The 72,089-nt window shown below is 41.1% G+C and overlaps 3 protein-coding genes across 4 annotated transcripts; 2 read left to right on the top strand and 1 right to left on the bottom strand.

The window, feature by feature from the left end:
* Positions 1-24,108: 24,108 nt before the first annotated feature.
* LOC131232490 (nascent polypeptide-associated complex subunit alpha-like protein 2) lies at positions 24,109-32,845 on the top strand. The gene is made up of 4 exons (XM_058228756.1): positions 24,109-24,274; positions 24,371-24,449; positions 32,112-32,245; positions 32,315-32,845. Exons 1-4 carry the CDS (start codon positions 24,206-24,208, stop codon positions 32,654-32,656), a joined length of 624 nt encoding a protein of 207 aa, XP_058084739.1. The 5' UTR covers positions 24,109-24,205; the 3' UTR covers positions 32,657-32,845.
* A 13,777-nt stretch (positions 32,846-46,622) lies between these two features.
* On the top strand, positions 46,623-58,673 carry LOC131232959 (endoribonuclease Dicer homolog 1). Its single transcript, XM_058229501.1, has 20 exons — positions 46,623-48,039; positions 48,149-48,262; positions 49,642-49,852; positions 49,935-50,329; positions 50,418-50,646; positions 51,462-51,634; positions 51,757-51,879; positions 52,005-52,165; positions 52,284-52,517; positions 52,625-52,775; positions 52,886-53,068; positions 53,817-53,978; positions 54,062-54,157; positions 54,254-54,882; positions 55,236-55,336; positions 55,451-55,650; positions 55,743-56,663; positions 57,130-57,294; positions 57,387-57,757; positions 58,138-58,673. The coding sequence occupies exons 1-20, from the start codon at positions 47,002-47,004 to the stop codon at positions 58,322-58,324; spliced, it is 5,844 nt and encodes a 1,947-aa protein (XP_058085484.1). The 5' UTR covers positions 46,623-47,001; the 3' UTR covers positions 58,325-58,673.
* Positions 58,674-61,683: 3,010 nt separating this feature from the next.
* LOC131232960 (soluble inorganic pyrophosphatase 1) lies at positions 61,684-65,750 on the bottom strand. Of its 2 annotated transcripts, none has more exons than XM_058229503.1 (8): positions 65,563-65,750; positions 65,447-65,475; positions 64,073-64,138; positions 63,434-63,541; positions 63,186-63,251; positions 62,986-63,106; positions 62,583-62,664; positions 61,684-61,919 (listed from the first exon to the last, which is right to left on the bottom strand). In XM_058229503.1, the coding sequence occupies exons 1-8, from the start codon at positions 65,708-65,710 to the stop codon at positions 61,916-61,918; spliced, it is 624 nt and encodes a 207-aa protein (XP_058085486.1). In that variant the 5' UTR covers positions 65,711-65,750; the 3' UTR covers positions 61,684-61,915. The 2 variants fall into 2 exon arrangements, with proteins under 2 accessions (XP_058085486.1, XP_058085485.1); XM_058229502.1 differs by having other exon boundaries at positions 61,684-61,903; positions 65,563-65,749.
* Between the last annotated feature and the right edge of the window lie 6,339 nt (positions 65,751-72,089).

Genomic DNA, 72,089 nt, shown 5'->3' with positions numbered 1-72,089 from the left:
GAAAGTAGAATGGTAGAATTATAGAGGACTCCACTCTTGGAAGAGGATTCTTTTTTGTTATTTTACATCCTGTAAACTACACATTATGTATAAGATCAACTCATGTGCCAACATGGCATATGTGCTTTAAATCCAAGCTGTACTCTGTATAACACCCTTGAGCAAAAATCAAGCTATTCTGCATATCAACAGGTAAAAATATTAGCCTAAAATGTCTTTTGTACAAGTTATATATATGTGTGTGTGTGTGTGTGGCACATGTGGCATCAACTTATATTAAGGAAATAAATTTTTAAAAGAGCAGCAAGTTAATTACATGCATGCTATGTCAAACATGTATGGCAACCAGCAAGTGGTTGGTTTGGGGAGAAGTAGACTCCTCTAGAGTCCCTGTGGAATAACCTTATGTTGTGTGTGATCACTCGAAGTCATGAATTGCATCCAAGTTTCTCAAGCAACTGGAGTTGGTCAAGTTGCGAGCCTAAGATCTAGGCTAGTCATTATTTGGATTTGAATTTCATCATTTGCATCATTACATCCTCTTCAATTCCCTTACTTTTTAGGCTTTCTCTATATGTATGTTGTGTGAGTTCTTATCATTCCAGAAACTTGAGACAACCTAGTTCTTTTTCTTTCCTTTAGTTTTTCTTGAATATGAGTTGTAGGGTAGAGTGTCTGAGGTAAGATATAGAGTAAACTCGTGCCTATCACAAATGGACCCGACGAAGTTCAAAAAGAAATCAACAAAATTTCAGCATAGTCAAGGTGTGCCATGTTAGGTGAGGCAACTTGATCTAACTTTTGTGGCTCCCAAAGGAGTTTTTAGTGTTAGGAGTTCAATACCTACTACCTGGTCCACCTAAGATCTTGGAAATACCTCAGTCTTAGGACCATGTCCTAGAATGAATAGGCAAATTGGATGGATGGTACATATATCGAGGTGGGCCCCACAATTAGGGCCTTTGGGACCCACCATGACGAGTGTGTTTTATCCACGCCGTCCATCCATTCTAATAATCTATTTTAGAGCACACGATCACAACAGAGGCAGATTGAAGGCTTGAGTGGACCACACCATAGAAGTAGTGGTGACAATGATGTCCACCATTGAAACCTTCATATGGCCCATCGTGATGTTGATTTGCCATCCAACCTGTTCATAAGGTTGGACAGACTTAGATAAAGATAAAAATTAAATATCAGCTTGATTCAACAATTTGCCCAGAAGAGGTTTTCAACTATAGTAGCTCCATCCCCACCATTTCCTACGGTGTGGTCCACTCAATGTTTAGATCTGCTTCATTTATAGGCATAGGACTTTTAACTTTGATTTCTTAGCAACCGAGGCAAAAAGGAGGACATTTAACCTTAGTTACCTAGCAACTGAGGCAAAATAACAGTGAAATAGTGGGCTTTTAGCATCAGTTCTGTAGCATCCGAGGTGAAAGAGCGGACTTTTACCCTTAGTTCCCTAGCAACCGAGGAAAAAAGTAAAATTTTAGACTCAGCAGCCGAGGCTATAAGACATCTTTAGCTTCAATTTTTTGAACTGAGGCTAAAAAGCAATGGCTAAAGGCCCATTTTCTCGAAGTAGATACACTGGAAGGGCCCGTATTGGAGTTAGATTATGTTCTCAAGTATTTCTCTAATTATGTTTCTATTGGTGTAATCATCGACTAGGGTCTTGTCGGCAATCTCACTCTTATACGACTTGAGATTCTCTCCGAATGTTGTTATTTCGAGCTTGAGGTCGATATTCGTGGTTGAGATTAGTATCTGACCTTTGAGGTCATCATTTAAGGTCGAGGTCGTTGTTCGAGGTTAAGGTCGAGGTCGGTAGTTGTAGTCGATATCTGTAGGTCTGTTGATGAGTTTTATTTCCAAATCGATTTAACTTTTTCAGTTCAGTCATTGAATCTTCTTGCTCAGCTCATCTTCTCTAGCATTTTGGTATTCCAGAGAGTCTGTTCCAAGTGCCTTTTCGCCACGTGTCTCATACATCATTTCATCTCGATTTTACTTATAATAGTTGTCCCCTACTTTCGAGCTCTATGTTCATAAGCTTGGTAAGTAAGCAGATTTGAACTAGTGTATGGGTTGGGCTCGGGTAAGATGTATCGGGTTTGGTCTTAGGCTTGGACTATACAAACACCAACCTAATAAAACTTGGGTCAAGCTCATGTTAAGGTATCCAACCTGAACCCAATCAATATATGCGTTACTTATAAATTATAATTGAGTGTGAACCGTCTGTGTTGAAGGCACGAGACATTCCAGTGCCGTCAGGTTTCATTGGTCGATGCCATTTCTGATGACTCAAGCTAACAAGATACGCCGGATTTCTCTCTCCCAAATAGATTGTGTGCTACACAATACGACTTTTGAAGGAATAGTTGTCCTATATTTTAGCTTGTTTGTTTAGAAAAAAAATGAAATTCTTTACTATAAATAACTACATATATAATTAATAAAATTATAGGTAAAAAAATAAAAAATAATTCATAAAATTATAGGTACAAAAAATTCAAAAAAAAAAGTCACATATTGAAAATATAATAATCTAATCATGAAAATATACAGGTCTTGGATTTTTTTATTTTTTTATTTTTTTTGCACATGCACACACACTCACACCTTAGTGGAATTTAACCACCTAAGGGCACCTAAACCCTTGGCCGGGCGTTGAAACTCATGAGAGTCTACTACCACAGCAAGAGTAAGGATCCTCGTTGATCTACCTCAATTTTGGACTTAAATCCTTAAATGATAGGAAAATTGGACCACCGGTGTGGATAAGACCCATACATGACAGTGGCCACTCAAAACTCATGTCTGTTCCCAGCTGGAGACGAGCGGGGTAAGAGGCAATCGGTGTTCGTCGCCGCCGTACCTTGAAGTGCCACTAGCTGACGACTGGAACCAGTTATGTGGCTGCAACTCTGATAGTAGGCCCTACTTGGATGCATGCATTGTATATCTATGCGGCCCATGTGCTTTGTGAGTTTATTTTAGGCCTGTCCCAAAATTGAAGTAAATACAAATTTCAGGTGGACCACAAAAAAAATAGTAGTTGTTAAATACCCACCATTAAAAACTTCCTAAGGTCCATCAGGTCCAATAGACTTGATGAAAAGAAATATTATATATATATATATATATATATATATATATATATCATCCAAAACTTTGGTAGCGCACAAAGGTTTTTAATGGTTAATAACCACTATTTCCTGTGGTGTAGTACACCTTAAATTTGTATATGCTTCATTTTTGGGACCAAGGTCTAAAATAAACTCGTAGAGACGATCGGCCGTGAGGATATACAATGTATCCATCGAGGTGGGGCCTAGGTCAGCGTCACACCCACCTCGCTGGGGTAGCGGATTGGTACTCCCCTGCCACAAGCCCGGTGGCCGATGGTCGGTGCTACATGGGCCCCACCATGATGTATGTGTTTCATCCATCCGTTCATCCATTTTTATAGATCATTTTTAGGGCTTGATTCCAAAAATGAGAGGGTTATAAATTTCAGGTGGACCACACCACAGGAAAACTATATTGATTAGATATCCACCATGAAAATCCTCCTAAGGCACACTGTACTGTTTATTTGACATCCAATATGTTAATTAGGTCATACAAGCCCAGACGAATGGAAAAAACAAAGATAATCTTAATCCAAAACTTTTATGGCCTCCAGAAAGTTTTTAATGGTCTATGCTCATTCAATACTGTTTCCTAAAATGTGTCCCACTTGAGAGTGGGATATATCTCATTTTTTTGGTTTCATACCATAAAATGAGGCCACGTAGCACCGACCACCAGCAATTGGCTCATTGCAGGGGATCCGTTTCCCATCGTTGGCTCATGGTCTTGTAAAATCGCCCTCAGTCCGTGCGTGCTTTACCATAGCTAATCAGTATGCAACACGTCCCGTGGGCAGACCGCATCTCAGTGCCGCGTGGGTCCCATAATGTTTGGGGTGTTAGGGACGCTGATTTCGTGGTAAAGCATTTCGCATGAAGTTCCTGAGCAAACTTAGGTGGCGCACCTCGATGTTCGTGAGAAACCCATTCTATCCATCCGTATTTTGAAATCATTCTGGAATATAAAGATGAAAATGACCTGGATTCAATGCTTAAGTGGGCCCAAATGTGAGGATTGAAACACGCCTCACCGACTAGGCAATACCCCTGCCTCACCTAATCGGAAGCTGATTGGGTCTCTCCCCTATTACCATAATCCGTCCAGGTAGGTAGGGATATGTGGAGCTCACCATGATGTATGTATTTTACCCACCTTGTCTATCTATTTTGCTGAATCATTTTAAGCTATGAATTAAAAAAATGTTGCAGATCCAAGACACGAGTGAACCCAACAGTGGAAATTGAATGGCTACATTTAAAAACTTCTTGAGAGCTGCATAAGTTTGGAATCAACCTTGTATTTGTGTTTTCTCTTCATCCATATGTATATGACCCCATGAATTGGTTGGATGGCAATTAAACATTATGGTGGACTCTGGGAAGGTTTCAACGTCGGGTGTGGATTTGCCTCAGCTTCTGGATCATACAGCTGAGGATTGAGTACTACCTTCACCACGACCTAGATAGAGATGGATGGTCGTGCCCCCACCATGATGTATGTGTTTTATCCTCACTCTCCATTCATTTTGAAAAATTATTTTAGATAATGAGCCCAAAAATGAGACATCGAATGCTCAAGCACACTACACCACACACGTAAACATTTGGGATTGAATGCCTACCCCTGAGAACCTCTTAGGGGCTACAGAAATTTTGGAATAATCTAATATTTATTTTTTCCCTTCATCTAGGCATGACCTTATAATCAGGTTGGATGCAAATAAACATCATGGTGGGCCATAGGAAGGTTTCAACAATGGGGCCATTGTCACCATTCCTTACTAGTGTGGTCTACTCAAGCTTTTTATCTGCTGCATTTTTGGGCTCATGTCCTAAAATGAGCTTTCAAAATAGATGAACAACTTAGATAAAATATATACATCACATTGGGCACCCTAGATCCCGTGATAGGATCTTCCATCTCTAGCTAAGTCCCGATGGGAGTAGTACCAAGTTTGCCTCTAACTGTTGACATTTCTATTCCCAATGTTTTGTTAGTGTGTCCCACCTTAATTTTGGATCTTCCTGATTTTTAGAATCCTACCCTATTGCTGTCTTTAAAAATAGATGTACGAAGTGGATTTGTCACAGTCATTTATGTAGACCCCACACCGCCCCGGCCACAGAAATATGTCTATGCATGTGTTCATCCTCATCTCTCTCTTGATGCGTCCAAACCTTCCAAACCCTAATTTCTCTCCCTCTTCCTCTCTTGATCTCCTTCTCCCTCTCACTTCGGGGATAGAAATATGTTACCCAATCTATTTTGTTTGGATTATAATTGCATACTCAACAAATCGCGATTGCTTTTGAACATTTGTGGCCCCACTTGAGGTTTCAATGGAGGTCGTTTAATCCTTGTTGTTTTCTCTAAGGGGTCATTTAGATGCTTACAAAGTCCTTAAGTTGTAAAGGCTTTACATGCTATGAACAAATTACAGCTGTTGTTGCTTAAATTTGAATCAACATGTTCCACCTTCTAACTCCTGTGAGCCGCTAGGTACCTGTAATTTAAAGAGAAAAAGGAGACACTAGGGCGGCGGTTGTAGCCGGAGACCCTCCGATGCCTGGGTTAGGTGTATGGACTTACTGTAGGTGTAGTAGAATTGAGATAGTTGCATGTGCATTCCCCTTGAATAAGGTGATGTATTTATACGTGCTCTTAGGCGACTTCCGTATTCGAGAGTCAATCTATAAGATACGCTGGAGGGGCTCGTATTGGAGTCATATTATATTCTCAAGTATTTCTTCAATTATGTCTCTATTGGTGTGAATCTCGGTTAGGATCTCGTTGGGCAGTCCCGCTCCTATACGGTGCAAGATTCTATCCGGATATTGATATTCCGAGCTTAAAATCGACATTCGAGGTCAAGGTCAGCATCTGACATTAAGGTCATCATTCAAGGTCAAGGTCATTGTCCAAGGCTAAGGTCGTTGTTAAATGTTAAGGTTAATGTCGATACTTGTAGTCAAGATCTCTAAGTCTGTTAATGAGTTTTATTTCCAAACTGTTTTAACTTTTTCAGTTTGGTCATTAAGTCTTCTTGCTTAGCTAATCTTTTCTAGCATTTTGGTAGTTCAGAGAGTCTTTTCTGATTGCCTTTTCATCATGTGTCTCATATATCATGTCATCTTGATTTTACCCATAATAGTTGTCCCCTACTTTTGAGTTATATGTTCATGAGCTTGGGAAGAAAGCAGACTTGAACTGACGTATGGGTTGGGCTTGGGCAGGATGTATCGGGTTCGATCTCGGGCTTGGGCTATAAAAACACCAACTCGATAAAACTTAGGTCGGACTCAAGTTGAGGTACCCAACCTGAACCCGATCGATATATAAGTTACTTATAAATTATAATTAAGTGCAGGTCGTCTATGTTGAAGCCACGAGAAATTCCAGTGCCGTTAGGTTTCATTGGTCCACACCATTTCCTATGACTTAAGCTAATAGATCTCAAGATTTCTCTCCCAAATAGATTGTGCGCTACACAATACGACTTTTAAGGGAATAGTTGTCCTATATTTTAACTTGTTTGTTTCGAAAAAATGAAATTCTTTACTATAAATAACTCCATTTATAATTAATAAAATTATAAATACAATAAATAAGATGTGCATTGAAAATATAATAAACTAATGTAATAACAAAAATATTAGCATGTATCAACCTAACTGACACAACCGAGCCCACTTAAGCTAGGCTTGGGTTGATAATTCCTAACCCAAGGTTGGGTTGCGTTGGGTTGGACTGAGGTGGGTTAAGGTTGAGGCATAGGAACCTTGGGTTGAGCTAGGGTTGAGCATCAACCTGGCCCAACCCACCCAACTTTCAGCCCTAATCCAACCTATTTATGAAGTTACATGGACATGGACAAAGAGAAAACACAAATATCAGCTTCATCCAAAAATATTATGCGCCCTCCGGAAGTTTCCAACCGTAGGAGTTTAATCCCCATTGTATAGCCCACGTCTGTCTTGGATCTACTTCAATTTTAGGCTTATGTCCTCAATTGATATGAAAAAATGGATGAAGAGTGTGAATAAGACCCATTCATCACGGTGGCCACTCAAAGCTCCTGCCCTATTTTTTCAGGTCGACCACACCACAAAAAACAATAATTGTTGAATGCCCACCATTAAAAACTTCCTAAGGTCCTGTCTTGGATCTACTTCAATTTTAGGCTTATGTCCTCAATTGATATGAAAAAATAGATGAAGAGTTTGCATAAGACCCATACATCATAGTGGCCACTCAAAGCTCCTGTCCTATTTTTTCAGGTGGACCACACCACAAAAAACAATAATTGTTGAATGCCCACCATTAAAAACTTCCTAAGGTCCATCAGGTCCAATAGACTTGGATAAAATGAGAAAAAACAAATATCAGCTTTATCCAAAACTTCTGTGGCCCACAAAAGTTTTTAGTAGTTAATAACCACTGTTTCTGTAGTGTCCAAGACCTTAGATTTAGATATGCTTCATTCCTGTGTCCCTAGCTCCGTCTGGATATTCAATGCATACATCACCTACCCACGTCGCTGGTCAAGTCGCCCTTAGTTTCAATGCCGCGTGGGTCCCATCAGGTAGACCGCGTCTCAATGCCGCGTGGGTCCCGTCGGACGTAGGCCTCACACAATTGGCGTACCGACCTAACTTCGTCGCATTTTCACAGTGCATTATAGCGGATAAAAATTACGTAGGTCTTAGGAAGTTTTTAATAATGGCCACTGTTTTCAATGCCATGGTCCACTTGAGATTTAGATACATTTCATTTTTTGGGACTAAAATGAAGTGGAGAAAGTGATGGACGGCGTCGAAACAACGCATGCATCAAGGTGGGCCACACGGTTAGGGCAACACCCATGGCTAACACCTGATGCGCCATGGAAAAACAGTTTCCTCACTTGATTTACATCTCTCTTTTATATAGCCCACCAGAGTTTTAGATCAGAGTTAAAATTGGTCCCTTGAGGTTTCATGGGATTCCGTATCACATAGACCGTTCGGATTAAATGCCCATGACACGTGTACAAAGTTGCGCGCATGCACAGGTGCACAGGTGAACATGCATCTATTTATTAATACTCAATTCAGGGCCTTAAAGTTAAACAGCGTGTTTTAAATTCTGACATAATAATAATAATAATAATAATAATAAGGCCCTCTCCCTGTCAGGACTATCAATGGGCCCGGCTAGCCTGTAGAGCTTTAGGACCTGGCGTAAGGCTGGATTTGGGCCCAAGGGGCAGGCACAGGCTTAAAATTGAAGTCTGTTTTTCCAACAGGTCGGGCTTGGACCTGTAAATGTTAGCCCAGCCCAGCCCAGCCCATTAGAGTACCGAAATGGTTTGCAACGCTAGTCTTATAGGATAAAACGGGTGCGGATTAAGTGAGTCCCCCACCTCATCCACGACCGCGCGGCTCTTACTGTGGGGTTACTGTAGGGCCCACCTTGATGTATGTATTATTATGTATTCACCGCCGTCCATCTGTTTTTGCTTATCATTTTAAGGCATTATCCCAAAAATGAAGTAGATCCAATTATCAGGTGGACCATAACATAAAAGACAGTGGTGATTGACCATTAATGGGCCACAAAAGTTTTGGATCAAGCTGATACTTGTTTTTCCCCTTCATCTAAGTTTATGTGACCTTATCAACGGATTGGGTGGTAAATAAACACTACAGAAACATTAAGATGCGCCCTAAAAAAAAATTAATGATCATAGGACGGTTAATCACCACTATTTCTTATGGTATGGTCCACCTAATAATTAGATATATTTATTTTTTGGATATTGCCCTAAAATGATTTGGTAAAACAGATGGACAATCATGTATACATAATATATACATCGAGGGGGGCCCCATGGTGACCCGATGGTAAGGGCCACACCGTCTTGGGTGAGGCCGGGGTCTCTCCTAATCCGCTTCCGTTTTAAGCTATAAGACTAGTGTTGCAAACCATTTCGGTTCTCTTTTTTCCTCCGAAAACACCTCCCGAAGGCGGATTGCGTCCAGTCTCCTGTAAGAATGGGCAAGAGCTTTGACTGGCTACAGTGATATATGGGTTTTATCCACACTGTCCATCCATTTTTACGTATCATTTTATGACATAAGACCAAAATTTAGGCAGATCCCAGGCTCAAGTGGATCACATCACGGGAAGCACCGGTGATAATGATTCTCACCATTGAAACTTTCCTATAGCCCACCATGATGTTTATTTGCCATCCAACTTATTTATATAATCCGCATCCCACCTCCACGGGGAATGCTTTTCGGGGCACCATGTTGTGTAGCTAGAGTTACACATGAGTCGAGCTTGGCACAACTTGACTCGGCTCAACCAATAGTTGACCCTAGATCGAACTCAGCTCGGCTCGGTCCTCGAGCTTGATTGGCCAGCTTGGCTCGGTTTGATAGGCAGCTTAGGCCAATTCGACCCTATGCATCATTTTCTCAAACACATGAGGTGCACCTTCAATCTCTCACAGTTTGCAAAATAGCAGCATCACTTTATGAGTATTTTATCAAACACTTAGCAAGCTACATAAAAATGAAGATCCAAGGGTAATTTTATCATGTAATGTTTTTTTAAAAAAAAATGCAGTGATTTGTTTCATATCAATACCTTCCTCGCCACCACCAATCCCACGGATAATGCATTCACCCGAAACAACACTTCATTGAGTCATTTCATCAAACACTTGGTGAGCAACACCAATATCAAAATAATCAAGTCATCAAACTAGTTCGATCCGAATTCGATTTGAGTTAAGGTTCGTTCCTAGCTGATTCAAGCTCAACCAAGCCCGAACTCGGCTCGAAATTTTCTCAAGCTCCAAAAATCAGCTCAAATTGGCACAAACTCAATTTCAAACCGAGTGGAATCAAGCTTTTTTGAGTCGAGTAGAGCGAATTAATTACAGCTCTATGTGCAGCTAAAATCCAGTCCATCCATCAGTTGCAATCATCGATGCTAAGATATGGGACCAAAAATCAAAACTGAGGTGTGCCCCACCACAAGGAACAATGAGGATTGGACACGGACCATAATTTTGTACAAGGTGTGACCAATTTATATATCTTTCATCAAACATGTTCATTGGGTGTGACCTCCAACGATAGAACGGACGACACGGAAGTAAGCAGGATCCAAAGCATGGTCCTATTTTTTCTGAGAACTTTGCGACTATACGACCCATTTATGGCCCATTTAGGAAACTACGCCCACCTCATTTTCCTTTGCGAGAATATGCCCGAGCTATACGGAAGGCTTGCCAAAGGTCGAAAATGCCCCTGCTCGTTCCTTCAAGCGGATATGTGGCGCTCGAAGACAAGCGCTGACACTCCTCGAACTCCGAGTTGTACGAACGGTTCAAAAGATATCAGAGTTACATGGGCCCCACAGTTACGCATTTATTATATCCACAACGTTCATCCATGGTTTGAGATCATTTCGGAGCATTATCAAAAAAAAAAAAATTCCTATCCAAAGATCAACTGGACCACATCACAAAGAGTAACGGGAAAATTGATTTTAACCGTTAAAAATTTTGTAGGGCCCACCATAACATTTATTTTCCATCCAATATATTCATAATGTCATAAAGACCTGGATGAAGAAGAAAAACAAATTTTGTAATGGTCCAAAACTTCTGGGACCCTAAAAGGGTTTCAATGGTAGACGTTCAATCTTCCACTGCCTTTTACAGTGTGGTCCACTTGATAACTAAATCTGTCTTATTTTTCTTCCCAAGCGTTAGTACGAGTTCGCCAAATAAATGGACGGTTTGGATATAACACATACCTCATAAAAGGACCCACAAAGGCGGTGGGGATTACAACAGGGAAAAAAAAAGAGCTGGTATCTTTGACTATGGATTATAACCGTAGCGATAGCCGCAGCCAATGCTTTTTCAATTTGTCCTCTACTATACATCGAAGGTCTTTCGATATATACTTCGATATATTGAATGTCTTTCGATTAATCGGAAAAGGTCCAAAACTGTCCAGCAACTTTGAATAAAAAATCCTGAAATTTTCGATTAATCGAAGTGTATTCGATATGTATCGAAGATATAGCTACAGATTATAGCTGTAGCCATAACTATAGTCCGTAAAAGTCTATGCAAATTTTTTTATTTTTTATTTTTTAGTTTTTATTTTTTACATGGAGAACTTTATTCTACCTACAATTTTCTCTAATACATATTTATATAAATATGTATATATAAGCATATAAAAAAAAAATTCTCCCTTTTTTTCATTTATTTCTCTATTCATTCAACAAGAATATTTTATAAACCAAAATTAGTTACTTAATGTACCCTATATGATTTTGGGGTAGGAGAAGATACTTTAGCCAACTAACCTAGTTATTTTCTAAGATTCCATCAGGTCGATGGTCGAAAATCCATTCATTTTGTGTGGTCATTTCCAGCATTTACGTCAATTCCTCCCTTCACGACAATTCCATGCATTTCAACGGTCATCCCAAACTATTTCGTGTCGATTCACGGTCGTTAAGCATTTCACCGTCAATTCCCTTCACTTCACGTGATCAATTCATGCATTTGCACGGTCACCAGAACATTTCATGCATTCACGGTCGTTTGAGATTCGCGACAATTCCTTGATTCACGTGATCATTTGCGAATTTCGCCTCAAATCGCTTCATGAACCATGATCATTTGAAGCGATTTGACCGCGAAATGCATGCAACTGACTTTGAAGGGAAGGGAACTGACCGCGAAATGCCTCTAAACGACTGTGAAACAACACGAAATTGTTTGGGACGACCGTCAAATGCAGGGGAATGATCATGGTTTGAAGCGATTTGAGCGCGAAATGCATGCAAATGACCGTGAAGTGAAGGGAATTGACCGCGAAATGCCTCGAAACGACCGTGAATCAACACGAAATTGTTTGGGACGACCGTGAAATGCATGGGAATGATCATGGTTTGAAGCGATTTGAGCGCGAAATGCATGCAAATGATCGTGAAGTGAAGGGAATTGACCGCGAAATGCCTCGAAACGACCGTGAATCAACACGGAATTGTTTGGGACGACCGTGAAATGCATGGGAATGATCATGGTTTGAAGCGATTTGACCGCGAAATGCATGCAAATGACCGTGAAGTGAAGGGAATTGACCGCGAAATGCCTCGAAACGACCGTGAATCAACACGGAATTGTTTGGGACGACCGTGAAATGCATGGGAATGATCATGGTTTGAAGCGAATTGATCGCGAAATGCATGCAAATGACCGTGAAGTGAAGGGAATTGACCGCGAAATGCCTCGAAACGACCGTGAATCAACACGGAATTGTTTGGGATGACAGGGAAATGCATGGGAATGATCATGGTTTGAAGCGAATTGACCGCGAAATGCATGCAACTGACCGTGGAGTGAAGGGAATTGACCGCGAAATGTCTCGAAACGACCGTGAATCAACACGGAATTGTTTGGAATGACCGCGAAATGCATGGGAATAATCATGGTTTGAAGCGAATTGAGCGCGAAATGCATGTAAATGACTGTGGAGTGAAGCGAATTGACCGCGAAATGCCTCAAAACGACCGTGAATCAACACGGAATTGTTTGGGACGACCGTGAAGTGCATGGGAATGATCATGGTTTGAAGCGAATTGACCGCGAAATGCATGCAACTGACCGTGAAGTGAGGCGAATTGATCGCGAAATGCCTCGAAACGACCGTGAATCAACACGGAATTGTTTGGGATGACAGTGAAATGCATGGGAATGATCATGGTTTGAAGCGAATTGACCGCGAAATGCATGCAACTGACCGTGGAGTGAAGCGAATTGACCGCGAAATGCCTCGAAACGACCGTGAATCAACACGGAATTGTTTGAGATAACAGGGAAATGCATGAGAATGATCATGGTTTGAAGCGAATTGACCGCAAAATGCATGCAACTGATCGTGGAGTGAAGGGAATTGACCGCGAAATGCCTCGAAACAACCGTGAATCAACACGAAATTGTTTGGAATGACCGCGAAATGCATGGGAATGATCATGGTTTGAAGCGATTTGACCGCGAAATGCATGTAAATGACCGTGGAGTGAAGCGAATTGACTGCGAAATGCCTCGAAACGACCGTGAATCAACATGGAATTGTTTGGGATGACCGCGAAATGCATGGGAATGATCATGGTTTGAAGCGATTTGACCGCGAAATGCATGCAACTGACCGTGGAGTGAAGCGAATTGACCGCGAAATGCCTCGAAACGACCGTGAATCAACACGGAATTGTTTGGGATAACAGGGAAATGCATGGGAATGATCATGGTTTGAAGCGAATTGACCGCGAAATGCATGCAACTGACCGTGGAGTGAAGGGAATTGACCGCGAAATGCCTCGAAACGACCGTGAATCAACACGGAATTGTTTGGAATGAACGCGAAATGCATGAGAATGATCATGGTTTGAAGCGTATTGACCGCGAAATGCATGTAAATGACTGTGGAGTGAAGCGAATTGACCGCGAAATGCCTCGAAACGACCGTGAATCAACACGAAATTGTTTGGGATGACCGCGAAATGCATGAGAATGATCATGGTTTGAAGCGATTTGACCGCGAAATGCATGCAAATGACCGTGGAGTGAAGGGAATTGACCGCGAAATGCCTCGAAACGACCGTGAATCAACACAGAATTGTTTGGGATGACTGTGAAATGCATAGGAATGATCATGGTTTGAAGCGATTTGACCGCAAAATGCATGCAAATGACCATGCAACTTAAGAGACTAGAAGAAGCACACTATGAACACAACTTGGAAAACATGGAGTGTGTACCGACATGGGTGTGTACTAACAAGCTAACCTAAAAAAGTAAAACAAAAAAAATATATAAAAAAAATAAAAAACACATTAGAAAAAAAACAGAAAAATTACACTTCGATATATCGAATAGAACACGATATATCGAAACTCTTCGATATAATCGAAACCTAATCGATTAATCGTAGAGTAAGTTGTCGATTATATCGAAATCTAGTCGATATAATATTAGTAAGTCATCCTTACAACCGACCGATATATCGACTATTATTCGATTGATCGAAAATAGTCACACACTGTCCAGCGACAAAATACTTTTTAAATTGTATTATCGATATAATCGAGTAGATGTCGATATATCGAGGTATCGATATATCGACTAGATTTCGATATATCGAAAATTGTCAGAAAATGTCCAGCGTCGAACTGCTTTTTTAGTGCAATTTTTCTATTTTTTTCTAGTGTGTTTTTTTTATTTTTTTTATATATATTTTTTTGTTTTACTTTTTTAGGTTAGCTTGTTAGTACACGCCCATGTCGGTACACACTCCATGTTTTCCAAGTTGTGTTCATAGTGTGCTTCTTCTAATCTCTTAAGTTGTATGGTCATTTGCATGCATTTTGCGGTCAAATCGCTTCAAACCATGATCATTCCCATGCATTTCACAGTCATCCAAACAATCTCGTGTTGATTCACGGTCGTTTCGAGGCATTTCACAGTCAATACCCTTCACTTCACGGTCATTTACATGCATTTTGCGGTCAAATCGCTTCAAACCATGATCATTCCCATGCTTTTCACAGTCATCCCAAACAATTCCGTGTTGATTCACGGTCGTTTCGAGGCATTTCGCGGCCAATACCCTTCACTTTATGGTCATTTGCATGCATTTCGCCAAATCGCTTCAAACCATGATCATTCCCATGCATTTCGCGTCATCCCAAATAATTCCGTGTTGATTCACTTGCTTTCGAGGCATTTCCAGCAATTTCCTTCACTCCACTGGCCACAGATGCATTTCGCGATCAATTTGCTTCAAACCATGATCATTCCCATGCACTTCACTTCGTCCCAAACAATTCCGTGTTGATTCACGTCGTTTCAAGGCATTTCGCACAATTCGCTTCACTCCACGGTCATTTACATGCATTTCGCCAATTCGCTTCAAACCATGATCATTCCCATACATTTCGCGGTCATTCCAAACAATTCCGTGTTGATTCACTATCTTTCGAGACATTTCACGGCCAATTCCCTTCACTCCACGGGCTTTGCATGCATTTCTCGCTCAATTCGCTTCAAACCATGATCATTCCCAAGCATTTCACGGCCATTCCAAATAATTCCGTGTTGATTCACTGACGTTCCATGCATTTCGTCAATTCCCTTCACTCCACTGTCAATTTGCATGCATTTCGCGTCAATTCGCTTCAAACCATGATCATTCCCATGCATTTCGCGTCATCCCAAACAATTCCGTGTTGATTCACTATTCGTTTCGAGGCATTTCACGGCCAATTCGCTTCACTCCACGGCCATTTGCATGCATTTCGCGCAATTCGCTTCAAACCATGATCATTCCCATGCATTTCACTCGTCATTCCAAACAATTCCGTGTTGATTCACTTGCTTCGAGGCATTTCGTGGTCAATTCCCTTCACTCCACTGTCAATTGCAGCATTTCGCGGCCAATTCGCTTCAAACCATGATCATTCCCATGCATTTCGCTCGTCCCAAACAATTTCGTGTTGATTCACTATCGTTTCGAGGCATTTCGCTTAATTCCCTTCACTTGACGATCATTTGCATGCATTTTACTGGCCAAATCACTTCAAACCATGATCATTCCCATGCATTTCCTACGCCCCAAACAATTCCGTGTTGATTCACGGCCATTTCGAGGCATTTCGCGGCAATTCCCTTCACTTCACGGCCAATCGGATGCATTTCGCGCTCAAATCGCTTCAAACCATGATCATTCCCATGCATTTCACGGCGTCCCAAACAATTTCGTGTTGATTCACGGTCGTTTGAGGCATTTCGCGGTCAATTCCTTCACTTCACGGTCATTTGCATGCATTTCCGCTCAAATCGCATCAATTCATGATCAGCGGTCAGTTGCATGCAATCGACCGTGAAGTGAAGGGAATTGACCGCAAATGCCTCAAACGACCGTGAATCAACACTAATTGTTTGGGACGACCGTGAATTGCTTGAGTATGATCATGGTTTGAAGCGATTTGAGCGCGAAATGCATGCAAATGATCGTGAAGTGAAGGGAATTGACCGCGAAATGCCTCAAACGACCGTGAATCAACACGGAATAGTTTGGGATGACCGTGAAATGCATGGAATTGTCCGTAAAGTGGAGGGAATTGACGGTGAAATGCATGGAAATGACCACGAACTGATTGAAATTGACCGCAAAGTGAATGAAATGGATTTTCGACCATCGACCTGATGGAATCTTAGAAAATAACTAGGTTAGTTGGCTAAAGTATCTTCTCCTACCCCAAAATCATATAGGGTACATCAAGTAACTAATTTTGGTTTATAAGATATTCTTGTTGAATGAATAGAGAAATAAATGAAAAAAAGAGAGATTTTTTTTTTATATGCTTATATATTCATATTTATATAAATATGTATTAGAGAAAATTGTAGGTAGAATAAAGTTCTCCATGTAAAAAATAAAAACTAAAAAATAAAAAATAAAAAAATTTGCATAGACTTTTACGGACTACAGTTATGGCTACAGCTATAATCTGTAGCTCTATCTTCGATACATATCGAATACACTTCGATTAATCGAAAATTGCAGGATTTTTTATGCAAAGTTGCTGGACAGTTTTGGACCTTTTCCGATTAATCGAAAGACATTCGATATATCGAAGTATATATCGAAAGACCTTCGATGTATAGTAGAAGACAAATTGAAAAAGCATTGGCTGCGGCTATCGCTACGGTTATAATCCGTAGTCAAAGATACCAGCTCTTTTTTTTTCCTGTTGTAATCCCCACCGCCTTTGTGGGTCCTTTTATGAGGTATGTGTTATATCCAAACCGTCCATTTATTTGGCGAACTCGTACTAAGCTTGGGAAGAAAAATAAGACAAATTTAGCTATCAAGTGGACCACACTGTAAAAGGCAGTGGAAGATTGAACGTCTACCATTGAAACCCTTTTAGGGTCCCAAAAGTTTTGGACCATTACAAAATTTGTTTTTCCTCTTCATCCAGGTCTTTGTGACATTATGAATATATTGGATGGAAAATAAATGTTACGGTGGGCCCTACAAAATTTTTAACGGTTAAAATCAATTTTACCGTTGCTCTTTGTGATGTGGTCCAGTTGATCTTTGGATAGGATTTTTTTTTTTTTTGATAATGCTCCGAAATGATCTCGAACCATGGATGAACGTTGTGGATATAATAAATACGCTAACTGTGCGGCCCATGTAACTCTGATATCTTTTGAACCGTTCGTACAACTCGGAGTTCGAGGAGTGTCAGCGCTTGTCTTCGAGCGCCACATATCCGCTCGAAGGAACGAGCAGGGGCATTTTCGACCTTTGGCAAGCCTTCCGTACAGCTCGGGCGTATTCTCGCAGAGGAAAATGAGGTGGGCGTAGTTTCCAAAATGGGCCATAAATGGGTCGTACAGCGCAAATTTCTCTTTTTTTCTCCATCATCACCTCTTTTATATATCCCCATACTCACGGAAAACAACCATAATCCCACTCTCACCAACCTCATTATCATATCTTTAACATCCCTCATTTAATGGAGCGGATTAGGTGAGACCCGGGATCCACGAGGTTGGTGGGACCTCTGCCTGCGGGGCTCACAGTGATGCATGTGCCTAAAATCCACATCATCCAACCATTTTCAAAGCTCATTTTAGTTCATGATCCCAAAAACGAAGCTGACTCAAATCTTAGGTGGACCACACCACAGGAAACAATTGTGATTGAATTCCCACCATTAAAAAATTCATAAATTCCACCGGAATGTTCACTTGCCATCCAACCTGTTAATAAGGTCACAAACACCTAGATGAAGAGACCACACAAATATCATCTTGATCCAAAGCTTTTGTGGCCCACAATAAATTTTTAATAGTCATTCACCACTGTTTCCTGTGCTATGGTCCATCTGGGATTCGGACCTGCTGCATTTTTTAGACGATGCCCTAAAATGAGCTTTCAATGCGAATGGACGGCGTGGATGTGGTCACATACATCACCCACCTCGGTGCATAGCTTACATCCATCCCATGTGAATAGCCTAACTTCAGCTCATGGCCGTCCAATGGCACGCATGGGCCAAACTTCTGCTCAATGGCAAGGAACCAAGCTTTGAACATGAGACCCTATCGGCAACAGAGAAATGATCGCCTACAGGCAGCCGCACTGCAACTTCTGGTGCAATACCATCTTTCTCACCAACATGCCTCTTGTGTAGGATATCCATACCGTAAATATGGTAGGTCCTGTCATGACGATTACCTGACACAAAACTCAGGCTAGTCCACTCATCAGTTGGGTGACACCATTGGACGAACGGACAACTGGCTGTCTTCCTCAACATACATCTGTGGCCCACCTAGAGACTTGATCATCCTGATTTTACAAAATGGTGGAGATCATGGTGGGGCCCATCATTTTCATGGTACAGACGTATAACAAGTTGAGCTTAGCTAAAGTCGTTTAAAATGGTGGAGCCCGGTCCATGGTTAAATGTAAATGAAACTAGTCCTGGGCTCCAGTCAGGAACAGACCTAGCCCGTTGAACTAAAAATGATGATCAAGCCTAGGAATTACGGGTAGTGATGGAAACGTGTCGGGTTCGGATCAGGTTGGAGTTAGACCAAGACCAACCCATTTACTAAACAGGGCATGGTGCGAACCCAACCAGCTAACCATTATCCCACCGCCCAATGTGACCCACTTAAAATTCATAAACCCCAACCGACCCAACCCGTTTCATTTTAATCGGGTCTGGCTCAACCCACCCGCTGTGACCCACCTCACATTTAAGAATGTAAGTGGGACTCAAGTATGCCGGGTCTTACCATCTTCTATTGCTTTGCTTCAGGTATGGGTTAGGTAAGTTTGGTCGGGTCGGGTTAGTTTAGTCGGGTCGGGTCATCTGTCCCAGCAGGCCAGCACATTGATAAGCTATATGAATGGGTTAGGTTGGGTAAGGTTTAGATCGAGTCCAATCCACTACTCATTTGTACTGATCCAAGCCCACCCCATCTCAGAAACGGGCCGGCTTAATCACCACCGTCCGAACACATTGCTGGTCAGCTTAGCCATTTCACTCCGCCTAAAACATTAATTCGGGTCTCCTCAATGTACATCCATCTAGACCGTCCAAAGGCATGGGCCTCATCATGGTTTGAACTTTAGGCATATCAAGTTGATGGCCAACAAATGCAAGGACCAAAATCAGATAATTAAAGGTTGTGTGATCTATGTGGTTTTGAGGAATGTTCTGTCCGTAGGATTGCCTTATTGGGACCTAAGGGCGTGTTTGGCCCGCGGCGATGGATGGAAGTAGACCGTTTTAAGTGGGATTGGATCCCGATATCCATCCAAGCCCATCGGTTTTATGCTTGAACCCATGCAGCAGACAGTATTTACGTGCATCGCCCTTAGCAAGTACATGGTGGTCCCCACCTGCCTGCATATAAGATGATCTGAACCGTCTATATGGTGGTTTCATCATCGGTGGACCACGGTACAAAGTTACCAAATGTGTTTAGGCAATCCACCTCAAGTGTGACAGAGGAAAGCATCATCCTACATTCTTTTGATGTCAGCCATGAGCTCGTTTGGGTCCATTGCAACTGGCCCCCAGCCAATCCAGATCATCCATCTGTCTGGTCCCATCCTAGATTCTTAACAGGTTGTAAGAAAACTACGCAGGGGTAATAATAGCCCTCTAATCAAGGCCTTCAAACAGACCACAACTAAGATAAATAATTAGACGGTCCAACATTCACACTCCTAAATAAAATTAGATAATTTTACTGCAAAAATTATGAGGAAATCTGATTTATAAACAATTCCTCGAATTCTTTAGGGAAAACGGGCTTCTAGAATGTAAAATGACCACATGCCCTCATCTTTAATAAAACAGGGGTGGGGCCTGGGCAACGTGCGGCCTACGTAGTAGTTTGTACGTAAAATCAACCTTCCATCGGTTGCGCTCCATCATGATGATCATGCGCTCAAAATCAGTCCCATCAAATCACTAACGGCCCGTTTGGCCGGGAGGATCGGAAGGGATTTAAATGGATTTGGATGAATTGCACACAGACCAAGGCTCTTTAAGGCTGGTTAGTGGATTGTCCCTAATCCCATCGTCTTCCTTGATCCAGCGCCCAATGCAGGTGCGTGTTTGGATGGTCAGTGTAGTCCAGTGATTTCAACCGTCCGTCCTGTTTGGAGAGGCATGGGATTGCGATGCAATCCTACTCATTCCACATTCATCATGCATGTTTGGGAAGTGGCAAACGTGCATGAACGTTGGTATAAGGCCCGTGCCTTGTCTTTGCAGGAAGGGGATTGCGTACGGAATTAACACTGGGTCCATCACGATGCAAGCATTGTATCCACTCCGTCCATCCATTCTAGTAGATAATTTCTTGATTGTGAACCGTCAATTGCAGAAAATCCAAAACCGTACAAGGACGTCACAACGATTAAGGAATGGAAATGATCAGAGACCATTGAAAATTTGTGCTGGTCCATGGAAGTATCGGATGAAGTTTGATTTTATTTTTTTTCCTTTATCCAAGGTATTTTTATCATACAAACGGTTGGATGACAAATAAATATCAAAATAGTCCTGATTAATGGTTTCAGCGGTGGAGATCATTATTCCAAGAAGTGGACTATGTTATGGTCCACATGATCATTATTCCGTGGAGATCATTATTCCAGCGGTATGCCTAATTTCTGGTTTCGATCTTGAAAATAAACATGAAAATAAAAAAAATCTTGTAAACAGCCTAAACAGAGTTAACTCAGTACGGTAGTGTACTAAGTAACACAGTACATTCATAAATAAGCAGAACCCAAAAAATTCATAAACTGCAATCCTCAATATTACAACACCAATAATTTCTAAAATTTTAAAATTATAAGCAACGAAAAAAACTACTAACACGCCAACCAAAATGACCACGAGTCTCTCGCTGTCCGATAGCCCAAGATTGTCAGTCGACGTTGCCCTCTCCACCACAACCGTGCTCGGTTGTGTCGTCTGTCGGATGGAGGAGGTGGTAGCGTAACGGATATCCACCCTAGCAGATACAGTAGCATCTTGAAGATATGGAGACTCTGTGAGAGGTCTGGACAGTTCCCTAGCCTTTCCGAAATAATTTTTCCAAAATGTCACAGCCTCCTAATTCTTGAAGGCTCTATGTCTGCCCCCACTGAATCCCTCCACTTCTACTCGAGCATCGTCCCATGTGACATATATTCCTGGATGACGTCCAACGAGGACAACATAGTACTTCTCTTTACCCATCTGCAATGACATGCGGAGGTTAGGGAAGATATATATCAATAACGGATTAGGGTGGCAAATTGATGTTATGAAAAAACATAAGAAATCCTACCATCCCTTATTGATCTTGAACAAGAATATAAAAGTTCGTTGTACGTACCCTTCCTTTAGTAAATCAAGTGTGTGGTTCGTTTCGGCTTAACATGCATAATGCAAGCATGTGAGTACATATACGAAAGATATAAATGAAAATTCTGATATAGTCATGATCACAAAAGTCATGGCGGTAATGATGATCCCAGAAAATCAGTCCAAAATATATGAAAACAAAAAAATTAAAATTAAAATTTAAAAAAAAAAAAAAACACACAAACAATATCAGTTATTATAGAGAGAGAGACAAGATGACAATCCATCGCTGAATCCAGCAGAAGATCGGGCGAATCCCATTCGCCTTATCTCCTCGCCAGGCCAAACAATCTAACGACCGAGTGGACGGGCGAATCCCATCCACTACAGGGAAATCCCACTGAATCCACTCGTCCTAATTAGGGAATTGTCTTACAATTCCATATGTTTTGTAATTCCATGGATCTTGTACTCTGCTGTTTGGATGACATGGGATGCTTCCAAGAAACCCACAAACCAATGAAGGATTTGCCTTCAGGGAAGGATTTGCCAATTCCATCGCCCAGGCGCTGCTTCCAAGAAATACTGCAAACTCACTTTTTTCGGCAGTCCCAAACAGCCACAACCTAAAATCCATGAGTTTCACAAACCCACTCCCACTTATTCCTATCCATTTTCACGCGCCAAACACCCCCTAAGTGGGCAATGCTTGAATTCAAATGTTTTTGGATGGTATACATTTTATTATTATTATTATTTTTTAATGGAGCGGCCTATTTGATCATCGCATTGGCATGCTGGGATGTTATTCACACACCATGTGCACCACAGGTGAAGCCGGACACGGGATGAGTTGACTCGGTAGACTTGTTCAAACTTAACTCGACTTGAATCGAGTGGGTGAGTCGATCTAAATCGAGTAGACTTCACCCAAGCTGAGTCGAGTCTAGCTCACCTAGTAACTTGACTCGACTTGACTCAACTCGAATTCCGACTTGATACTAACTTGACTTGACTCGATCCAAAACCCAACTTGACTTGGGTTTGGATAGTATATTAAAAAAAAAAAAAAACTAAATTTAATATAACTTACTGGCCCTCTCCCTCACTCCTCGCCCGAGCTCGACAACCACCCACCACCACTATCGCCCCCGCTTCTGTCTCTCTCTCCTCCATTCTCTTCCTCATTTCTCGCACCCGACGGTCCTGACCCGACAGCCACAATTGCTCATCTTGACTAAGCAAGCCGTCCGCACCTACCTGGCCCACCCGCTCGGCGCTAACTCTTGACAACCACCCAATTCTTCAAATCAACTAATAAAGGTAAATATGTATTCAGGAATACTTCTGTTTCATAAATTTCATATATTATTATGAAATACATTATGCTAGGGTATTCTAATTTGGAATTTTGTGAAATTCGAATTAGATAAGGTTGAATGTACAAATTAAAATGGATTGTGTGCTTGCATTTGGTTTGAGCTGGCTGTAGTGCGTCCAAGTTGGCTTAGACTGGGCCGATTCTAAACCTTTAACCCTATATCCAAACTCTAAACCCTAAACTCTTTTTAAAAAAAAGTTCAACTCGACTTGCCTCGGTACTGACTCGACACGACTCATTCTCTGTGATTGAGTCAGACTCGGTCTGAATGAGTCCAAGCCAGGCTCGAACTCAAAATCGAATTAGGCATGCTGGACTCTATACCGAATCGGGTCTATTTCAAAACTAGGTCAAGTCTGGTCAACTCTATCTCGATCCAACTCGGTTCTATGCCTAGCTCTACCCACGGGGCTGGACCCCACTTAAAAAATGGATGTAATTTGATTGGTGACCCCACACCAACTAACTAGTTGGTGCCAAAGCTTTGTGGGCCCCACCACATTGTATTTGCTTTATCCAGCCGTCTACCCCAACACTAGCCATGATATATGTGTTTTATCCATGTCATTCACCCATTTCAAGGCATGCTCCTAAAATTAAAGAATATCCAAAGTTCAAGCGAACCACACCTTTAGAAACCGGTGGGTAATAACATCCACCTTTGAAACCTTCCGCATGGCCAGAGTGGTGTTTATTTGCCATCCAACCTATTCGTAAAGACAAGTGGACTTGATGAAGGGAATACACAAATATTAGCTCCTAACTCAAAACTTCTGTGTCCCAACAAGTTTTTTGCGGTATTCATTCGCTCTCTATTGTTTCAAGTGATGTAGTTCACTTGAACTTTGGATCTGCCTCAGTTTTTAGCTCATGTTCTAAACTGAGCTGAAAAAAATGGATGGACCGGGTGGATAAAACACATACATCATGATGGCCCATAGAGCTTTGACAAACACTAGCCGAACGCCCCAAAAATAAAGGTCCAGGGCATTTTAGTCATTTCACACTCAAAGGCTCTTTTTAACGCTTGATTTCCTGAGGAAAAAAAATCAGACGGCTAAGATCATCCAATCGGTGACCCTACCATAAATCCCAGCCGCGAACCCATTGCGACGAACCGGTAACAACCTCGAATAAAACCCTCGGAGCCTCTCTTCCTATCCTATCATTTCAGAAAGCAGCGGCAGCAACTGCAGCGGAAGAAAAATGCCAGGGCCAGTGGTGGAAGAAGAGGAGCTTCGAGCCATCCTCGAAGAAGAAAAACGGAATCTCAAGGTATTTCTCCTCCATCTACGTCTCTATATACGGTACGGCTACGTATCTATACACGCCTCTGACTTAACAGAGCTCTATTTACGGTCTGTATTTCAGAACGATGACGAGCCCATCGTCGAAGATGCTAAGGACGACGACGACGACGATGATGACGACGATGAGGACGATGACGACGGTACTCTTCTTCTTCTCTCTCTATGGTTTCATCATGGATCCTCTACAACGTTTGTAGGAAAAGCTCATTCTACAACCCTGCTTGCGGGGCCCACTTTGGTTTGTGGACAGAATCCAACACGTTCGGAAGGGTCTCCTCACCAACAGAGAGGGATGCCCCAGAAATAAAACTCATCCAACCATCATGTGGGCCACCACATGAATTTGGAAGATTTTGGGTGGATGTGCATTGTTTTCTGTGGTGTGGCCTCCTAATGATTGTATACACTTGAATTTTGGGGCATCCTATCATCATGGTGGGACTCACTTGATGGAAGGGTTGGATGGCATACAAACAACTTGGCGGGCCCCACACAGTTTATTAACATTTGCACATAGGTGAAAAAGTTTAGGTATGCTGATAACCTTTACTTGCAGGTGAATAAGAGTTGTAGAAAAAAGGTTTCAGGTTTCACTACAAATGTTTTGTAGAGGATCCAGCTTCATAGTATCATATGCATCTTTCACCGTGTTAAACGATGGTGAGCCATACATGTGGAAACCCAGACCATTACCAAATTATGGACTCGTTTTTATGGTACGTGTCTCAAGAATCACACATTGTCCTAATTATCCGGTTGGTGTACACCCAAATGGATGGTTAAAGGGAAATGATCAAAGGTCCAAAATCAACATCTGTCATTACATGGTTAAGATCGTTGATCGGTGCAACATTCAGATCTATAATCTATCAACCACGAGGAATACAATTTGGACGGATTGGATTTGCGTACATGGACGCTGTGTTATGAATGATGAACAGCTTCCATTTAAGAAATATTGGAAAACGATTGCCCTCTAAGGTTTTGATAGACACAGATTGCCCTTATATGCATGTAGCAAAAATAAAAGGCAATGGAAATAACCTTGTCGTGCATTTATGCGGCCAAAAAAAAGGGAACAGAATAGGTAATGGTGCAAACGGTTTTTCCATGAAATTATATTGTTATTCAGTTCTGCAAGATGCATTGATACTAGTTATGCAACTTTTCACAATAAAATCAATATCATTTCCCAACCATGTAAAAAATGCATTACATTCAGTTTGTAAAAATGGAAACATTGAATGCATTTCCTGTTAATGAAGACCATCTCCAAAAAGATATCTTCGGCTATGTTTCACACCCATTTGTTGATTCCCATTCACACATGTTTAAGACACTGTTTCCTTGTTCTAGTTCCTCTCCTCTTTGACCATGTCCAATCACCAAGAATGCAATGATTGGAAAAACAAAAAAACAACTACAGCTACAGCCATTTTTTTCGTAGTTAACTACATCACAAATGCAAATTGTAAGCATATCATGATGACACGTCAAGAAGAAAAAATGGCTCTTAATGCTCTGCATGAAAAGATGAATCTTGGATTTTGCGCATATCCAAAACTTTAAAAATCTAGAGTTCTAGTATTATTATATTTATGCTATTAGCTGCCGTGGGGCTGGTGTTGTGGTCACTGAAGTCGTCTGGGGTGGTAATATAGTATAGGCACCCATTTCATTATTGTTGTCAATGCTGTACAAGTGATGTTAGTTCAATGGTGTTACTCTAACTTGGAGACATATGTCCTTGTGTTGGACATAGGGACCTTATCATCTCCCTTTATCTCAATCCTGCCTTACTTTCTGATCATTATGTCTTCATCATCCATCCAATTTACATGCTCGTAAGAAAGCATATGATTGTCCAGTTTTTAGACTTCCTAGATTTGAATACTTTAGACTTAAGAGTTGTATACAACAGGCCATCTAATAACTATATTCTCTGTGGAAAGAGAATGGTAAATTATTAGGGAATATCAGATAATCAGATACCAGTTTTCTCTACTTAATTTATCAAAATCGTTTCTTTTCTATTGTCTTGTGCCAAAATTTATAATTTTCTGTACAATCATCTTCTCCAGCAGCATGAACTAAACATGAAAAATGCTTCTGTTGCCCTTTTGAATTACTGATACATGTGCTTGTTGGTTATCTTTCCATAAAAAGAAAATGCATAATCTTGTTGGGGTTGCTCATGCGTTTGTTCTTTTCAACTTCTGCAATTGAACAAGGATGTCATGATTTGCAATTGAATCCTCCTCTCACTGATAAGAGGTGACTCGCAGCAGATTACTCAAACTTCTTGTTCTCTATTTTGCTGCAAAGGCTCATAGGGTTGCTTTGTTGTATCTATTCTTGCTGAAGCCCTTTGGAGTGAAGCAATGTGGCCAAATATGGATTGGGGATGGTTGTGTATGGGACTGACAAGGGAAGAGGTTCTGGAGCTTAACAGTCCACCTCCAAAATCTGTTATGAGCATTGTTTGGAGTATCCTCGATGTTATCGAAATATTCTTGATATTATCTATATCTCCAGCTCGGCGATACCGATAACATTTGTAGTATCAGAAATTCTAGATATTCAACGATATATCGCTAAGTATCGACAATGTATCACCAATATTCTCAACTGTGTAAATCCCAGGTGTCTCATGTATTGATATTGCTGAAAATCTGTTTATTAAAAAAAATTATTACAATATTTTTATGCATGCATGGTTTTATGATGAAATGCATGTTTATATGTGTACATACGTATGCATGGATGGTTGAATGGTTGGATGGATGTTTTTGTGTGTGTGCATGCATGCATGCATGGATAGATCATGCATGTGTTTTTGTATGTATGTGCATGCGTGGATGGATGGATCCACAAATTTCCCCAATGTTTACTTGTGTAAACGATACATGTTTTTTTTTTCTCCCCTTGTGTTTGTAGTCTCTTCTCTTTTTATAAAATTTCTCGTTATCTGTAAATTAAAAAAAAAAAAAAACAAACGATACATGCTTTTAGGCCCCACTAAAAGGAAACTTATTATTTGATTCCTAAATATGGATTTCTTCTTTTTTTTTTTTTTGACTATTATTTGATTCTAAAATACGCAAATGTGTATTTTAGCATCTCCTAAAGTTTCATTGAGAAATTCCACCATTTTCCCTATGTTTCCCCAATTGATGCGGGAGCATCTTGGTGCCGACATCCAAGGATGTTCCGTGCCTCTACACTAGGGTGGGGTGACCCACGAGGTAGGGTCTGTGAGGTGTAGAATGGCCACGGGCTAAGGCCCATTGTGGGAGCATGTGATTCGAGGACCCGTGCTATGCAGAGGTTGCCCACAGGGAGGTCTCACCTGGGTTTGCTTGGGAGAGCCTATAGGGATAAACTGGTCATTTTTCATCAGCTTTGGAGCTTTTGGTGTGTTGATCGATTGTCCGCTATCAAAATGGTATCAGAGCTGGAGCCAGGGATCGAGCCTCCTCACCGGTGTGGGTGGATGATGCGAGAGCATCTTGTTAACACACTGGGGTGGGGTGTCCCATGAGGTGCGGTCTGTGAGATGTAGAATGGCCACGAGGTAGGGCCCACTGTGGGACCGTGCGATGCGGGGGTTGCCATGGGGAGGTCTAGCTTGGGTTTGCCTAGGAAAGCTTGCATATGAGGATAAAACGGTCATTCCTCATCAGCTCTGGAGCTTTTGGTGCATTGAATGGTTGTCCGTTATCACCAATCTTTTCCCACATTTCCGGGAATCGGCGGTATTATCGGTGATGACGATATTTTTTCTGTATTCCCGACCAGTGAAACTGTAGTGATACCGATACTTGGAACATTGATTATGAATGTTAGAGTTCTATAAGATTTAGGAGACATGTAGGGAGCAACCTGTTCAGTTCTTTTTTCTTATTTTAGGTCCTTCCAGGAAAGGTTGAATTCTTTGGAGAGTAGCTCCTTTTGTTATGATATGGAGCATATGGAATGAAAGAAACAGTGAATATTTACTAATGAAGTCTCACCATTCCCCACCTCCCCCACTATTATCCATTGGTCTTTTTGTTGAAGAGAGTTTTGGAGTGCAAGCTTTCTTGAGTCGTGACTTTGTTGAATTGGAAGATAGGTCCCCCCTACCCTCCCTATTGAATGATTGATGGGTGTGGGAATAGAGCCTAGGTTTGTTTGGATTGAGGTTATTTGGATATCTGGCAATTGGAACCTCTACCATCTTGACCAATCCTATGTTTGGAGGATGTGGGAAATTGTAACAACTGGCTACTTGAATCCCAATTGGTCATCTTAACACCTCATTAAGTGGCAATTTCTTCCATAAATATGGTGGAATTTCACCCTGCCATCTGCTTATCCCCCATCCCTATGGGGATGTTTTCTCCCGCGCCCTATTTTTCTCCTGCGGCAAGGCCGATTTTTGTACACATCAGTTGTAGAATAAGCTTATTCTTACAAGTGCTTGGTGTGGAGCCCACCTGGGTTTGCATAAGGCATCCAACCCATGCATTACACTAGACCAATCATGAAAGTTGGGTGCCCCGAAAATCAGGACGATCCAACCATCATATGGGCCACATGTGCATTTGGAGGATTTTGGATGGTGGTTCACTTTTTTCTTGCATGTGACCCACATCGTTGTCTAAAGGCCATCCAACCTGTACATTAAGTTGGCCACTCCATGATGATGGGATGTCTTACAAATATGTCATATTAAATCATTAATTGGGCCATACCATAGACAACAATGAAAAACCATCCAAAGACCTCCATATTCACATGGTGGCTGATATGGTGGTTGGTAGAGCTGTACACCAATCAAGTTAGCTCGGTCAACTCTCTCGACTCGACTCGAAAAAGCTCGATTTGCCTCGGTTCGAAACTGGATTTGGACCGAGTCAAGTTGGTTTCTGGAGATTGAAAAAAGTTCAACTCGAGTTTGAGCTTGCTCGAGCTCGAATCGAATTGGTCATTTTGATCTTGATGCTGCTTGTTGAGTGTTTAATGAAATGCCTAAACGAAGTGTTGTTTGTTGGACTGCCCTCATATCATGGTATTCTTGAAATGGGTATTTGAGGGAAGATTGAATAAACAAATCCACAAAAAAAATAAAATAAAATTATACGAGTCAATCTAAGTCGATCTTGACACTGCTCACCGAGCGTTTGATGAAATGCCTGCAAAACGCTTTTACTGATTTGCATTCGAAGTGTGGGAGATTGAGGATGCAATTTATGTGTTTAAAAAAATGTTGCACAGGCTCAAACTTGGCTCGAGCTGCTGACTGAACCATGCCAAGCTGGCCAGTCAAGCTCGAGGGCCGAGCCGAGTTCGAGCTAGTGTTGGCTATTGGCTAAGCCAAGCCGAGCTGTGCCATGCTCGACTTGTGTATGGCTCTAGTTGTTGGATCGGCCTACTTTTTGGGCCATCCAACTTTCATGATGGGGCAATACTGCATGACAGGTTGGATTTCATATGCACACATATTGACCCCATGCAAATTACATGTAGAATAACTTTTTCTACAAGGGCATGGCAGAACTGCCTCTGGCCCCCACACTGCAAAGAGAAAATCTTTGATAGTTTGGCAGAGTGTGATGGATGATGCACATGCACTTGGAAATTACTTAAAATATGTCGACATGGCATACAATTAATTCAAGTTAAACTGTTCAAATTATGTTTAGATGTATCATTAACCAAAAATTACACTTATTTGATTATTTGACTATTAGGTTGGTGGAGGTTTATTGGATGGTTAAAAATGAAAATATCCATTGGTCTTATTTCAACAAAACTGGTGTCCACAATTCAGAGGTTAGAATCGTTCAGCAAATCTTATTTTTGAACTATAACTAAAGTACAGTCAGTTCAATGATTCAAATCGGTTTAAATTGAGTTAATATATGCAGTGTATGCCATTTCTAAGTGCCTGTGTATCAAGTGTCATATGCAGTCAGAAGTATTAATTAACTCCCCTATGGCAAAAGGCTATAGCTAGATCCTCTGCTCAAGGATAGTTAGGGGTGTCAATGGGCTGGGCTCGGGCCTGAAAATTAGATTTTTGAATAGGCCTGGCCTGAAACAGTTCAAAATCCTGGCTGAGATGTACCCCAGGCCTGGCCTGTTGACAGCCCTAAGGATAGCATGGTCACTATCTAGGGCCTTGAGTTTGCGCAAGTTGGTCTATACTCAGGTGATCCAGACTGTTGATTTGACAGGGACCAGTTTGGATGGAATAAAAATCTATCCAACCATTTCGGGGTTTTTCTGTTTGGTATGACTTTTTGTTGTACCTGTTCTCTTGAACATCATTTTTTAGGTCACTAATCAAAAGGTTAGATGTTAGGAACATGGAAAATTATAGAAATCGTAGAATGGTCCCTGTTAGATGTGGGGTACATAAGATATATGAGGGATAAATTAATACCAGGAAACAGGTGTGTCCCACCCTATCAGAACCGTCCAACTCATCACGCATGGTATGGTATTTAGTCGATTCCTAGCCATCCATCTGAAAGACATTGATTCATAACATCCACAATTCATATATTTATTCCTGCTTCCCTTGTCCGAATTTTGGTCATGTGGGCAACATCCAGTCCTCCTATTATCTCAATCACAGAATTTACAATTGTAGTTAGAATTTGGTTTGATTGCATGAAATGGTATGCCATGCTTGTTTTTCAATTTGGACATTTCTTGAAAACGAAGAAAAAAAAACTAACAACACTTGCAATTTATACTTTATAAGCCAACCAAACGTAAACATTGCAGTTTCTAGGAATCACAATGTCCTCTGAAAGAGTTATGAAACCAAAACAATCATAATTGCCAGCACCAGCAATACCCAGGTATTACAGTGGCTGGTAATTGATCATTCAAATACCTGCAACCCAAAATGACCCCTGGGTGCTTCTTCTATCTGGTGCACCACCAAGTGGTGCAGAAATTGAACTTTGATGGTTCAATTGGTGACTTGCTGCCCAGTAACAGACTGGTATTGGATCTTGCCTCTCTAAGACACTAGGAGTGGAAGAGCCTAATGAGGTGTGCCTGAGGTTGAAATTGTTTGACAGTTCTTTGGATGGTAACCTAATTGCGGAGGGTGCTTTGATGATTGCTGGTGATTGGATGATGATGAGAAATCAGCATCAACAGCAGCCTGCATGCACTATCATGAAATTCAGAATCTTGTACATACCATGTCTAATAACTTCAATCATTCACTTCAGGAAGCTAGATGTTTTTCCTGACTATAGATAAATGGGGTTAATTCCCCTTCTTGATGCATTGGGCAATCTGCACCCCTGCCATGGTTTCTACTCTCTTTTCTTCCTTCTTGGTGTAAACATTCAGTTTAATCAAAGATAAAATGACAAGATGATGATGTTCCCAAGTATTCATAATCCATTAAGTGTCAAATTGCATTTATGTTGTTTTCATGTCCAACCCAAAGTGGTTGCGGGTGATTGTGTGCATCTACAGGGAATAGTCTCCCTTCAAAAAGGGGTGGGCCACAGGGACACCATGTTGTAATTCCAAAATGGAGCATATGATGTCAATATGAATGCTTAAGAAGGATATCAGAATTTTCTAGTTCCACTTTATTATCAAGGGTGCATTCAATGATTAACCAGTCTAATTTGGTGCAAATTGCCGTTAAATTTCATGATGTTTGGTGCAACCAAACACACCCTAAACTAATGATTGCAATTCAATTTGTTATATGCACCCTTCAATGGAGTGATTTATCACAAAAAGAAGAAATATCTATCTTGTTATCTTTATCGTCTCTACAGGTGAACAAGGTGCAGGTGCAAACGAGAGCTCAAAGCAGAGCAGGAGCGAGAAAAAGAGCCGCAAGGCAATGTTGAAACTGGGGATGAAACCCGTCACCGGTGTCACCAGGGTTACCATCAAGAGAACAAAAAATGTAAGTGAACTGGTGCCTCCATAATCATTGCCCATACAATCAGCTCATGGTTAAACCCAAATGCTGCAGATTCTGTTTGTGATCTCAAAACCTGATGTCTTCAAGAGCCCAAACTCCGAGACATACGTCATATTTGGGGAGGCAAAGATTGAGGATCTGAGCTCTCAGCTGCAGACACAAGCTGCCCAGCAGTTCCGGATGCCAGACATCAGCAGCATGATGGCGAAGCCAGATGCCTCTGCCGCCACACAGGTCGATGAGGAAGAGGAGGATGTTGATGATACTGGAGTAGAGCCTAGAGACATTGATCTGGTGGTGACACAGGCCGGAGTGTCAAGAAGCAAGGCTGTGAAAGCTCTCAAGACCCACAATGGGGATATCGTCAGTGCTATAATGGAGCTCACTGCCTAGTAACGGGATCATACCATCTTCCATTCTTGCTCATGGATTTTTGAACTTGCTGAGTAATTATCACTGTCCTCCTGTCTTTTTTACTTTTTCTTGATTTGATAATGGAGGATGACATTTTGTTAGGTTGGTTTGCAGTTGGAATCTCCAGTGCGACTCTTAACGCTTTAATATATGCATTTTGTTTTTTCATCCCCTTTTTGTTTTTCATATAGATTTTGTAGCTCATGTTATAATGGATCCTACATGAATGGCAAGGATGAGCCGGAGCTGAGAACTACTCGTATTCACTTCAGAATCATGCTCTGGTCATTACAATATTTATCCGAAAATGGTTGAGAAAGTTGAGCAAGGAAAATTGATCTTATTGCAATAGGTAAAAATTACACCAATGAGCTTCTCTCATGTCACAGTAAAGCTTCGAGTGTGTTTGGATGCACTAATGAATTGAATTGCAATAACATTACTTTAACAGGGTCAAAGTGACAAAATTGCAATTGCCTATGAGTCTCCAAATTGGGGTTGTCCCCGTAGTAAAATCAGTTTTTTAAATATACCTGGCATGACAGGCCCAGCCTGTCTATTTCCTGGTTGTGCCCAAATCCAGGCCAGGCTCATTAACACCCATATTCCAATTGTAACTATGTTATGCTCTAGTTGGACTCCAAGGAATTGTAACAGCAATTTGTTCATTCTCTCAGTTGAATTGGTTATTGCCATCCATTTCAATTGTGCATCCAAACACAGCCTTTAGTAATGTTACCAAAGATGTAAAAAATGATGGGCGTCTTTTGTGTATTTTTCCTTATTCCCTTCCTCTCTTCCTATAAATCAATAGAATAGGGAAACCAAGTGAGATGGATAGGGTAGAGCAGTCGGAACTGGAATATGTTGAAAACAGACCCTTTTTGTGGAATCTTTTCCTCAAATGGTGGCGTGGCATGGGTCCCTCACACACCATTGTACTAGGCTCGGGTGAGGCCATGGCATGGCATGGGTCCCTCACACGTCACCTGTTTTGTTGGTATTCATTCCAGATTTCTTTGAGCAGCTTTTTTTAGTTTCAAACATTTTGTTAGCTCTTTTTTTTTTAATCCCCACACGCACTCACTGTCCACCCACACCGGTGTGCTCACACAACGGTGGGTTTTCACCACAATGGGTACTCGAACCCATGACCTCCTGTTGAAACTCTTGTGAGTCTACCAGGCATGAGTAAGGACCCCAAGTACTGTGATTAAGTCATCTGACTGTTTCGTGGGCCATGGACCCTATTTTTCTTTCTTACTGCTATTGCTTTGAAGACCGCCAATCAGATGACTATGATCAAGGTATCCCGTATCGGTATCGGTTGGTGTAACGGTGTCCTCTGATATGGATACGGATATGGGGATGTAACGGCGATATGGGGGCTTGACGGCCCGTGACGGTGTAAATTTTTTTTTTTTCCAAAAAAATATGAAAAAATATGGATTAAATCCGGAATATTCTAAGCATTTCAAATATGCATTCATTTATAAATTGGAACATGTTTATGGTGGTGTAACGGTTCACTCATTGGTGAGAAGTTGTATCGGACTGTCTGATGAATTTATGAACCAGACGACCTAGAATTGACTGCAAAACTCATATATTTAATTTTCTAATTATCTACTATTAATGATAGATATATTAAAATGAATGTAATATGAAAATATCTTATATGTGTAGGTGTTTGCAATTAATTTTCATAATTCATAAAAAAAATATATAAAATGATAATAACAATCTGTAAAATGAACATTAATGTGTTCTACTATAATTAACACATCATATTCTACTATTAAAATATCAAAACATTCAATAAAAAATAAATTTTCGAATTAAAAAAAAAAAGCCGAAAATAGTGCGTAAATAAAAAAAAAGTTATAAAAAAATATAAAATGATAACAACAATCTGTAAAATGGACATTAATATCTTCTATTATGATTAACAAATCACATTCTATCATTAAAACAACAAAACATTGAATAAAAAATATAAATACCTATTTTTGAGAAATTTATGAAAAATGGTCCACAAAGTTTCGAATCAAGAAAATCCTTAATTTAAGTTATTTTTACTTGTAATATCAAGCTAAGAGTGGTCGAAAATAGTAATACAATGATTTAAGAAGAGTTTAGAAGAAAGAAGTTTTAAAAAAAGTGAAAAAATAGACCTTAAAAAGGAAAAAAAAAAGGCTATTTTTTTTTTAATGTTACGCCTCGTAACGGCCGTTATGGGGCGTAACGGCCGTTACAGCTAGAGAATTGGGGGGGTGACCGTTACGGCCCCGTATCGCATAATGGCCACGGCTGTTACCGATACGTATCGGCCAATACACCTATATCGTTATGGATACGGGACACCCCGGCTATGATCATCTCATGTGTTTTGAATTGCTCGTCCACGGTAGTCTGGTCTCTAGTGTGTTAAAATGCAATGTACATGATATATGTATTGATGTTTGTGTTTGAAGTAAAGATGGAGACTAGGGAGTGATTTGTTAAACCATATGGGTGCTTCCTAAATGGCCCATTTGATGAAAAGTCACCCTTTAAAAGAGAACTACAGGGGGCCCGCTCTTGATGTGAAAATGAACTGCTACAGGGGCCTGATTCAATACATGTAGTTGGGTCCACACAATCTAATAAAAATGCTGATGTTGTGTGTGTTTACCCAAGAAGGTCCAAGATTTTTCTTTTGCTGCAATGTGTTCGCAATTTCCTGCATTCAGAAAATTTATTTAAGGATGTGTTTGGCTGCATCAAATGTCCTGAAATTTCAAGAAGTGCTACCAAACAGTCTAAAGCAATTAGATTTTTGTGGAAATGCATTGTATTTTTTTAATGCTGTGCAGAACACGGATGCCAATCTCTTGAGAGTTTCCCATCCTCGTTTGTTTTTTTAAGATCTCTGACACGAATGTCATCCAACGGTAGGAACAGGCCCTCGTGGTGGATGTGAAGCAGGGCTCCTCAATTTGATCGAAACTCTTATTGGTATACCAAAACCCCTAACTAAAATTCGCCACAAAATTCAAAATGCAAAATGCCACTACAAGCTCTAAATCACATGTATTATACAGGGTAGTAAATGAGAAAGAATGGCTATTATTAAGTTACATCAGCATGCGCTAGCATCACAGACCTAGCAAACAAGTGGAGAGATGGGACTCTTCATCTGGTGGGCCACCTCATGAATGATCTACAAGCCAAAATTTGCTGTGATTGGACTGCTTCAATCATCTTGCTGTTGATGTTGGGTGATTGTGAATCGTTTTAGTGGGCTGTTCCTTTTGCAGGCTACCAATCAGATGGATGCCGTTGTCTGATCCCCTTTCGTTTTGGTATATGGCCTATCCAATTCCAATGTCTCACCAGCCAGTGGTCCCGATCATCACACGTGCTTGGCATGTCTAGCGTGAGTAGGAAATTCATGAGGCTCTTCTATAAAATGATCTGCGAAGTCAACTTATGCTCATGCATTTCTCAACAAAGGTTGTCTTGAATGATGATAAAAGATGAACTAATATAATGTATATTTATGGTCGATGACAAAAACGGCAGGGCCTACATTGTATGGCTGTCAGTGGGCACCCCATGGACCCAATCCGATTTTAATGGGTCAGGTCTAATTTTTTGAACCTTGTTGAGCTGGGTTTGGTCTGCCATTTTTGGATCCAGTTTTTAACCGGGTCAGTTGGTTCAGGTTAGGTCCACCATTTTGGACACAGTTAAAATTGGGTTGGGTTGGTCCTGTTAAATTAAATTAGGGAAAATGCCATTTGCAATGCACATAAAAAGGGGAAAAGGGAGAGAAATGAAGAAAGACGCTTTTAGAGGAAGAGAAAAAGTGGAGAGCCAAACAGAAGGATGTGATTGTTGCATTTTAAATTAGTTTTAAAATAATTGGTGTTTCAAAATTTTCAATTATTTAGAGCTGTGTTCATGGCCACAGGTGCATGTGTGTTTGGATTTGTGTTTTCACGTTAGTTTGAAGGATTGCAACCATTCACTTTTTTGTTTCAAAAGGTTGTATTTTTTGAAAGGCTATAAAAAGGAGGCTTACATGAGTCATCAATTAATGATCTTCAAGCATGATTGAGTTATCTTTTAAAATTATTTATAAAAAAAAAAAAAAAAAACTACATGGAAAGAGTTTTAAATGAATGTGATGCATAAAATTGCTCATTTACCAACATGCCAAATACGAAAGGTGATAAGTGATAAATTTAACCTTTTAATATGTCCTATAAATAACAAAGACGTAAAGAAATGTAAACGATTCCACATACTTCTATAGTTGGTAGTTCGAGATACATGATATATCCAACAATGTACAACTCTCAATATTAGCTTTATAATTAATATGCTTGGAAGATACGAAAGTGATATCTACGTGAATAATCGAATCGAAAAACTACAAAGAAAGTGATGTGATACCGGCAAAGAACAAAAGATTACAAACTCATATATAAAATGACTAATTCATTGATGATGATCACATATTTAAATTTGGTCTTTTTCCAAAGTCAATAGAGTAGTAAGTTGACCTTTAGATATGTATTCTTATTAGTTGATGGAACAATTTCATGAATGAACATAAAACAGTCAATTACTATTACATCCACCATGCAAGATGAATTTGTAACATACTTTAAAGTAGAGCTGGGCATCGAGTCAAGTCGGACCGAATTGGGTCAAACTCAACTCAGACCAAAATTTCTATGGACTGACTTGAACTCGATCCGATTCGGGACCAAGTCTGGGTTATCTGACTCGATCTGATCTGATGCACTGTTGGCTTGATCCGAATCGAGTCCGACTCGGTTAGGGAAACCAAGTCGGATCGAATTAGGTATGGTTCGAACCGGTGCACTGTAGAAGAGGTAGGGAAAAGGAAATCCGACCATTGGGGAAAAGAAAACAAAGAAAGGAATGTAGAAGAAAAATATAAGGATTTGTGAGAATACCTAGAGGTGAGGAAGCCTGTAAGGCCATATCCTAAACCGTACCGTTCCCTAGGCTTCCGCGGCCCTCTCGGTTGAATTTCGACGACTCGCGATCTGTTACCGGTATTTGCGTGCGATCCTGAGTCGTGTCTTGTATATCAGAGTCCGCTCGACTTGAAACTTGTACCATTGCGACCGCACCGTTGCCACGGTTCTGACGCCATGTATTACGCGCCAAGGCGATACCCGGGCCAGGAGATGTAAGCTCGCGTTCAGTTTAAGAAAAACACCGTGCGTTGCAAATCTCAAGAGAAAGTCTCATCAATCACATTAAATGTCACATCAGTCCATCAATCAAGTCAAGTACAAGCAACTCATACCCCAGCTTACCTCTCTCTTACACAAGTACAATTAAGTCAACAAGCACCTTACCTCTTATATCACTCCACCATCCTTCTCTCCCATCATTCCTCTCCCATCATTTTTCTCTCTTTCATTCTCTCTCTCTCTCTCTCTCATTTTTCATCCCAAGCAACCACGTCCAAGCTCCCCATGAGAGAGATAGTGTGGCCCACCTTTCTACCTCTCATCTCCACCATTCAAAGTCAATCTTAACCGTCGAAATCGTTTCCTTGGAGCTCTAGTGATTATAGGCGGAAGAATGAAGAGAAGATCAAAGGTGAGTGCTTGTTAGGATAGATTTTTCATGTTTTGATGATGGGCCAAGTGAGGCCTACCGATTGATGGTATGGATCTCACTTTGGACCCTAGGTGTGGCCGATGGCCCACCTTGATGCTTATGATCATTCCATGATGGGGCCATTCTCCATGGACCCCATCATGATGTTTATTTTCCTTGCATAAGAAGAGGTCATCTAGACCGTCCATTTTAGGTGGAGAAGGGATCTCCACTGTTGATCTTTTGATTTGGTGGGCTCATATGTATTGGGACCCACTTGATGTATGATTGAATGCAAGGGAGGGCTCATAGTGGCGGAGCCCTCCATCACACGTGTCTCACTCTCTCACTCTCTCTCTCTCTCTCTCTCTCTCTCTTTCATTTCTTCTTGTATGGTAATGTGGCCGTGTGGCCCACCTGGATGGACCCCACCATGAAGCATGTATTTGGTCCAAGCCATCTGTGGGTGGGGCCCACTTTACATATGTGTTGTGTCCACACCATCCATCATTTTGTGGCCCACCTAAGCAAGGCCCACCTTGTAAAGCCGTTTGCCCAAAACCGTCCAACGTCTAGGCTGGACGTTAGCTTAACAAAAAAAAAGGGATTTTCTTTGGGTTTTGGGGTGGATCGCTCATGCAGGCCCCACCTTGATGTATGAGTTCAATCCACGCCGTCCATCTTATTTACCAACTCATTTTAGGCGTTGAGCCGAAAGATGAAGCTGATCCAATCTTCTGGTGGGCCATGCTTTTGAAAACAGTGATTTTCACCGTTTAAAGTCACTTTAATTTTTCTACACGCCGAAAGATGCCTAATATTGGGCTTGATGGATTTTTTATGGGCTGTAAAAACCAGTGGGCAGGGTGGATTCTTCCGATGTGGGCCCCATGTGCGAAAAACCTCGAAAAAATGAGATTTCAAAAAAATATATATAAAAACAAATTTAGGTGCAGCGCCTGTTGCTACTGTGCAGCAGGACGCTACTAGCATCACCGTGAACATGCAGGGACCCACGGTCCCAGCCGTGGGCCCCACCATGATGTTTGGTTGTCATCTAACCCGTTCATTAGGTGGGCCACTTCCAGCAGTGGGCCCCCTCCAAAGATCGACCTCATCCAAAGCTCAGGTGGCCCACGTCATCGGAAACAGTGGGGTGAACCGTCTGCCCTTTAAACCCATTTTGGGTTCACAGAAGTTTTGAATCATTACGAAATTTGTTTTTCCTCTGCCTCCAGGTCTGCGTGACCTTAGCAGCAGATTGTATGGAAAATTTACATTATGGTGGGCCCCACGTGGGACCCACCTTGAAGTAGATTGGCTGGTGCATCTCACACCAGCCATATATGGCTGGTGAATTGACGTCACCAAGTCCTGTAGCCTCTATGAGGTATGTGTTTCATTCACCACCGTCCACAGCTTGGGACGGTGGAAACCACCATGATTTATGTGTTTTATCCACACCGTCCACACATGGACGGTGGGACCCACCATGATGCATGTGCTCCATCTAAACTGTCCAGCCATTTTGAAAGCTCATTTTATGACATGAGCTAAAGAATGAGTCCGATCCATAGTTCAGTAGGCCCACCCTTAATGTTTGTGTTATATCCAAACCATCCATTTAATTGGTGAGCCAATTGGTGTGGCGCATCTGATATACAAAAGGCCCATGTGATTAGGCCCATCTTGGTGTATTTGTGGCCCGTTGTTGAGGCCCATGGTGATGTATTTGGAGCCCATGGGTTGAGGTCCATTGTGATGTATTTGGAGCCCATGGGTTAAAGCCCATTGTGATGTATTAGGGCCCATGGGTTGAGGCCCATTGTGACGTATTCAAGGCCCGTTGTTAAGGCTCATTGTGGTGTATTCAAGGCTCGTTGTTGAGGCCCACCTTGATGTGTATGAGGCCCGTTGTTGAGGCCCACCTTGATATGTATAAGGCCCATTGTTGAGGCCCATTTGATATATTTGAGGCCCATGGGTCGAGGGCTAATGGGATGTATGCAAGGTCTATTGCATTATGTGATTCCATCATGGGTTATGTAATGACATTTATGGCAGGCCATGCCTTGGGAGCAATGTTAGTTGAATGTCCATATTGATGGGCAAAGATGGTTGGATGTCCACATTGTGACCTTCCCTTAAGCCTCGTTAGGCCCATTCCGATTCCGATTGTCGAGGCCGAGTCCAATTGACGAGGCCGATTCCATTAGTCGAGGCTTATTCCGATCAACGTGACCGATTTGTCGATTCTGATTATTGATTGATTCCGATTGTCATGACCGATTGCCAATTCCGATTGACTTGACCGATTTGTCGATTTTGATTATTGATTGATTCCGATTGTCATGATCGATTAACATGACCAATTTGCCGATTCTGATTGTCATGGCCGATTGTCGATTCCGATTAACGTGACCAAATTATCGATTTCGATTATCGAAGCCAAGTATCGAGGCTGATTCCGATTTGTCGAGGCTAATTCTGATTATCGATCGATTCCGATTGTCGTGACCGATTGCTGACTCTGATTGACGTGACCGATTTGCCGATTCTGATTATCGATCGATTCTGATTGTTGTGACCGATTGCGGATTCTGATTGGCGTAACCGATTTGCCAATTCCGATTGTCGAGGCCATGTATCGAGGCTGATTCCGATTTGTCAAGGCCGATTGTATAGGTCGACTCCGATTATCGAGGCCAAGTATTGAGGTCGATTTCGAGTGTCGATTTCAATTATCGAGGCCGATTTCGATTGTCAAGGCCGATTTCAATTGTCGAGGCCGATTGTCGAGACCTACATGATGTATATGCGACCCGTAATTGAGGCCCATTGTGATGTGTATTCGGCCTGTGTGATATATATGCGGCCGTGTTTGAGGCCCAATGTGATGTATATGCGGCCCGTATTTGAGGCTTATTGTGATGTATTCATGGCCCATGGGCAAGGCCCATTGTGACATATTCATGGCCCATGGGCAAGGCCCATTGTGATGTATTCGTGGCCTATGGGCAAGGCCTATTGTGATATGTATTAGGCCTATAATGCATGACCCATTTAATGTATTTGAGACCCATGTGTAGGGCCCATATGTCATGTATTTGAGGCCTATAAGCAGGGCCCGCCTATTGTGTATATGTGGCCCTTGAGTAAGGCCCATTGTGTTGTATATCAGGCCTTTGTGTGAGGCCGTGGGCCCATTATATGTTTGGCTCTATGTAGGTCATTCCTTGGGGGCAATGTTGGTTAAATGTCCACATTGTCAAGGTCGATTATCGATGCCGGTTGTTGATACCGATTATAAGTATATGACAACATAACATCATGATACATGTCCATACGCATCATCTACATGTTTGTTATGAGATGTGGTTGGTCATTGCATATATCATTGAGCATGTTGTTATGAGACTCCCTGATAAGCGGAGGTTATCTCACATGAGCGCGCGGTATGCGCAGGATTGATGCATGACTGGATTGTATGACTCATGCATCTCGCATTATGATTACTGTATGCCCTAGCGACATCAGGGTTGTAGCCTCCACAGACATATCATGGATGACCAGATGGGACACCGAAAATTTATTTTAGTATCGGGTTGCCATAAATGGTCCTTGGTGAAAATTCTTAAACCCTCTGGTACCAGAGGACGCCCCAACGTCGAGACCGAATGGATACATGAGCGCCCGAGTGCCGAATATCAGGAGGCCGCATCTCTCACTGTGACGTGGTCGGTTGGGAGGGGGTGTGACCTTACCCGCTTGAGCGCAGGGGACATTGCTAGGTTGAGTTCGACCAGCTCATGAATGGGTCCGCTATCAACGTGCCGGATAGATATTGACAGACTATTGGCTAGGCGGATAGTGATATTTTTTACGCTCACTTGGACTGTACGGCTAGGAGAGCGGCAGTGCCATTTGGAGTATACTAAATCCCAGTGATGATCCCAAAGATGAACAGTACTGATATGTGGACTTATTGAGCAGGAGTTGCATCTCATTCATTCATTCATTCACTATCCACTCAGGCTAGTGGTGCGCAACTATTTGTTACATATACCTTTGCAATGACCAAGATTTCAGTTGGGGCGTGCGACTAACCTGAGATTAGGAGTTTACCACATTGAGTCTGACTATCCAAATTTACGTATGAGACTGGTTTGAATAGAAGTCCCTTATGATGGACCCCATAGCCTGTGATATTATGTACTATCATCCCGACTTCACACTTCAGCATGGTCATTCCAGTCACACCGTATATTGCATTACATCCACGGCATACGACATTTAGGGTTGTTATATTTCTGTATTTATATGACTTACATGAGGTTGATGGTATTCGTAGCTCTTTCGAATTGCATATTGTATTGCATTGCATCCTCGGTTCCCGATATTTGTCTTATTATGTCTTCACATTGCATAGATCTACATTGCTTCCTTAGTACGTGATAATGGTTTATGTTTTTGAATCGTATAGCCTTGGTACAGCTGATGATACTCATGAACTTGTCAATATTTCTGTTTACTCTGATAATTCTTGATCTTGTCAGTATTTCTGTTTACTCTGATAATTCATGATCTTGTCAGTATTTCTGTTTATCCCGATATTGTACGATTTATGGATTACCAGTATTTTCGGTATTGTATAATGATGACATTGCATTGAATACTTGATACTTACCTTGTGCACACACTTACACCACCCTCTAAGCTTTCTATAAGCTTATGCACGATAGATGCGTGCATGTAATGATAAGTTGCAGCAGCGGCGTAGAGCATGGAGTGTGCAGCTGTCTTTTAGAGCCTTGATTTTTTTATGTATTCCCCTTTCAGTATTGTATTCAAATTTATATTAGTGGATATATGATGATGATGTTGCTTTTGTGATTTGGGTAAACTTGTGGTTATACTTCTTACAAGATAAATGTACGTTAAAAAAAAAATCATCCTTGTAGGATCCTAAGATCGGAACCTGGCATATGAGCGCTGGGAGCCAAGAATGGGGTACTACGGAGGCTGTCACACTGGATTCGGTGATCGGAATTCCTGTGAATCCGATTTCCGGGTTTGGGACGTGACAAAGCCCATGCAGAGCTCCTTGCTACAAGATAAAACACCTTTGTAGAGCCATGAATAGGTATCTATAGCGACGGAGCAGTCATGGAGGTCTTTGATGTGGAATGGAACCATGATCGACTTTATTAGAGGGAGGAGGCCCTAAATCCCCATTCTCTCTCTCTCTCTCTCTCTCTCTCTCTCTCTCTCTACATTCCACTTTCTTCTTCCCTTTGGCGCGCTGGAACACCCGACCCTGGAAAGAAGGTCAAACCCTCTCTCTCTCTCTCTCTCTCTCTCCATTTCTTCGCTACTTCCGGTGCTCAAGGGATTCATGTCATAAACTAGGGCGGGCGGTAAAGAAAGAGAAAGAGAAGGGATCAAGATCAAGATGGGTGGGTGCGGGCCGTGCGGCGCTGCTCGTTCGGGTAGAGAAAGAGACGGGTTAGGGTGTTCGGGTGAGGGTAAGTAAAAAAAAAAAAAACACTTAAAAATCACTTATATACACCCGACCGAATCGATTGGATCCTGGATTGGATCGGTTTGGATTGACCACTGATCCGAACTTGATTTGATCTACGGTCAGGTCTGAGTGGACCAACTCGATCCGACCCGATCCTGGTCTTCAGTTCAAATCAGATTGGGTCAGATCCGTCGGATCGGTCCAGATTCTGTCCAACTCTACTTTAAAGTCATGACTCAAGTGTTATTGCCAAGTATCTTTATCTTAGGACTGGGAGTTGTCAATATCATTGACAAACTGCTAAGCATTTATTTACAACAATAATGAAGTATTCTTCTTTAAAAAAATGATAAGTACTCAAATTGTGTAAAGTGGATGGAGATCAAATATTATTCCATTAACGAGAACATCAAGAATTGTCAAATGTCCATTGAACATATAAGCATGGGGCTCATTATTATGGATTCCTCAATAAGAGGATCGGCGCCAAAGTCCTAAAGGGAAAAATAAGCCATATGAAATGTATTTTTATTTCATTGTAAGCATTATGATATATCATTAATCAATTATTCTTCTTCTTCTTTTTTTTTTTTTTTTCCCTATGCATGCCTATGAGTTTGCATGGATTAAAGATAATAGGAATAGCATCTCATAAAGTCATTATAGCAAACATCATGTGTAATTAGGTAAATTAACCTATGATCCTTCCTACTAAATGTGTTGTATAGAGTTGCTAATATTGTAATATATGGAAATGAGCATTTCAATGTTAATGTATAACAACCATGATTCACATTGATGGTTTCATTTGTTAAGAAATTATAAGTCATTAGTAAGGTGAGGTGACGTTATAATTGGAATGATTTTCAAGTTGTATATGAATAAAGATTTCTTTGAGAGTCCATAATATTTGTTCTCAAAATTAAAGTTTTTGAGCTAAAAATTATATATTTTAAAAAATGTGCTTGGCATGTAAACTAAATAAGAGATTATAATGTGTTTTCTATATAGTGGTTGCACGCATGTGGGTACCAGACTTTAGCTTCAGGTTTTGAAAATTTTAGACTCTTGAGTTTCAAAATACGGTCATAAAAGGAAACTTCACATTAGAACAAGCTAACATGCATAGAGAAGCATGATCAATATAAAACTTGATTTTTATGATGAAAAATGAAATTCAAACTTACAATCAAGCAAGACTCTTAGCCTATTTTATTCAAGCTAAATACATTAGGCTATGCACCTATTACATACACTTGAGGGACAAATTGGAGATGTGTCAAAGGTGTCGGTCATGCAGGGACGAGGAAGCCGGAATTTAAGCTTGTTCATTATAAGTTCAACGGCCTAAAGGAGTAGGGTGCATCATTGGCTTGGCATGACTCCACGGGAGCATATTAGGTGAGACACAGTATCCACTTAGGTGGGGACCCTTAACTGTGGGGCTCATAGTAATGTATATGCCTTAAATCCACACCGTCCAAACATTTTCAAAGCTCGTTTTAGGACATGATCCCAAAATTGAAGCATGCCCAAATCTTAGATGGACCATACCACACAAAACAATCATGATTGAATCTCCACTATTAAAAACCTCATGTAGTCCACTGCCATGTTTATTTGCCATCCAACCTTTTGATAAAGCACACAAAGACCTATATGAAAAGACCACACAAATATTGTCTTGATCCGTGGCCATAAGAAGTTTTTAAAGATCAATAACTACTCTTTCCTGTGCTACGGTGTATCTGAGATTTGGATATGCTTCGTATTTTGGACCATGCCTTAAAGTGAGTTTCCAATACAAATGCACCGCATGATGTGATGTAGTCACACGCATCAAGGTGTGCCCCACGGTTTGGGTCCCACACACCTGGGTGGATTGCAGGATCCACCAAGCTGCACCCCGACACGGAAAACGATTGGCTACTCACCCTGCCATGCCACTAGCCGTCCACTATGATTTATGTGTTTCAACCATGCCGTCCACTCATTCTTCCATATCATTTTATGTTATGAGACGAAAAAGAAGGTTGATCCAAATCCCAAGTGGGCTGCACAACGTTGATTGAACGCCCACCATTAAAAACTTTTTGGGAGCGGCAAAAGTTTTCGATCAAGTTGATGTAACTTTTTTCCCTTCATCCAAATTTGTATGGCCTAAACAACTGGTTAGATCTCAAATAACCATTACGGTGGGCCCTATGAGGTTTTTAATGGTAGACATTCAATTACTGCTGTTTTATGATGGTGTGGTCTTCCCAAGATCTAGATTTATCTAATTCTTGAGATCAAGCTTTAAAATTATCTTTCAAAATGAATGAACGGTGTGAATAAAACATATACATCATGGTGAGGTCCACATAGCACTGACGACTACCTACCTGGTGGCAGCCTCACTAGCCAAACCGCGTTCCCTGACTCTTGATATGTAATTAATTAATTTTTTTTGTAATTAATGTTGTTCTCGTTAATATCGTTGGGCATGTATGAGTTTCATGAAAATACCATAATGTCAAAGTGCACACCAGCATTATCTAATCCATTCATTTAGGTTGGCGGCCTTTAATCGACCTAACGACTGCAATAACAGATATACATTGCTGAAACTTAAATCAGTGTGGGTCGGGGTCATCAAAAGCAAGAATTAAAAATGAAAGAACTGATGAGCCAATGTCCGAAAATATATGGACCCGACCCGGATAAGAACCCGTTGACAGCCTTATAAGCGAAGAATCCGAAATCCCGACACGTGTGAAAAAATCTCAAAACCGCTCAACCGGCCTTCATCTTCTCTCTGTCCCATTAATATTCCTCTCGCTCTCTCTGAGACCGACCAGAATCGCATGCATGTCCTTCAGGTCAAACCCCTAAAAAGCCACAACTGAAGAAGAACAAAGCAAATAAGAGAAAAGATATAGAAAGCATAGCATCTCTTCTTCAGAGAGAGAGAGAGAGAGTCAGAGAGAGGAGTCGCGTTGATACACCGTCGAATCTTGCAAATATACAAAAAAGAAAGGAAAACAAAAAGGCAATAGAGACTCTTCTCACTCTCCCTCTCTCTAAAATTAGGGCAAAAACGGACCCAAAACCCTAAAATCCCAAACGCAGAACTGCTCTTCTTCTATTTATATTTATCTTGTTTCTCGGTTTTCCGAACGTCTAGAGAGAGATGGAGAATCAAGAGGAATCTAGGGTTTGTGGCAGCAGTGGCGAACAATCTCGTTCTCCGCAAGCTAGGGTTTCTACTGCCCCTGCTTCTTCTTCTTACTGGCTTGATGCTTGTGAAGACATTGATCTCTCCGGTTTTGACGATTTCAGTGGCCCAGCAGCTGTGGTTGCTGAAGTGATTGATCCGTCTGATCGGGCGGCAGTCGTTGAGGATGATTCCAGTTTCTTTAGGGATCTTGATCGGTTTCTTGACAGCATCAAGGATGATAGCCTCTTGATCGGTGGTGATGGCAGTGGTGCTAGTGTTGACCAGGGGGAGCTCGGTGAGATTCTTGAAGTGCAGGCCCCACAGCAGAATGGGATCAAGAAGCATTGTGAAGAAGCTGATTCTGAGAACAAGAGTTCTAACGACCAGAGACATAGGATTAAGCAGAATGGGGACAGCAGCGGTGCAGATAGACCTAACAAGAGGGCCCGTCTAAGTGATCGCAGTGGTGAGGAAAGGAATTACTTGGCCCGCCGGCACATGCACAGCGGTTCCCGGGAATGGTCAAGCAGAAAGCGGGCCCGCCATGACTGGGAAGAGAGCGAAAGACGGGATTACCGGAGCAATAAAAGAGAACGGGACGGCTGTGATAGGAGGGATGGTAGAGACAGGGACTGGAGGGAGAGAGAAAGGAGAGGGTATTGGGAGAGGGACCGGATGGGAAAGGTCATATTCCGTGTTGGGCCATGGGAGCCTGCAGAGCCGAACAGAGAGGTGAAGAGAGCCAGGCAAGAAAGCCCAGAACGGGTCAAGAGTCCCGAGAAGAAACCGGACGAGAAGAAAGAGAAGCCAGTGGAGGAGCAGGCTAGGAAATATCAACTGGATGTTCTGGAACAGGCTAAGAAGAAGAATACAATCGCGTTTCTTGAAACTGGGGCTGGGAAAACGCTCATTGCTGTTCTTCTTATCAAGAGCATTTGCAAAGAAATGCAACAAGAGAACAGGAAAATTCTAGCTATATTCTTGGTACCCAAGGTTCCTCTTGTTTATCAGGTATGGCATGTCTTGGATCATATTTTCGTGTTTTGGGCTTTTAGTTGTATCTTTATGGATTCTTGGGTGAATGTTGATTTAGCATTGCGGCTTCGTCTTGTAATTTCAGCAAGCGGAAGTTATTCGTGAGAGAACTGGTTACAGAGTTGGTCATTATTGTGGTGAGATGGGTCAAGATTTCTGGGATGCTCGGAGGTGGCAGCGAGAGTTTGAATCAAAACAGGTAAAAAATACAGGCATTTTAAATGTCGGTCAATGAATGAGACATGTCATCTGAGACAGCATGATCTCTTTTTCTTCATTTTGGGGAAAAAAAAAAAATGAAAACTAGGATACATACCTACAAATATATTGCTCGCAGAGCGTAGTTGATCATTTCTTAGACACAATTGTGTTGCCGAATCATCGATGAGATTATCTGTCTTCTGCTGCTGTGTGATATATAATTTTATTGTGATACACTGGATAGCATGGTAGCACGATATTTTAGTACATTCTGCCTGCATGTTTAAGCATTATGCAGATACCTAAAAAACCGTGGATTACGCAAATCGATGTAGGCCATGGATAATTTTGGAACCTTTTTAAAAACTTCCAGCTTCATTGGTTAATTTTACTCGCAGAGCACAGACAACGGTTAAACTGAGCTTAGTTTCTGTTAAATTCATATGACACAAAAGAAGATAATTCGAATTAGTCGCCAATAAATAACCTAATAGATGCACATTAACTCTCCGTGCCGTCTTTTCTGGTAGCTTGGTTAAATGACTCATCCAACATTCTAGATAAGTGCTTATATAGCAAACAATTGGTGATAAGCAGGGTCCTCAGAGGCATGAATTTTATTTGATGTATTTTGTTGGCCTGGTTGGAGCCTTGTGCTCCCTAGTGTCTTTTGTAGCTAACAAGGAGGCCAATATAGTCTTGCTAAAAAGGGAGCGACAAGAGGATCACTTGCTATTGGTCCCTCAACGATTGCTTTGTGAATTTGCTTCTTGGCTCTAGGAATAAAAAACTTTTCTCCTTTAATAAAAAAAAAAAAGGAAAAGGAAAAGAAAGAAAAGAAGAAGCAAACAGTCTTCTTGCTATCCAGTGAAAACAAACAAAAAAAACAGTCTTCTTGCTATCCAAGAAATAATATGGATGAATTTGCTTGAGCTAGTAATTTAAGATTCACATTGTTATCCTTTGGTCTTCATTCAATTGTGATGGTGAATTGGTTATACTCTAATGCTAGAAGCCTAGAAAACATTCTGTGTTTTCGTAGTCCATGGAATCAATGGAGTATGTTTTTCAGCAGACAATCAGATTCATGGTGCTGCATAATAAAAATCAAAAGAAAGATACCTATGACTGACAATACCCTAGTATATTTTGGGTTGTACATCTCTATTATTTCTCTCTTTATAACTGGCTTTGCATTAGTTAGAATGTGTAGCATTATTAATTATGGTTTTAAATTTTTGCTTCAAGAGCTTCTAGTGTTGTTGCGTTTAACAACCCAAGGGTTGACATGTAAAAGGCATTTATTTTTAGGTTATTCCTCTTCAAAGTGCATCATTCCCCCTCCCTTTGATTATCTCTCTACTTATTCCGATGCAGGTACTAGTTATGACAGCTCAAATTCTGCTGAACATTCTCAGACACAGCATCATAAAAATGGAATCCATCCATCTCCTTATACTGGATGAGTGCCATCATGCTGTTAAAAAGCACCCCTATTCATTGGTGATGTCTGAGTTCTATCATACAACTCCAAAGGAGAAAAGACCAGCTGTTTTTGGCATGACGGCTTCTCCCGTCAATTTGAAGGGTATATTTTGTTTCTATACTGACTATATTCTGATTTATTGGTACTTTATGTTTACTGTTTCCTAATTTTGTTCTCCATGCAGGGGTTTCTAGTCAAGAGGATTGTGCTTTAAAGATTCGAAACCTTGAAAGTAAACTAGATGCCATGGTATGCACAATCAAAGATCGAAAAGAACTTGAAAAGCATGTCCCTATGCCTTTAGAAGTTGTGGTTGAGTATGATAAGGCAGCTACATTGTGGTCACTTCATGAACAAATAAAACAAATGGAAGTTGCAGTTGAGGAAGCTGCACATTCTAGTTCCAGAAGAAGCAAATGGCAGTTTATGGGAGCCAGGGATGCTGGATCTAAAGAAGAACTGCGACTAGTCTACGGTGTTTCTGAAAGAACAGAAAGTGATGGGGCTGCTAATCTAATTCAAAAATTGAGAGCTATCAACTATGCTCTGGGTGAACTGGGACAGTGGTGTGCTTTTATGGTATTCTATGCATGAGAGGCAACATTTCTACCTGTATCATTTCTAATGCTAGCACTGTTTATGACTGATTTGGCTCTGCTCTCCTCAGGTTGCAAATTCATTTTTGACAGCTTTACAAAATGATGAGAGGGCAAACTACCAGCTTGATGTCAAGTTTCAAGAATCGTACTTGAAAAAAGTTGTAGCTCTCTTGCAGTGCCAGTTGTCCGAGGGTGCTGTGTTGGATAAGGAAGCAAAAGGTACTGATACGAAGTGTAATGATGCTCAAGGGAATGACCTTGATGAAATGGAAGAAGGGGAGTTGGAAGACAGTCATGGTGAGTGTTGATTCTTGGGCCTCTTCTGAAACTATATTTAATTGGTATAAAGTGAACTACTGACTAATCAATCAATGCATTAAATGTTGGCTGTTATCTAAATCAACCGGAGACATTTGCAGGATTTTCATATTTCACACTATGTTCTCTCTTTTACTGTTACTGTTTTTTCAAATTACTGTGATGATCAGACTCACCTCAATTTATCATGTGGTTGATCCTAGATGTAGCCTCTCTTGGAAAGGCTGTGAGGGTGTTCTACGGTATTTGCATATATGGAACAACAAGTTCATAATAAGCATGTGTTTAGAATTTGACCTGGTGAAGATGATGTGTTGCTTCAGCTTCTAGGTAGGAATGATATTTTGTTGGCTTCAACAGTGAAGTTTGAATAATGTGAAATCTTTGTTTGGGAGTTACAGACATTTAGAAGATATATTGTTCAACCAAGTTCCCAGGGAGGCCAATGTTATGGCTGATTAGAGGGATGGACTTGATGCTACTCCTTTTGGTTCTTGCTCGTTCTCACAACTTACAATAGAATCATGATACGTGAGAGTTGAGGCTCTCTGTCCCATTGTTATCAATGAATGAAATGAAAGTAATTACTTCTACCCGTTATTAATCAACGAAAGTAATTCCATCTCCCTTGGTATGTACTTACGATGGAGTCATGATACATGAGAATGTCTATCCCATGTTTATTAATCAACAAAAGTAGTTACTTCTCCCTTGGTAGTTAACTGTACCTTGTGCATAAGATTATGAAAATTGCCTAACGTCACTCCCATGTTTGATGTTGTTTTTATCCATAGTTGTCTCTGGTGGGGAGCATGTGGATGTGATAATTGGAGCTGCTGTAGCAGATGGAAAAGTGACCCCAAAAGTGCAATCATTAATTAAAATTCTGTTGAAGTACCAACACACAGAAGATTTCCGTGCAATCATTTTTGTAGAGCGAGTTGTGGCTGCCTTAGTTCTTCCAAAGGTTTGAATATTAAGGGCGTCTGTATATCTAGTATCATCAACAGCAGTTATTATCTTCCCCTGTTTTTCTTTTTGCACAACAATGTATCATGGTGATTTGTTTTTTCTCCTACAAGTGGGCAGGTGTTCTCAGAGTTGCCGTCCTTGAATTTTATCAATTGTGCGAGCTTGATTGGGCACAACAATAATCAGGAGATGCGTACATGCCAAATGCAAGACACAATTGCCAAATTTCGCGATGGTCGAGTATGTATTACAAGTGTAACTTCTGCTTGTCAAATCTCATGGTGTTGTTGCTTTTATAGCTAAAGCATGTTTATTCTTCTCAAAGATTAAATTTCTGGTGCTAAGACCATATGTCTGATTGGCAGGTTACACTGTTAGTGGCAACCAGTGTTGCAGAAGAAGGCCTTGATATTCGGCAGTGCAATGTTGTCATCCGCTTTGACCTTGCAAAAACTGTTCTGGCATACATTCAATCAAGAGGTCGTGCAAGGAAGCCTGGATCTGATTACATATTAATGGTTGAGAGGTACATGAGGCTATTCCATGTTGGATCTATTCAAGCACCCACGCAACCTTCATAATGTTGTATAGTTTTTGAATTGAATGAGGCAGCAAACTCTGATCTCAGTTCATATTCATGTCAGGGGGAATTTGTCACATGAAACCTTCATGCGGAATGCTCGGAATAGTGAGGAAACCTTGCGGAAGGAAGCGATTGAAAGAACTGACATTAGTCATCTTAAGGGTACTGCAAGGTTGACTTTACCGGATACAGCACCTGGTTCTGTGTATCAGGTTGAGTCAACTGGTGCTATCGTTAGCTTAAACTCTGCTGTTGGACTCATCCATTTCTACTGCTCCCAGCTGCCAAGTGACAGGTCTCCATCGCATTACTATATGGTTGATGTTTTCAGTCTATTGACCTTGATTCATAGTTCTGTTATAAGATACTTATTTACTCCATTACCCTTCATCTTCTTTTCAGGTATTCAATACTTCGTCCTGAGTTTATTATGGAACAGCATGAGAAGCCAGGAGGATCCACCGAATACTCATGCAAGCTTCAGCTCCCTTGTAATGCACCATTTGAAAAACTCGAGGGTCCTGTATGCAGTTCAATGCGCCTCGCGCAACAGGCATGATACTACTTGTTACAAAATTTATTATAGGAACTGGTTGTCTTTGGAAGTACATTACCTTTTGTAATGCTAAGAAAACATGTTAGTCATTCTCATTCCTTGTGCAGGCTGTTTGTTTGGCTGCTTGCAAGAAACTCCATGAGATGGGGGCGTTCACTGACATGCTTTTGCCAGACAAGGGAAGTGGGGAAGAAGGGGAGAAAGTAGATCCGAATGATGAAGGAGATCCTCTCCCTGGAACTGCACGGCATAGAGAGTTCTATCCTGAAGGTGTCGCTGAAGTCCTCCGGGTAAGTTCCTTCAGGTGCATTTTTAGGAAAGACTTTTGATGTAATTGCACTATTGCAGTGACCCCCCTTACCATGGGGGTCCAGCACCATCCATACACAAGCCAAAACGGCAATATTGCAAACTACATACAATATATGAGAAATGGTCACATGCAGTCCCATCTTCCTGCTAAAATGTCATGCATGCTGGACGTCTGAGTTGTGCAAAAGATGGCCACATGATAAGATCACCCACGATGAAAATTAGTCCAATCCAGTCAGTAGGTGGACCATGCTTGTATGCAGAATCAAATCATTAAATTTCCACTGATTTAGATGGTATGGCCCTCCCGATGAGCAGGCCAGCTTAATTTTTGTATGTTCACAGGTGTCCCACCTTTTTGCACAGCTTTGGTGTCTTACGTGGGTGACAGTGGTGGGAAACATGGGGCTTTATGTGAAAGTTCACACACAGTCCTTGTATGTGATCATTTTTCATTTTTAGATATCTAAGTAAATGTTTTTTCACTTTCTACATGTAGGCATACTTCTAAAACATGTTACACAAACTCTTAAATAATCCTTCGTAATTTTCACTCAGATGCATCCAGACAAAAATGTTAATTTGTTAACTAATTCATAGCAAAAATATTGATTTTGTATGAGACGTGGCTCCACAATGGTCCAGTGCACATAGTGGGCTGGAACCTCACTATCTCTCAAGGTGAAAACTTGCACATGGATTGTTGAATTTCTGCATCACTTGCAGGGAGAATGGATTTTATCTGGGAGAGATGGCTCTGACAATTCCAAATTGGTTCGGCTGTATATGTATGCGGTAAATTGTGAAAACATCGGCACCTCAAAAGATGGGTTCTTAACACAAGTTTCAGATTTTGCAGTACTTTTTGGCAATGAGCTGGATGCAGAGGTATTATTTTCAACGTGTTTTGCAGCAATACCTGCAATTCAGTGATTGCTTGCGCATGTTGTCTAATGAGTTGAATTTTATAGGTTTTATCGATGTCGATGGATCTCTTTGTTGCTCGAACCATGATAACGAAGGCATCTCTCATCTTCCAGGGATCCATAGAGATTACAGAAAGCCAGGTTGATCAGTCGTTTATGTAGTTGCGTAGTAAAAATGTGAAGCTTCTGGTTGTAGCTGTAAATGTTTACAAAGTGCTGGTTTTTGTGTTGCCTCAGTTGGTTTCCCTAAAGAGCTTTCATGTAAGACTTATGAGCATCGTGTTAGATGTGGATGTTGAACCTTCAACAACTCCTTGGGATCCTGCCAAAGCATATCTATTTGTCCCTGTAACAAGCCAGAAGGGTTTAGATCCCTTAAAAGGAGTTGACTGGCATCTGATTGAAAAGATAATTGGCACTGATGCATGGAGTAATCCCCTTCAGAGGGCTCGTCCAGATGTTTACCTTGGCACAAACGAGCGAACGCTAGGTGGGGACCGGAGGGAGTATGGATTTGGGAAGTTGCGACATGGCATGGCTTTTGGACAGAAATCCCACCCAACCTATGGTATCAGAGGAGCTGTGGCACAGTTTGATGTCGTGAAAGCTTCTGGGTTGGTTCCCACTCGCAACATTACAGAAGGTCAAACCTATGAGGATGTGGCCCCAAACAGGTTGTTAATGGCAGATTCTTGCATTGATGTGGAAGACCTTGTTGGAAGAATTGTAACAGCTGCGCACTCTGGAAAGCGGTTTTATGTGGATTCTGTGCGCTATGACATGAATGCAGAGAATTCATTCCCAAGGAAGGAGGGCTATTTGGGTCCTTTGGAGTACAGTTCATATGCTGATTACTACAGACAAAAGTATGATATATGTTGTTATTTTATACTATTTTTCATTTTGAGCTCACTATTCCTTCGCTTCTCCATTTTATTGCTTCTAGTTTTCTGATCTTGCTAATCTCATACATGCCAGGAATGGGTAGCCGCAATGCACCAAACCTGTTGTGCTGGAAGAAGCAGAAAAGTCTTATCATTCTATCAGAGAATTAGTTCTCTACTCTCTTGTGGAAAATACATGGGCCCCGTAACAAAATTAACGTATTTCTCACAGGCAGTAGCGTACTGATTCTTTGAATGGATTGGAGAAGCTTGTGTTTCTTCACGCACAACAGAATGGTGCATGTTGGTTATCCATTTCTGCCATACTTATGCAGGTATGGAGTGGAATTGATTTATAAGAAACAACCTCTAATACGAGGACGTGGTGTTTCATACTGTAAGAATCTCCTCTCACCTAGGTTCGAACATTCTGAAGGTATGCCATTACACTTCATAATCCTTAAATACCTTAAGTTCAGCATAGGCTTATTTCATGCCCTGGTGGCTAGGGCAAGTCTAAAGGCTTAAAGTGCACTTCTTGTTGTTGTAGCACATGAAGGAGAGTCTGAAGAGAATCTTGATAAAACGTATTATGTGTTTCTGCCTCCTGAGCTCTGTTTTGTCCATCCGCTTCCGGGGTCCCTCATTCGAGGTGCCCAGAGATTGCCCTCAATAATGAGGAGGGTAGAAAGTATGCTTCTTGCAGTTCAGCTAAAGGATATTATTAACTACCCAGTTCCTTCTTCCAAGGTATAATGTTTATTGCACAGTGAAAAGTTCCTGCTTGTATGGTTCCAGTTCATTCTACTGTTTAAATTGATGAATCACAAATACTGTTACAGATATTGGAAGCCTTGACTGCTGCTTCATGTCAAGAGACTTTCTGCTATGAAAGAGCAGAGCTGCTGGGAGATGCTTACCTGAAGTGGGTTGTTAGTAGATTCCTTTTTCTCAAATACCCTCAGAAGCATGAGGGACAGCTTACTAGGATGCGGCAGCAGATGGTAAGCAACATGGTACTGTACCAGTATGCTCTGACTAAAGGACTCCAGTCATATATACAGGCTGATCGATTTGCTCCATCAAGATGGGCTGCTCCTGGAGTGCTGCCTGTCTTTGATGAAGATACAAAGGAAGTGCAACCCTCCTTATTTGATCAGGAAAGTTCAGTTGCTGAGACCGAATCACAGAAGGATATTTATGATGATGGTTATGAGGACGATGGTATGGAAGATGGAGAGATTGAGAGTGATTCGAGCTGCTACAGAGTTCTCTCTAGCAAGACACTGGCTGATGTTGTTGAAGCATTGATTGGGGTCTATTATGTGGAAGGAGGGAAGGTTGCTGCAAACCATCTCATGAAATGGATCGGGATTCAGGTGGAGTTTGACCCTCAAGAAATAGAGCCTGTGAATAAGCCGTGCAGCATTCCAGAGAGCATAATGAGGAGCATCGACTTCGATACATTAGAGGGTGCTCTGAATCTGAAGTTCAATGACAGGGGCCTGTTGGTGGAAGCCATCACCCATGCTTCACGGCCATCGTCTGGAGTCTCCTGTTATCAGCGGTTGGAATTTGTTGGTGATGCCGTATTGGATCATCTTATAACAAGGCACCTTTTCTTTACATACACGGATCTACCCCCTGGCCGCCTTACTGACTTGCGAGCTGCTGCTGTAAATAATGAGAACTTTGCACGTGTTGCTGTGAAGCACAAGCTTCACGTGCACCTTCGGCATGGATCAAGTGCCCTGGAAGCACAGGTTCGGGTGCCCTTCTCTTCTACTTCTTTTATCCCTATGAAGTTTTGTTGAGCTCCCATGTGGCCGGCATAGCAACCTGGCATGCATCATAATCTGAGCAATGCCTCAGGTGGGCACCACTGTATAGAGGATCTGGCCCAAAGATCAGGCTAGGGCTACTCATCCCACTAGAGGCCACGCATGCATGACGTGGCCCGTTCAGAGTCTTCATACTGTTCATTTTTTCACATGTATGGTCCATATGATGAGTTGACTGGCCTGATTTTGTATTAGGCCATCTATGTAACATAGCTAATGCATAGATTGAATAGTGCCGCACATGAGCCATGATGGCACATTTGGAGGTATGCATGGGTTTAGCAGAATTCCCTTACCAGCATCAGGAAATTGCAGTTCAAAAAGAAGAGTCCATCTCTTTTAAACTTGGCTTGATGAATTCCACCCATATTTTGTGCTACATTTTCAGATACGGGACTTTGTGAAGGATGTTCAAGACGAACTCTCAAAGCCAGGGTTCAATTCCTTTGGCCTGGGAGATTGCAAGGCTCCCAAAGTGCTGGGTGACATTGTGGAATCCATTGCAGGTGCCATTTTTCTGGACAATGGACGCGATACTGCGGTAGTCTGGAGGGTAATCTTCTGCTCTTTTAGCTTTCTGGTCTGATATGATGAAATGGAGGGCCAGGCTCTTGCATGGTGTTACACATTAGTCCCCTTTTGCAGGTGTTCCAACCCTTGTTACATCCGATGGTGACCCCAGAAACCCTCCCAATGCATCCGGTTAGGGAGCTTCAGGAGCGCTGCCAGCAACAGGCCGAGGGCCTGGAATATAAAGCTACCCGGAGTGGTAATGTAGCTACTGTGGAGGTCTTCATTGATGGCGTCCAGATCGGGATTGCTAAGAATCCACAGAAGAAAATGGCTCAGAAGCTAGCTGCGAGGAATGCTCTGGTTGTGCTGAAGGAGAAGGATACAGAGGAAGCTAAGGAGAAGGATGGTGAGAATGGAAAGAAAAAAAATGGTGTCCAGACCTTCACCAGGCAAACGCTGAATGATATATGCCTGCGGCGGCAGTGGCCTATGCCCCAGTACAGGTAATAAATAGCAGTTCATATAGAGGGAACTATAGGATATCCTCAGGCGTAGAGTCCATGCAATTGAGCCCTTGATTTGATGAGGCTACCATTGTTGGGAGCATGGCCCAAAAATCTCCCAGAATTTTGAAGATCTTTGCCTTCTTCAGTCTTTTGTTGTCTTTTCTTCTATACTGTCTAGGTGCAGACACTGATTGAGAATCTGGTTAGGTAGATTTTTGGGTCATCCCTGTTCATGGTAGGGCCGGATCACCAAACCATGGGTAGACATCTGCAGGGACTCGTGGCTGAGGATCAGGAAGTTTCTGAATCTCAAAATCATACAACACTTTGCATGATCTGCATGCAGATGTCTGATGTGTGAACGGTTGCATGTGCAGGTGCATCAATGAAGGTGGTCCCGCTCATGCGAAAAGATTTACCTATTCCGTCCGCGTGAACACGACTGACAAAGGATGGACGGATGATTGTGTAGGAGAGCCAATGCCCAGTGTCAAGAAGGCCAAGGACTCAGCGGCAGTTCTTTTATTAGAGCTGTTGAATAGATGGTATGCCCAGCAGCAGTAACAGGGGTCAGGGTGCGGTGGGGTATTTTAATAATTTATATTCCATTAAAAGGAAATAGTGAATTGGATGACGGGAACACCCCAGTGGGGTGTGCTATTCATCATATAGTATAATGTACCTTATATATATATTTTTCAATATTTTATATCTGATTAAAAGGAAAGAGAGAATTGGACGACCGGACTGGTGGCGAGTGTAGATTTGAATATTTCATGTTCTTCCTTGCTTATGTTAGCATTGCATGTAATCTCTCCCTACACAGCTGTTCCCTACTGGTTGGAAATGTGTGAGACCCAGTCTTTTTGGCCTTGTATAGCCCCTGTGCTTTCATAAGAGATTTGCTCAGATACATGGGGACTGTTAGCTGTTAGATTTGGAATTATTTGCCAGGGCTCCCCTTGGATGTGGGATGCTTGGAAAAACAACTCTTTGATTGTATATTTCAACCCTTCACTCATATAAAGGAAATGATGATCATTTGTTTTCAAAGTAGAAGAGTCAAGTTATAAAGAGTCTGAAATGATCCAATTGAGAGCCTTTCAATTGTTCTCTTCCCACCATCCAAAGTGAGAATTGTCATATTAATGGTTTGGAACATTGGAAGATGACACCTAGATTCAAAGGCTAAAGTCCCAACGGGATGTATTGGAGCTAACCCTCAAACGATTATTATTAGTACTTAAAATAAGCATAGCACTGATAAAGAGTGGGTGTGCACATTCTCTTAGCATTCAAAGACGGTGAGGAATCGAAAATTTGAACTTTTGAAATGTATATTTTGGAAAGCATTGACATTCCCACTAATAATTATCTCATGGAATACATCCTTGTTATCTAAAAACGAGGTCGACCAATATCAGAAGCTTTTTCAGTTGAACTTGGACTGCTTTTGCATCTCTTTTGTAGGCCACCAATTTTATTTTTTTTTTGAAAAGTAGAGGTGGTGATTTTTTTGAGGCCTCCTTTACCAATTTTAGCATTTTACTGTTGAGAAATGCGCTGCTGAAAGATGCAGAATCTTAGGACCATCTAAAAAATGGTGGCCAACTACCACAGGACTGGCATCTTATCCTTGAGAAGTTATACGGTCTTGATTCACAGTGACGTGATCGTTATACTACAAGTGGGCACAGGTCATCCAGACTCACCTAATGGGATCGACCGTTTACCCAGGCACCCCCAACTTGTTTCTCGAATTTATGCAATTCCTTTTTAGTGATTTGAGGCCGAACTTCACCTTTTGGTGCTTTGTCTGCAAATGTGGGGCCCATGCTTTGTTTATCCAAGCCATTGATCTTATCGTTGGATGAAAGATGCCCAAAAATTCTCTTTGTTTAGTCAACTCTATAACCTTTCCATGGTTAAGGAAGAATGCACCAACGGTCCACATTCAATAGGTAAAAGATGAGATTTGATAGTTAGGATCATTCAATTTGAGAGAATGTGGTTCGTCCATGATTGGGGAGACTAGATCAACGGCTTGGATAAACTAACATGGCACCACATGTACAGATTAGGTACCAAACAGGAAAGTTGGCTGTCCCTGAAACGAAAAGTTCGTACTGACACTGCCAGTAGCGACCTCCCTAGTGGACAGTGCTATGTGGGCCCACCATAATGTGTGTTTCATCCATTTTGGATCATTATTTCAGGGCATGAGCCCAAAAATGAATCAGATCCAAATCTCATGTAGACCAGACCACAGGAAAACAATAGTGATTGAACACCCACTGTTAAAAACTTCCTAAGGCCCACTGTAATGTTTATTTGCCGTCCAACTTGTTGATTAGGTCATACAGACCTGGATGAAGGGAAAACACAAATACCATCTTGATCCAAAACTTTCATGCCCCCAAGAAGTTTTTAATGGTGGGCATTCAATAACCACTGTTTCATGTGGTGTGGTCTACCTGAATCTTGGATTTGCCTAATTTTGGATCATGTCCTCTGAAATGATTTGGGAAAATTGATGGACAGCATGAATAAAAAAAACATTATGGTGGGGCCCACAGAGCACTGCTACTGTTAAATTGGTGTATTCAATCTCATGGCGTTCTTGATAATTTCTATTCATCATAAAGGGTGTATTCAATCTTATGAGATGGGTTCAGGCCATTCTGATAGGTAATAGGTTGGTCTAAGGCTAGAAAATGTGGCCCATCTAAGCAAATTGGTCAGGCTCGGTTCACACCCTACCCGACCCGATCTACCCATAGAGGTCATTGATGGGTTGAGCCAGACGACCGACCTTATGATGCAGGATAATTAACCACTTGCTTTAAAAGCTCGAGCTGATAGAGCATGGCAAATTAATCCATTTGTCTCATAGCCCAGGCCCCACATCACATGGGTTAGGACCTTTGCCAAACCCCCCTTGTGAGCCCCACTTCACATGGGTACCGCCTCACACAGGCGGGGCCTACCTCACACGGGCTTTAAACTTAAGACTCCAACTCAAATACCCTAAAAACATAACTTATTATAAATAATAAAGTTACTATTTATAGACAATCTATATTCTTACTAGACTTTGTGATTTTCAGCCAAAAATAGTAAGTGTCCAATTTGGCCCAACCAAGTATTCTCCTAACTTTTCTAAGCCCTTTTCATGTTGGGCACGACTTCTACAACTCAAATGATCAAAAGTTATACTCAAACTAAAACTTACTATTTATAGTAAAAACTAAACTAAAAGAGACTTTTAACCGTCGATCTAATGGAATCTCGCAAATCCGGCGTAGGCAACCCATCATAGCAGGGTTGGTTGGCTTAAGTAAGTCCTACTCCCAAAATCATATATAAAATGTTGAAAAACTCATCCCAGTTTGCGAGATACGACTAATTTAAGGTTTTGACGGTTCGGATCATTTCCGCCTCCAATCGGGCCTTCTCTGGTCCATCTTTGCCATGAAAGTGTCTGCGACCCGCTCTACATCAGTTAAAAATGAAAACAAATCCAATGGTCTTATTTCAACAAATAAGCCTCTCCGAATCAAAGGTTAAAAATGTGCAACCAATCTGAGTTTTCGACCTGTTCCACAAATTAGTTAAAGTACGCTACATGCACAATTTTGAAGTGCCTGCTTATCAGTGATGAAGCTGGAGTATTAAACAACTCGACAGAATATGAGTGGTCAAGAAGAAACTACACCAGATGCTGCAGTTTGTGCAAGTGAAGCATATGATTTCGCAATCTAGACAAACGTTGGGAGATAGATCGAAAATAGGGAGATCATTAGTCCTTTCTGGGTCAAGAAAACAATATAGCAGCAGTTCATAGCATTGGATGGCTTTAACCTTTCATTTTAGATGTGATTGAGAGTCTGTATTACTAGACCATGGGCCCCACTTGTATGAACTGAGCACACAACAAGAGAATCATATATAACTTACCCAAAAAAAGAATCATGCATTTTCTTTCTTTAGTATCTGACCAAAAAAAATCATCAACAAAATGAAGACAACAGAAATTAGAGAAGAGCCTTCATCTCCTTCACCCTTCCAAGGAATTATTGAAATAAATAGTACACCATTCTTCATCTCCTCAGAGTCTGCAAGATATACTGTGCATAAAGATCCCTGCACCACACCTCAGCTACAATTAGAAAAAGGAAATCAAAAGGAGAAAAAAAAAAGATGACTCATCTGTCCCTTGCATAAAACATAGTTCTAAAACTCACTGGGTCTACTCAAAACTCAGCAGAGTCAACTCAACTCAGCGAGATTTTGAGCCACCTGACTCAATCCTGATTTGGGACGACTCGTTGAGTCAACCGCTCACGGTGACTCAAACTGAGTTAACAATTTAATTAACACACCATGAGTGACTTGTTGACAAAGTATATTACTTAACTATGTTAAATATTTACTCCTACCTCTAAATCTTTTTTAAATTATAATTTCTTATTAGTGAGTAGAGTCAGGTTGAGCCTTCGAGTCAACACAACCTGGCCGAACGTTGAGTCGAGTTTTCGAACTATGGTAGAAATCCCCATTGTAGCATGCTAAAGGTGTTGAGCAGCACCTTCGGCAGTTATAACTGTCTAGGATCAATGTGGTCATTTCCAATATAACTGAATGTCTTTAAAGAGGGTCCTTACTCTTGCTCCTGTGGTACTCTCAGGAGTTTTCAACACCTGGTCAAAGGTTTGAGTACCCATAGGTGGTGAAATCCCACTACGGCGTGAGTGTGTGGTGGTGTGTGTGCATGTGTTAAAAATTTTTTTTTTTTTAAAAATGTCTTTAAAGATCAACTTACATGGAGTGCTGTATGGCTTCATGAGCAGTAGTGGAAGGCAAGAAGTCATTGACAGCCACCTCTTTGTTCTCATTCTTCTTGTCTGAATTTTTTTTGGTCAAGAAACACAGCTTTTCCCAGTAATTATGCACCTTTCTTTAATCTAAACCTTTGATCCGGTGGCCCCATCAAAGACGGGCCATGTCCCACGTCTCCCAATTGGATGGTTCGGATAATGCCATTGGGAGGCAAATGGGGCATCTCCCAGATACCGTGTTGCCCTACATATGGATGCATTTGGTGAGGAGGGAATTGCTGAGTGGGAGAAATACCGTATGGCTCCTCAAAATGTGTTGGAATTCATATTTCCACCTTCAAGAAAAAATCGAAAGATTCGATATATGTTTGTATTGAAAAAGGATACAATCTTCAAAGAAGCGCCGGATCTCAGCTAGACGATGAGGCTGCAGCTCTTTGATATCAGTGTAGTGGCGATATTCTGGATCGTCAGCACACACCGCGATGATCTTATCATCTTTCTCTCCCTGTTCAACAAAACCAATCAGCATTAGATTCTAATTGTGGGAGGAAAAGGTAAAATTTACTTGCTATAGAACAGCATACCTGATCAATCATGGGCATGAGCCCAATGGCCCTTGCACGAAGAAAGCAACCAGGGACGACTGGTTCCTGTTGAAAATGTTGATTCAAAAAAAAAAAAAAAAAGCCTTCTAATCAAAACCATGATGGTTGACATTGGTAACATGATCTCAATTACCCCAAACATGGGACTACAGAAGAGGATTAGAAGTTTATCTTGTCTCAAAGAAAAATGCATGGTCGATGAGTAAGAAACAAGGATATCGTATTACCTGCATGAGGATCAAAACATCAATTGGGTCATTGTCTTCACATAGTGTGCGTGGGATGAAGCCATAGTTATGTGGATAGACCACCGATGAATATAGGACACGATCAACCTGAATATGCATCACCAAGGTATACAGATCAATGACAGGAAAAGTAATCAAGTACCCAAATCTCCAAGAATTTGAAGATGAGCATTTTGCTAAGCCCACTCTTTGAGCATCTCTACACATAGACACAGGTCCCAACCTGGCATGCCTGTAGAACATTCAAGCTGTGTATCGGGTAGGTGGGCTCCACGATGTTGATGACCCTATACAAAAATCAGAGTCTCCCAGTCATCAGGAGGGCCACATGTATATGTTGAATGTGGATCAGTGGAAATTTCTTTAAACTGTCCATTCTCTTCGTAGCGGACCCGCCTGACTGATGCACGGCTTGGATGTCCCATGCCCCTTTCAGGTTTGGCGCATATAGCGGTATGTTGAGGTGCATTTGAGAATAGCATACACGATATGGGAACAACTAAATGACCCTCCTAGAGTAGTCACCCTTCACATTTCCCCTCTTTGTGAAGGTGGGAATCTCAGAATTCTGTTCTTCCAACCTATGAAATTCAAATTAAAAACAGTATGCATGTGTACCTTTATCAGACCAGTCTTCTTGTCTAGTTCATACTTGACTTTACTTCCTTTTGTTATCTCAACAACCTATAATACATTAAAAAGAAGAAATCGTTAAATGAATTTCCCTTCTAGTTTCTCATTTTGCATACTAAATCCAGGTCACTAGGCCTTGAGGATGCTTAACCAATAGCATGGCATTGAAGTTCAAATGGAAGTCACATCACACTAATGAAAACTAAAAGCAAGAGGTTTTAGGAAAATCTTAAGTGCTTGTTTGGAACAGCCGCAAATCACAATTTGTTGGACTACTTGAGTGCAACTCAACAGCTTTGCATTTGGGGCAGCAGAAGAAAAATGAAACCACATGTTGCTGTATTTTGTTTCCCTCACTTGTTCTGCACCAAGGCACTATAAGACAGGATTTGCAGAGAGTGCATATCACTCGTTCCAAAAAGTGGTAATTTCCAAACACACCTTAAACATACTTATTAATTCATCGAATTAGAAACAACAGTGACATGCTGTCTCACATGGAAAACAGAAAAACATCAGCAGTTCTCCTTCCAACCAATGCAAGAAAATGATTTCCTAGATTGAAAGACTGCTTGTTATCTCACCATACACCTCCTACCGATATTTGGGTCATAATACTGTTACACTGAACTCTGCAAGTATCAACTCTCAAGTCTTGGGGTGGGCCCGATCTGACCTGACCCATTTAATCATAATTGGGTTGGGCTCAACCGACCCAAACCAACCTGGCACTACCCAACTCAAGTTTAAGAATGAAATATGGTGCTGAAGGTATGTTCAACACAGCTCATGCACACATGTGTATAAATCATGTGTGTGTTTCTTTACTAATCTTCCATTACATTGTTTTGGGTTTTGCATTAGGTAAGGTAATGCAAGGGCATTTTCACACCGGGCTCTAGTGGGGTGGCTTGTGGGATGCAGGGGCACACTCAGGGTGGGAGGCCCGTGTAAGGTGGGTGGCTCATGTGAGGCAGGTGGCTCATGTGAAGCGAAACCCATGTGAAGTGGGGCCCATAAGGGGGTTTCAGCCGAGGTCCTAACCCATGGGATGTGGAGCTTGGCCTATGAGATAAAGGGATTGATTCGCCATGCTCTATCAGTTCAAGCTTTTAGAGCAAGTGGTTAATTGTCCTGCATCATAAGGTCGGGTGATCTGGCCCAACCCATCAATGACCACTATGGGTAGATCGGGTCAGATAGGGTGGGAACCGAGCCTGACCAATTTGCTTAAATGGGCCACATTTTCTAGCCTTAGACCAACCTGTTACCCATTAGAATGGCCTGAACCCACCTCATAAGTGGGTCAGTCTAGCATCTAAGTCTACGATAAGGAGAACAATGACGGCGGCGACTTACGCAATTAACGACAGAAGGTGCTCCTGGTCCTGCACCAAGGTTACAAAGATCAGTTGCTCAGGGCCGCTATATACACCACAATCTATGAAGTATTAAGATTACCACAACGTGGGTACCTATCTCAAGATCATGCCAAGGATGTGCTGCTACAGATCTCCTTGACAACGAATTGAGTATCCTTTCATTCAACCTTGGAATTGGAGTCTTATGCTCATTACCTTCACTCCCATTTTCTTCACTCATCTCTGAAAAACAAACAATCATAAGGTGTTGTTAGCTGCTACAGATGGAATGCGAAAAGATAATGGCTAGAATGGATATGTACATGTGTTATATCCAACAAATATGCCATTCAAATCCTCAGCCACTCGATAAATTGATAAATTAGGAAAATTCATGGAGGAAATCGAGATTTTATTAATTTTTATTGAAATTCAGTCTTCAATGTGAAACATGCACAAATCAGTATTACACACTGGATTTTTTTTTTATTCATATGTAAACACTGGCCTTAAAAAAAATAAAAAAAATAAAAAATAAAAATAAAAAAAATAATAATAATAATTAAACAACAAATATTATTTCTTGTTTAAAGGAAAATGCAGGCAATCTGCACAACGATGCCTGGTGATCCAAACCGTTGTCCAGAAGACCCCATTATCAATGGTCCATGGTGAGAAAAGCAGATCGATTGGACAATCTGGCGGCCCCTATCGATCCAGGCCTGCAAGAAAAATCCCGTCCACTGGATGGCAATCAGGATCGATCAACCGATGGAGTAGGATCTCACCAGATGAAAGGTTGGGATGAACTGGGGGCGTGGCAGTCCTACAGTTTCATCTGGTCCTGCGGACTACTAAACGAAGACATGAAACTGAAAATTCAACTTGTGGGCCACCACAAATGAAACCAAGGGTCGAGATCAAAGAAAACAACACAGAAAAAGAAAGACATCACATCTCAATCAGGAAGGAAAAGTACCTCAAAGAAAAGAATCTCAGGAATTCCAGGAAATGAAAATCCTCAGCAATCAAATCAAACAGACAACACCGATCCCGAATTCCTCCTCTTGCGAGAGTCTATTCACAGATGCTTATATACATAAGCTTTCAATTCAATAACCGACCTTTGACACATGGCTCCACTGAAGCTCCTGCCTGGTGACACGTGGCATGCTTACCTTCAAACCCGAGCAAAAGAAAATAATAAAAATGAGATCGGAAATAGTCTTGAGCTGATTATTTCAAGTGTAATATCAAGACCAGACGCTTCATCTTCAAGCGCGCAGAACACGTGCGAATTTTCTCATACGTGCGAAATCCAATGCGTTCATAAGACCATACTCCAGCTTTAATGCTGAAAATCAGAGTGTATAACTCATCAGGGGAGCCATACGTACAGATCATTTCTAGATTTCTGCTGTCCATTTTCCTTATGTGTGTGGCCCATATGATAAAAGAAACGGCTAGTTTTGTATGGATAGGAAAAGTGATCTCGTAGAACATCATATGAACGTTCCAGATCCCGCATACATATGCTACGTAGGTACGTGTGGTGCATTTCTGTTTGGCGCTTGAAGATGTTGTTTCTGAAACGAGCAATCATCGATGTGGCTTATCGAGTGAAGGCCGGGCCCCTTGGTCAGTCGGAGCCTCGCCGCCACGTTTTCGGTGGACGCGGTTTGGCCAGTGACGCCTTCGTGGACCCCACCATGATGTATGTGTTTTATCTACACCGTCTATTCATTTTTGCAGATTATTTTAGGGCTTGAGCTAAAAAATGAGTTAGATATAAATCTTAGGTGGATCACACGACGGTAAAAGAGTAGTGATTGAATCTCCACCATTAAAAACATCCTAGGGCCCAATGTAATCCAACCTGTTGATTAGGTCATACAGACCTGAATGAAGGGAAAAAACAAATATCATCTTGATTGATCCAAAACTTTTGTGGCTCCCTAGAAGTTTTTAATGGTGGGAGTTTAATGAAAACTGTGTGGTCTACTTGAGATATAGATATACCTTATTTTTGGGATCCTACCATAAAATGATCTGAAAAAATGGATGGACGGCATGGATGAAATACATACATTATTTTGGGGCCCACAGAAAACCAACCAATAGGGTCACTGGCCAATCCATCTCCGGTTTTGGTGGTTGGAAACGTATATATTTTGTTTTGGTAGTCGCCACGTTTTTGGTGGTCGAAAACAATGATACTCCCCCATTTTATTTGGGGGTACATTTTGGTAGTCCGCACGTCGCCTACTACTGTAAGCAGAACCAATCATCTGGCCGGCCGTCCTGGACTGTCCATGGTGCAGAAATGCTGTCCAAAGCACGATCCTGCGGTCCAACCGAGTCCAATGACTTTTTCACATGGAAGACGCACCGATGCCAGCTTCGGGGGAGACGGCTTTCCTGTAACCAATGGCCGTTACCATTACATTTAAACGTGATTCCGAATCCAAGTCACAATGGGTTTAATTAATCCTCACTTGCGTTTGGTTGAGATGCGTTGGAACATTAGAATCCAAATCTTTTGTTTAGGATCCTTATTTGAATCTAAATTTAATTAATTAAACTAACTTTCATGTTCTATATGTGTGTGTGATATTTGATAGAATGATTGTATTAATTTCAATGAAATATACACTTTGGTTAATAAAAAAAATGAAGAATTTTTAGCCTTTGTGGGCATAAATATAATGATCATGAACAAGGGACTGACCTGTGTTTACTAATGATCAATTTAGATGTCCAATATTTAGAAGGCTCACGTCATTCTATTGATGTGATTTTAATATTGCAATAAATAATTGAATTATTTTTGCTGTCACCAGACCTAGCTAGAGATGCATGATCTTAGCATGTGCTCTATAGGAGCCACCTTGCCGTATACGTTTTATCCATGATGTATAAAAGAGAGATGTAAGGATCAAGTGGACCACAAGAATTAGTGGGCGTTGATTGCCTCAATTGAAAACCTCTGGAGGACCATGAAAGTTTTGGATCAAATTTGTATTTATGTTTTCTTTTTACCAAGTAAGTTGCAGGACAAATAAATAACATGATGGCCCTAAAAAGGTTTCAATATTACCCGTACTTCATGTAGTGTGGCTCATGCCCTAAAATGATTTGTCATGATAAATGGATAGTGTTTTACACATACATCATGATGGACCCAACGGAGCCCTTGCCACGACTATTCATCCCTAGATAGGTCCTGGTGAGGATAGTACCTAATCTGCAACCCCCGCTTCCACATTAAAGAAAATAATAATAAATAATATATATATATATATATAAAGGCCCAATAATCAAACGGTAGGAGTTGTGATTGTCCAATCAAAGAGAGACTTGACAGACCAAGCAACCTCAGGTGGCCCTCCATGAAGCAGTGTTTTTTTGTGCTTTGCTTGGGCTGTCGGCCTCTCTATTCTTGTTCTTGCTTTGCCATTGATTCTTTCTTTCTTAATTGGAATTATAAGCTTGTTTACCCTCCAAAAAAATCCAATCGGAATTTTGACGTTCTTCCTTTTCTTTTGATGAATGATCAGCTACAATGAAAGCCAGCTTAAAAGCACTCATGTGTTGCAACATTTGTGGAAGTTTTTAAGTCACACGTCACCATCAACATGCCATGACTCTAAAATCAAGTCATTCACCTCATGGATAGGTCGCACTTTGTGGGCTAATCCTTCTCTTTTTATTTTTTAATGTTAACTTTTGTTATTGAGACCGGGTATGTCCATGAGGAGCGGATTAGGTGAGACACTGGATCCACTGAGGTGGGTGGGACCCCTGACTTTGGGGCTCATATTGATATATGTGTCTTAAATCCACACCGTCCAACTGTTTTGAAAGCTCATTTTAAGGCATGATCCCAAAAATGAAGTAGATCCAAATCTTATGTGGACCATACCACATGAAATACTAGTGATTAAATCCCCACCATAAAAAACTTCATGGGGGCCATCAGAATGTTTATTTGCCATCCAACCTATTGATAAGGTCACAAAGATCTGAATGAAGAGACCACATAAACATCAGCTTGATCCAAAACTTTTGTGGCCCACGAAGAAGTTTTTAATGGTCAATTACCACTATTTCTGGTATTATAGTCCACCTTAGATTTGGATCTACTTCATTTTTTAGATCATGACTTAAAATGAGCTTTCAATACAGATGGAGAGCGTAAATGTAGTCACCTACATCACAGTGGGCCTCACAGTAAGGGCTCCCACCCACTTTGGTGTATCCGGGGTCTCACATAATCCACTCCCATGTACATTTATCTAGTGGGCCCCACCTTGGATGGATCTTTTTTATATTTTATTTAAAGATGATGAAATTCTTTAATCAGGAAAAGGAGAGACAAAAAGTTGTCCAAAAGAGGAGGTGACCCTCTTATCCAAATGACAAAGCCATGTTTGGGTATGTGGAATCCATGCCAAAATGGCTATGGGCCAGCTAGGGTTGACCTTAGCCCAGCCTTAATCCCTTAAGCCCTTGTCCTAGCCAGGCCTAATGGTTAGTAAATACCTTGGTCCTGGCTCTATCCTTATAAGCAAAAGAGTTAAATGATTAAAGATTTTTGAGAAGCCCAATTTCAAGTTTTGGGGAGGATATCCTCCATCCCTTATAAATTGCTTGGATTTGCAAAACATAATCCTCCATCCCTTATAAATTGTTTGGATTTGTAAAACATAATCTTAAACCTAATGACTATACTTAAACTACATGTGTGTTGATAGGGAATCATTAATAAGTGCTTTTAAGGCATTATAAAGGTGGCCCGCTTAATGATTGTATTGGACCAATCGGCCAAGCCGAGCCGTTCATCATTGGCCCTAGCCCAACCTGATCCTAGCATCAGGCCTAGATTTGAAGCTTGGGTTCATTCCTCAAGCCAAGTTTAGGGGCCCAAGCCCTTGCCCCTACAAGGCCAGGTTTTGCAGCTTGGCCCATTGCCACCCCTAACTACGCCCAATTAGCGCCTTGGTGGATTGAAATCTCACCAACAAACAAGAAATGAGGAGGAAAAAAGAAAGTTTTTTTCAAAGTTTTATAATAAGAAAAAAAAAATATTCATTAGCATGCCTTATTAATTTAAGTGAATTTTATTTTGGTACCTTCCACTAGGTTTTTCTGAAGGATGTTAAATTAAATAAGTTATTTTTCTTAAATGATGAAAATGCCCTCCAAATGAGAATGCTCTCATGTCAGACAAGTGTTCACAAATCAGAAGTTGGGATTGTTCAACCAATCTGATTTCTGGGTCGTGACTTAGGAACAGTGGGATCTACAATTTAGTCGGTTGTGATCTGCCTTCCCAATTTTTTGGATGGTTAAAAAAAAAATCAAATGGGGCTATTTCCACAAACAAGTGTTCCCAAATAAGAGGTTTGGCTTGTTCAATCGATTAGATTTTGGGACCAGAGATGGTGGATTTCTTAGTTTGGTTAGTTTAAGTAAATGTAATATATGGTCCTACACAATTTGTTAGTGTCTGTGTATCAAGGTCATGTGCTGCACGAATATCATATAAGACACACACACACACTCTCTCTCTCTAGTGAGCGTGAAGGTTTGAACTTGTGAGGATGAGGGTAGAATTTTCAGCGTGTTGGATTTCTAGGTCAAAATCCGGTGGAATAAAGTTCTTCGAAAATTCAATTTAGTACATTGAGCCAACTATTCGCCTCTCAATAATCTCAGATTTTATATTTAATATAAATTACGTATCTAAACTGAAGAGACAATTTGATCTTAATTGATAACAATGAAACTTGCTCTTATACACTTTACACCTTTGTGAAAGTTTGAAATGGGATGAGATTTTCTATATATATGTTGGTGAGAGGATAAATACTTTATTTATAAGAACGAGAACTTAAATAGTTTAACATATCGCAACTCGTCATCTTCCAAAAGTCTCTACATCATAAGAATCCATGCTTCTTTAAAATACCCTGCATACTGTGATTGATCGGTTAGTATAGCCAAAGTATATTATTGACTCGAGTGTAATATGCATATGATTCGGAGTCGTCATTAACCAAATGAAGCTTAAAATCTATGATTAGATAAAAACCGTAGAATCGCTTAGGAGTCGAAAAATCTCACAATTTCTTAATTCAAGTGATTCTCACGATTGGTCTGTGACCATAGATGTTGAGTAAGGGCTTCAATAATGGAAAATGAATAAATTAAACACTTTTTTTTTTCACTTGCACAATATACGGTTTCCACTTCATAAGATTTTACAATTTTTTGGGATTCAACGGAGTTTTGGCATTTTAATATTTAGTCGTGTTTCGCATAACCCATAAGGGTTGGGTAAGCAAAAATAAGAAAAAATAAAAACTATTTAGCCTTACATCATAAATCCAAGTAACCCCGGGTATACAAATAATGCAAAAATGTAATGAAGAAAATAAAATTACAACTAACCTTGATTCATATGATTTAAGATCCTAGGCAGACAAATTAAGTAAGAGAAAATGGCAGACGGAATAATGTAAAATGAGATATAAGGAAATATAAATATAGTTGATACACTTATAATGTGTAGAGCGGATTGCGAATTAAATAGAGATAGACAAACTCTTAACTTCAATGATTTCTTTATTGAACGTTTT

Source organism: Magnolia sinica, chromosome 18, assembly GCF_029962835.1.
Source record: "Magnolia sinica isolate HGM2019 chromosome 18, MsV1, whole genome shotgun sequence".
Lineage (NCBI taxonomy): Eukaryota > Viridiplantae > Streptophyta > Magnoliopsida > Magnoliales > Magnoliaceae > Magnolia > Magnolia sinica.
Note: the sequence above shows the minus strand (reverse complement) of the source record. Positions and strands in the feature narration are given on the sequence as shown.

Bases quoted from the DNA above. Each gene is read 5' to 3' on its own strand.
- LOC131232490 (XM_058228756.1), top strand. From the start codon at position 24,206: ATGCCAGGGCCAGTGGTGGAAGAAGAGGAGCTTCGAGCCATCCTCGAA. The intron at 24,450-32,111 runs GTACTCTTCTTC...TCGTCTCTACAG, and splicing joins CGATGAGGACGATGACGACG to GTGAACAAGGTGCAGGTGCA. The intron at 32,246-32,314 runs GTAAGTGAACTG...CAAATGCTGCAG, and splicing joins CCATCAAGAGAACAAAAAAT to ATTCTGTTTGTGATCTCAAA.
- LOC131232959 (XM_058229501.1), top strand. From the start codon at position 47,002: ATGGAGAATCAAGAGGAATCTAGGGTTTGTGGCAGCAGTGGCGAACAA. The intron at 50,647-51,461 runs GTGAGTGTTGAT...TTTTATCCATAG, and splicing joins GGAGTTGGAAGACAGTCATG to TTGTCTCTGGTGGGGAGCAT. The intron at 54,883-55,235 runs GTATGATATATG...ATACTTATGCAG, and splicing joins GCTGATTACTACAGACAAAA to GTATGGAGTGGAATTGATTT.
- LOC131232960 (XM_058229502.1), bottom strand. From the start codon at position 65,710: ATGATTGTTTGTTTTTCAGAGATGAGTGAAGAAAATGGGAGTGAAGGT. The intron at 63,252-63,433 runs GTAATACGATAT...CATTTTCAACAG, and splicing joins ATGTTTTGATCCTCATGCAG to GAACCAGTCGTCCCTGGTTG. The intron at 62,665-62,985 runs GTATCCTTTTTC...AAAAAAATTCAG, and splicing joins CCGGCGCTTCTTTGAAGATT to ACAAGAAGAATGAGAACAAA.